The sequence below is a fragment of the Ambystoma mexicanum genome, chromosome 8 (genome assembly GCF_040938575.1).
Source record: "Ambystoma mexicanum isolate Mex_15411 chromosome 8, UKY_AmexF1_1, whole genome shotgun sequence".
Taxonomy (NCBI): domain Eukaryota; kingdom Metazoa; phylum Chordata; class Amphibia; order Caudata; family Ambystomatidae; genus Ambystoma; species Ambystoma mexicanum.
The window spans coordinates 37,548,193-37,620,281 of record NC_090929.1 but is presented as its reverse complement, the minus strand read 5'-3'; the positions used below and the strand labels follow the sequence as shown (position 1 = coordinate 37,620,281).

Sequence of the window (72,089 nt, the reverse complement as noted above, 5' to 3'; positions counted from 1 at the left end):
TGGCCAAAGGACAGTACAAAGAACCTCGCAACATGGCCATTTGGAGCCAGGCCACCTTTCTGTGCCAAACGTGGTAATCACAGTTTGCATGGCAGGAAAGGGTTAAAAATCTATGAAAAGATAAGCTGCTACATCCGCACTTCTCCTAAAAAATCCTTTGAGGGAGTCCAGGGCACATCTGCACTTTTCCTAAGAAATCTTTTGAGGGAGTCCAGGGCCTTTGGAAATGAAAGGAAGACCCAAGTGCACTGTACTGTAAGGTACATTGTGCACTTGCAACATGTTGCTGAAAAGTTGCAACACTGGAAAGGACTAAGGGAAACAAAGTCTCCCAGTACTGACTGTCTTTAAGGGCATGTCAGTTTCCCCATAGCAAAGTGAGCGAAAAGGCCAGCGAAGTGCAGCTGAAGCCTGTGCTCCACTGGCAAAGTCAGACTATGGTGTTTAAACAGCAGCAACAAGCTGGAGGGTACACAACTGGAGGGAAAATTACACATGAAATGGCAATCTTTCCTAACACTCCTCTACAAAATACTGTGTCTTCTTCACAGTGGGGCGTATGGCATGGTCGGGATTGCATTTGCTGAGCTACCAAATTAAAATACTGTGACCTGTCTCGACAATCTCATAACACGTGTCCCATCCTTCCGCATGACCAACACTGAACCCCACACAACCCTCCATAGTGTTTCCCTATTGGCCCATTCAACCTGTGTCCCATTCCTCTGAATACATCAAATTACCCATTTCCTCATAAAAATCCTCCCCGAGCGCTCGGAAACCCTTTCATTTGCCTTGGTCCGGGAGCATACTTGTCCATCCAACCTTGTGTCATACCCAATTCACTATCTCTCTGTGTCCCAGTTGTCCTTGCTATCCCCTCCATGCAGCTGGTAATCACTGCTCCTTCCAAACAGATTTTCACTATCTTTTTCTGAACAAACTTGCCCTCTGCCTTTTGTGCCTGTTCTATACTCTCCTTTTCCTTCTTTTGCCTCCTTTTACAAAAATGCACATTGTGTGCCTGATTTTCCAGGCAACTCTTGGCCTCCATCCCTACTACTTTATCTAGATTGTGCTGGACGTCCTCAGGAAATCCCTTCTTTAGCATGTGGTAATAAATCACAACATTCTTATCCCACATTTTTCCTGTCTCTGTCCTCCACATCTCCTGAATTAACTGGATGTGTGCAGCAGAATCATCATCCAACTTAATTGTTTAACTAGAATAGAATTTATATCAGGCGAATGGGGATATTGTTAAACCGGTTGGTAATCCTGGTGATGTATCGGAACCTTGACCCACGACTTGATTGTAGAGCCTGTAGTCAGACCTAACCAGGGCCTCCTCTCTGTTGAGGGCAAGAAGGCTCTTTTTAGCAATATGTCCCCAGACTGTTTAAGGATACAATCAAGGAGACCGATCACTCAAAAGAGTGGGAACACACACTGCTATAGTCACCAGCTGTAAAGGAATGAACAGGTATCAATATTAAGAAAGAATAATGATTAACACAGTTAATTCTTAATATCACACTAGTAGTACCTGTACTGACTACAGCTGATTTTCCCTCTAGGTAACCCAACACTAAAGACAAGAAGAAATTGGGTTCAGCGAAGGACTCAACTAATATGACAGAGCTAACTCTGAAGAAGAGAGATAACGGAGCTGTTAGCCTCACTGTGTTGATTGGAGCTTAATCTAAGTAGGAAGTCCACAACGGCTGGTGCAAAACCACAAAGAGGAATATTAGTAGGGGAACTATACCCGACGGCACACGGATCACTCTAGAGATGGGCTGGTGCACGTCCCTGCAGAGTGTTCTTGTGCACGGAGGAGTTTAATTTAAAAGGATGTGGAAGAAGTCAGTTTAACTGGGAAGCAGCCACAACACGATTGACAAGACAAACATGATTACCCAGGTAAGGAAATTAGATACTTGCGGTGCGCTTGTTCGCGCTGTAGAGTGGAGGAGTTCCAATTCCAAACCAAATAACAGTCCTGGTTCGGTACACGGGCAGAAGACTTGAAGCAAAATCAGCGTCCGGGAGGATGGTCCGTAGACAGACTAGAAGGTTCTATACACGGGCGAAAACAACCGGGAACAAGGCGAAGGCAGAAGGAGAAATCTGTGCAACAGGCTGGTGGTTCGGTACACAAGTAGAAGAATCCAAGGTAAGTCGAAGGTGAAGATGGAACTTCAGGAGCAACAAATCACTGGAGTAACTTCAATAGGAAGCATACTTCTGTGTTACGTAAAACGTAATATGCAGTTCAAAGCGAGGCTCTCTGATTCCCATTGGAGAAAAGAACAGAACCAAGGATGATGGGAATTCAAGTCCGTCCACGTCCCGGACCATTAAAGTAACCTCCAACATTTATGAAACGGTGCCGAAAAGCGCCGTATTCGGTGACATAGAAACGTGGCACGGCTGGCAGAACGGCTGTCTCCTTGGCGTAACAATTTGTATCCAACTGAAATCCCGGATACCCCTCTCTCCTCCAAAGCTCATCTGACCGCTCCCCCATTAGAGCCGCAAATAAGCTCTTCATATCTCCTATGGCCAACATGACACCAGCAGTGTGTTTCTCTAATGCATAAATCCACTTCCCTGCCCCCGGATTTGAGCTAAGTAAGTTTGGAGCAACGGAAACTGAGTTGCCACTGCTTTTACTGGTGCTTCCCCATCTCTCACTGCTACTTACAATGGTCATGCAAGTATCACAGTGCATCCTACGACTCCATGGTCTACTCTCTGTCACTGCTACAGGAGCGGGAGGTGGGGCTTCTACTCCCTGCTCAACATCCGATTCCCATTCACCTTGCTCTCCTACTCTTGTTATCACCTCCCCTGATACTTCTACAGGCAGGGAAGCATACTCACCCCTACTGTAGGGTGCCAGTTCCCAGTCTTCTTGCTCGAATAATGTACCCATAGCAATGCTTTTGTTCTACAGGTCCACATTGATCTCTTTGATAACTGATGTATCCAATTTAACAACAATTTGTCCGTGCCTCCACCTTCCTTCCTCTACATCCTTTTCGTGTCTATTCACTTCTTCACGCTCTTCACTTCTCTAGTGTCGTAGCAGCACTACCTCTTCCTCCACTAGCCTCAGCACTTCTTCCAATTCTTTCTGCTCCTGTGTCTCTACTACCATTCGCAGTCTATCCTCTATCCTAGCGGTAAAAGGCACAGTCTCCCCTGTCTCAATCATTCTCAATCCTTCATCTGCTCTTCTAGCTCCCAGCTTCACTCTCTCTCGTTCCTCTACCCTTAATCTCTCTGCTATCCTAGCAGTCGGGGGAGTTATTCCCTTTTGCGATCTCCATTCTTAACCTTTCTTCAGCCCTAACCATTGAAGGAGCCATCCTTCCACTTTCGTCTATGTCCCATTTTCTAAGAATCGTACCTGATGGAGGAGTTACCTGTGTCCGTCTCCCAACCACTGGAGTGGCCACTGGAGAAAATGGAGGTTCAAACTCACGGTCTGTATACCCTTCTGTGGGTGACAAAGGAAAACACCCATACGGGGGCAGTGCAGAAGGAATTCCTGCACCCTACTTCTTCAGCCCTTCCTCTGAAACTTTAACATTATGGGTCTTCCAGTCTTTCTCATACATCCTCCATAGCTCTAAGATGTTTAACCGCTTTTCTAACTTCAAACCCTTGCGCCTTGTAGTTAAAAAAGTATGCAGGTTTTCCAATACCCACCTTGTCATAGGTCCCTTCAGTGGGCCAAGAATTGAGCATTTTACCCTTAGGTTCCCGCAGCCATTTCGGATGGTATTTTAAAATCTTCGCCGTATAACCAAAAAGTACCCAACAGAGATCATTCAGCAGAGTCTCCATATCCCAACCCAATCTATCCAACATATTTTCACAAAAAATAACACTGAAGCCGAACCTGTGGCACAAAAATGTCCACCCAAAGAACCCACTTTTTTCCCATTCCCAGTTACTTCATTTTACCCCACAATCACTCACTTTAATTATACTTCTCACTCTTACACAAAAGACAGCATCTTTCTCCAAAAAACACTCGCCGGCCAATATCTCCAAGATATCTCCTTCACTCGGCCATAGAAGGAGTGCAATGTTTTCCACTACAACACTGCTGCTCTTGCTCTCTTCATTACTAGTAGGGTATTTTCTACTACAATACTGTTTTTTCCTGACTACAGGAAGATACCCTTCACTACTTTGACTAACCAAGAAAAGCGAGGCGAGGGCACTGTTCTCATAGTCAATACAAAATGAAGGGTGCCAAGGATATACTTTAGGAAGGTATCTACGGGTTGACTCATCATAAGATTCCACCTGACCCCGAGGCGAGGGCACCAGCCAACCAGACACGCAAACTGAAGGGTATCAGGACAAACCTCACAATGGCCGTGCTGGGTGGGGTACCACCTAAGACCTCTAAAATAACAAAGCAGGTAAAAATATATAAGGACTTATAACGTAAAACATTTCACTCACTCCTTCAAAGCATTCATCCTTTCAATCCCTGTAACCTCAGCTAACTCCACGCACACACTCCGATTCTACCCTTACCAAACCACTTTAATCAAGGAAACAAACCTCTTTTTCCCCTATTTCCCATCTTGCTTTACCCCCCAAAAGTGCACTCACGTGAACCCGAAGTGCTCCCAAGTGGTGCTCCTTCAATTCGTCCCGCACTGCTGGATCACGGCACCATGCTGTAACGCTCACCTGATTCCCACTGAGGCGCAGGTCTGGCTTCGAGTGCTGATGCTTCTTCAATGGTGAAGCGCAGGACTCTGAAGATGGACAGGAAGGGCCCTCTACTCTGGCTTCTCCGGCTCGCAGGAATATTCCCCTGTGCGTGAAAAGGGAGTATTACCTACTGGCTGAGTTATGCTCAAGCCTCCCACTCTCTTCCAGCCCTCCACGATACCCTTCCACGATTCCCCGTGAAGTCTCACCTTAGGGTCAGGAAGGATGAGCTCTCCATCCTGCTTCTGATGCAGGGGCGCATTGAAACCCAGTTACTTCACTGGATTGAGGATTGATGGGAGTTCAGGTAAGCTTGACTATTCAGGTAAGGCTCTGTAAAAGTTCTGTTGCAAGTTCAAAAGTCCAAGCTTAATAATAATGTTCATTGTCTTTTTGCAGCAAGCGCTAATGCTTGTCTTTTTTTTCCCCCTTAGGGGCCGGGGTTCGGAATGCCGGAGATGTGGCACCGACCCGAAGTGAAACGTGCAGTTCCAGTTCCAGTAAATGGCAGGTTAGTTCTGGATGAGCGTTCGGGTAATGTCTTTGCTTTCGCTCATTCAATGTCTTTGTCTTTTTTCCCCATAGGGGCCGGGGTCCGGAAAATGCCTGGAAGCAGCAAGACCCGAAATGAAATGGGAATGACCCAACAGGTAAGTCTTATTCCCTTCCTTCTCTCACCTCTTATTCTTGTCTTTTTCTCTAGGCTCTGGGAAGTGGCTGTGGATCCGGATGATCGCTGCTGAAGATGGAGGAACCCAGGAAAGGTGAGTGAAATGCAGCGCTGCAGCGATCGTAACGAAATGCTTTTAAAAATAATGTCTTCCCTTTCAGGATCGTCAGTGTGATGTCTCCGTGGTGCAGATTTAGCTGGTAAGGTCTCTTGTCTCCCTTTACAGGTGACCCAGGATGCTGACAGGCGTGGCTGAAGTCCAGATGCAGGAGCTGACACAGTGAGCGTCCAGCTGCGAGGAGCAGAACAACGCGAAGCGTGAGTTGCTGATCGGGTGTGGTTTAAATAGCTTTGGAAGAAGTCCCAAGTGTGTATCCTTCCTCCGATCAGGTATGTATCCTTCCCTGACCACACCCGGGTGAAAAGTAGTCCCACAAGTAGTTCCATTCAGGCCTCAAGAGGGCCTGGATGTGGCAGCATGGTCTGCATCAGGTAAGTGCACATTAAAACACTTGAACACATGTCTAGCTTTATGAGCCTGGCGCCTAAGGCGCCAGGACAGAGGTCCAACATGAGCCTGGCGCCTAAGGCGCCAGGACTGCATCCAAAGGGCCCCAGCTTGGGCGCGCTGGCACTCCCCTGGGGGAAATGATGCCTGCCTCTGGGGTTGCTGGGTCAGACCTGGCTCCTTGGAGGTAGGCATCATGACACATGCCTCCGGGGAACAGACAGGTCTTTAACCAATATGGTTCCCGTAAACCTCTCTTTTTCACCGTGCACGGAAGATTGGTCCCCGCAGAGAGGCACCACAGCTGAGTTGTGCAGACAGGTGACCCCCAACATCTCGGACAGCCTGTAGTCTGTTTTTGTTGCCAATTGTGGGGGTGGGCGTCTAATCACCTTAACCCAAAGCAGGCCCACCACTTAAGAAGTGAGTGAACGTTTGTACGTAAAGCAAGTTTATTGTACAATCATCCGGGGAGGGGCTAGATGATGCTGTAAAGTCAAATTAACTTGTGTCTCTCTGAACCACACAAGTTGACACATTATATACATTTTCGCAACCGTAAAACACTCTCATATATTTTATTACAAGACACCCCCCACATGTGATTGGTCAAGACCTGTACAAAAGAAATCCAATGTTTCTCCAATGCCCCCATTCTCATTGGTCACGTTTTATCTTTACTACCAAGTTCAGTTCATGTGCACAACCCACTTTCTTTTAGGATTTGTCAGTGGTATGAAGTAACATCATCACATAGTTACACATTCACATACAAACAAAATGTATTACAACTCACAGCAGGCCTGAAACCTTGTAACCCTAAATGTAATTGCACATGGTTTGCACGAATACTTTAAACAACATGAGGTGAGGCAGAATTAACAGGTTCCCTTTGAACTGGCGATATCTATCTCACCAACCTCGACTTGCTGGCATCTCCGGAAAACCCTAATCTAAATGGCTACCAATTCAAAATGCATGGCCTCTGGTCACAACCTGAACAATCAAAGCCCATGAAGAGGTCACTTTGGCCTCAAGCGTCACTTCACCGACAAGTTTATTTTGGTCAAAAGCAAATGGCGGGATCCCTCCGAACAATAAATAAGAAGCTCGCATGCACTTAAAAAGATTACATCTTCCTTTGCGATACTGCCAAGCAATAAAACCCGTGGGTCGGTTTGCTGGCTGACCATCTGCTCAGTTTAATCATTTCCTCTTTTCGGCCTCAAACCCTGCAAAGCCTGTTTTTCCCAGTCACTTAAAATTCACCTTGTGAACCCCTGACTGCAAAAAGATCACACTATATGTAGATGTATAAATCCTGTGTGCATGTATATTTAATAAATACCATGTCTTCTTCACAGTGGGTTTCCAATGACAAATTCCCTTTCCTTTAATGCACATTATGAAACTCCTTATTGCCCAGCTTCTAGGCACTTCATAGCACACCATATCTAGATTGTATTTATATTTCATTGGCTATTTTAACATGTATCTTGCTGTGCTTGTGCAAATCTAATATGTATCAACTTGAACACAAAGTAACACTTAAAGTAACGCATCCCATTCTCATTAACTACGCTGGATACATATAAAATTGCAACATCATGCCAACTTCGCGGCACCTCCAGTCACAAATATGGCACGCACAATGTGAAACCCTCTTTCTCATTTGGACTTTCCTTACCAAGCCAACATATCCCCTCCTGATCCTCAGGCCGGCTGCAACTAAAAGTGAAGACAGCCTGTGCATCTGCCAACCGTATGGCCGGCACCTTAATGACATCTAAACATGATATAAACTTGGTCATGAAGTAGAGCACAGATCTGGTTCCTTATTGTTGGAGCAGTCGCCAGGCCTGTGGCGAGAAATACAAGGGACATGGTCCTGGAAGCACTCCCTCCTGCCACTCCTGCGCCTGGCCCTTCCTGGAATTCTTTACGCGACCCAATTGGCCGCCCCTGTGACACAGTGTGCAGATTCTGTGAAATTCTGGGACTCTGCTTGCTGATTCTGCACAACGGTCTGCCGTGATTTGCTGCTAATGCTGCGAAGGGTTGCAAAATTCTGCGAAGTGTAAGGACATATTTCAAAGATGAACCATTCGATGGGTGACGCAGCTGCGAGGCACAGAACTGCAGTATCCCACAAGCTGTAGAGGCCACAAGCCAACCTCATCTCATTGCTAAATGTGGCAGGAGGGCCCAGCTGTGGCATCCATTGGGCAGCGCGTGTTTGTACTTCTTTCACCAGGGTCCTTTCTCCCCTGGAGCTCATTATCATAGTGCAAGGGATGCAGAGCCAACACACACTGATAAACTCTAAAGCTGGCCTCTCCCCTCCTAATAGCCACCCACGCCGAGGTTTATTATATAGCGCTTAATACCAACATCAAGCTGTTTCAGAGCACTATGGGGAGAAGAGCGAGAAGTGCTTGTCTTTTCTTTGCAATGGCCAGCGAGGGCGGGTCCTTTCCCTTTCCACACTAGATTCTCTGTACGAGGTGGTGATCAGGACCCAGAGCAGGTTGGGGGGGGTCACTACTGGCCAGAGGACCATTATATCCCATCCGTGCATGGGGGGGGCTTAGTTAAGGGCTTTCTGCACTAATGAGTTAGAGCAATGAGGGGGGATCTGTTTGCTAATGGAAACAGGCAGGATTTCAGCTTCGTGGCCAGGAGTCCCGTAGCAATGAGCAAGGTACCCCCCACTCGAGACTTGCAAGCCTAGCGAGGGCCAGCAGACGGTTGATGGCCAGCGGTCGGCAGATTGAGGCCGGAATGAGGCGATGAAACCAACACTGGCGGTTCAAGGTGGGCCTTGAGAATCTCAGGCTCCTTGAGCCATGCGCAGGGCCCAGTGATCGGCAGCCAGTGCAGGGCGTGCGTGTGGTGGGGAAATCGTCTCTGCGCATGCTCCCACCACGCGCCCAGCACGTGTTGAGGAGCTGGATTGGGAAGTGTGCAGGTGCTCCCAGATAAAGGAACGTTTCCGTAATTTACAAGGAAGGCCCCAGGCCAGTCAGAATTGGTAGAATTACCACGGTGCTAAGGATTGGGTACATTTTCTGGCAAACACAAAAATGATGACATTAAGAACAGCAACTTCTTCTGACAGTGGCTTCACAGAAGTGGTTAAAGGGTTCACAAAAGTGGGTCAAAAATGGGAAAAAACGTCACAGAAATGAGTCAGGAGCAGGGCAAGGGTTCACAGAAGTGGTGCAAGCTTAGTAGGCAAGAGTTTGGAGCTGCCCCCACCAGAGTTCTTCAGTCTTTCCAAAATCCAGCTTCAAGCCTTACCCACACGCTCACAGCACGCATGCAGCTAGAGAATGGAAGATTGGAGGCAACGAGACTCACTTGGGTACGGCACTCATGCAGTTTGAGGACTGAGCAGCGGTGGCATAGAGACCCACTTATGCACGGCACTCATGCAGTTTGAGGACTGAGCAGTGGTGGCATGGAGACCCACTTGTGAATGGCGCTCATGCTGTTCGAGGACTGAGCAGTGGTGGCAACAAGACCCAATTATGTACGGCACTCATGCAGTTTGAGGACTGAGCAGTGGTGGCATGGAGACTCACTTTTGTATGGCACTCATACAGTTCGAGAACTGAGCAGTGGTGACATGGAGACCCACTTATGTACGGCACTCGTGCAGTTCGAGAACTGAGCAGCGGTGGCATGGAGACTTACTTGTGTGTGGCACTCATGCAGTTCGAGAACTGAGCAGCGGTGGCATGGAGACCCACTTATGTGTGGCACTCATGCAGTTTGAGGACTGTGCAGTGGTGGCATGGAGTCTCGCTTGTGTACGGCACTCATGCAGTTTGAGGACTGAGCAGTGGTGGCATGGAGACTCACTTTTGTATGGCACTCATGCAGTTCGAGAACTGAGCAGCGGTGACATGGAGACCCACTTATGTACGGCACTCGTGCAGTTCGAGAACTGAGCAGCGGTGGCATGGAGACCCACATATGTGTGGCACTCATGCAGTTTGGGGACTGAGCAGTGGTGGCATGGAGTCTCGCTTGTGTACGGCACTCATGCAGTTAGAGAACTGAGCAGTGGTGGCAACGACTTGTGTATGGTACTGATGCAGTTGGAGAATTGAAAGGCAGTGGCATGGAGACCCACTTGTGAATTGCGCTCATGCTGTACGAGGACTGAGCAGTGGTGGCAACGAGACCCAATTATGTACGGCACTCATGCAGTTTGAGAACTGAGCAGCTGTGGCATGGAGACCCACTTATGTACGGCACTCATGCAGTTTGAGGACTGAGCAGTGCTGGCATGACGACTCACTTGTGTACGGCACTCATGCAGTTCGAGAACTGAGCAGTGGTGGTATGGAGTCTCACTTGTGTATGGCACTCATGCAGTTGGGGAACTGAGCAGTGGTGGCATCGAGACTCACTTGTGAATGGAACTCATGCATTTCGAGAACTGAGCAGCAGTGGCATGGAGACCCACTTGTAAATGGCGCTCATGCAGTTTGAGGACTGAGCAGTGGTGACATGGAGACCCACTTATGTACAGCACTTGTGCAGTTCGAGAACTGAGCAGCGGTGGCAATGAGACCCATTTGTGCACAGCACTCATGCAGGTGGAGAATTGAATGGCAGTGGCATCGAGACTCACTTGTATACGGCACTCATGCAGTTGGAGAACTGGGCAGTGGTGGCATGGAGAGCCACTTGTGTATGGTACTCATGCAGTTGGAGAACTGGGCAGTGGTGGCATGGAGAGCCACTTGTGTATGGTACTCATGCAGTTGGAGAACTGGGCAGTGGTGGCATGGAGAGCCACTTGTGTATGGTACTCATGCAGTTGGAGAACTGGGCAGTGGTGGCATGGAGAGCCACTTGTGTACGGCACTCATGAAGTTCGAGAACTGAGCACTGGCGGCAAGAAGACTCACTTGTGTATGGCACTCATGCAGTTAGAGAACTGGTCAGTGGTGGCATGGAGACCCCCTTGTGTACGGTACTCATGCAGATGGAGAACTGGGCAGTGGTGGCATGGAGACCCCCTTGTGTACGGTACTCATGCAGTTGGAGAACTGGGCAGTGGTGGCATGGAGACCCCCTTGTGTACGGTACTCATGCAGTTGGAGAACTGGACAGTGGTGGCATGGAGACCTACTTGTGTACTGCCCTGATGCAGTTGGAGAATTGAATGGCGGTGGCATCGAGTCTTTGGGTATGGCCTGCCTAAGCTTAGAACTGAAGCCTTGCGATCAGATGAGCTTGGTCAATGGTTGAATCTCGGATGTGCACCGCAGGAGGTATCAGGGAGATGGGCTAATGGCTGAAAGTATCCATTTGCTGATACTGATGAAGTTGGACAACCCCTGAATGTTTACAGTAGACAGCATTGATGAGCTTGACCAGGGGTGTTGCTAGGTCTGGAAAAGACCCGGGGCTACGCTGATGTCGGAAGTGTCGGGACTGGGGGCTAGCTAGTCTTTTGGCTGTAGCTCCTGAGATTCTATCCGGGGCTACAACCAAAAGATCAGGGGCTATAGCCCACTTAGCCCCCCCTAGCAACGCCTCTGAGCTTGACCAATAGTGGAATGTTTACATCAGATGCTCTTGGTGAAATGTCTTGATGGCTGAATGTTTGCATTAGATAGGTAAAGACAGTTAACTGGCAACCTTTGGCCTACCACTGGCAGGAACATCACCAGATGGAAGAAAAGAGCCATCTGAAATATATTGGTTTACAGAAAGCCCCAAGTGGTGAACGTGGCGGGGATGTAAGACTCTTACCCAGACAGGTGGAAACTGGGTGCACCTCTAGATTACGGAGCACAACAAAGGGTCTGAACCCCGAACATGAGATGAATGTGTTTTTGTAAATGGTAATCAGATTCCAGAGAAGGTACAAGAAAATATATGAGTTGAGTAAATTAATCAAGTATCAAAGATTAGAATTACAATCTGCTCCCATCAGTTTATAATATCCATAGGGAAGATGGGTACACCTTATTCTTAATATGGGGTGTAATTCTAGACCAAATAAGATTTGTAGCCATATATATTCTTATGTTAAACTAAGGCGGAATGCTTATGCTGTATTTATTTATTTATTTATCTATCTATTTATTTATTTATTTATTTATTTATTTATTTGCTTACTTACTTATAACGTGCCAGCAGGCATCAGGGCGCGACATAAACACAAGCGGACGAACAGATATCACGGGACAAGTTAATGGGAAACTGGACTGGAAGGGAGGATTTACTTGAAAACAATTTTTTTAAAGGATTTTTCAAAAGTCCAAATGCTGTGATCTTGCATCATGGGAAGAGGAAGGGAATTCCAAAACTTGGCAGCCTTGACCTGGAAGGATCTTCCCAGATCCTTCACCCTTTGGAACCTGGAACAGATAATTTTCCCTTTGGTAGATGGCCGGAGTGCTCTGACCGGGCGATACTGTGGGATCAGCATTTTCAGCCAGGATGGAGCGTCTCCATGCACACATTTATGGATGATAGTGGCCATATTAAAGTTAATACGCTCCTGGACGGGCAGCCAGTACAGTTCCCGTCTATAGGGGGCAATATGCACACGCCTAGGGAGATTGTCGACAATGCGCACTGCGGTTTTGTGTAGTAATTGGCACCTCCTAAGGTTCTTAGTGGAGCGTGGCAGTAGTCCAGTCTTGCCAGAATAGTAGCTCGGGCGATTGTAGCAGGGTTAATCTTAGAGATAAACAGCCTGATGTTCTTTAACAGGTGGAGAGAGTACTTACAAATCTTGGTCAGCAGGTCAACATGGGCGTCTGAATCGAGAGACGCCTCAAGACAGATGCCCAAGGTTTTCATCCTACTGAGGATGCGAATACTGCTTGTATCAATTATAAAGCTGGAGTATTCAGAGCTGAGCTTGGCTCGTGCTGTCTTGGGATCAAAAATCATTAGTTCAGTCTTGTTGCTGTTCAAGCAGAGCTAGTTAGAGGACATCCAGTCCTCTATCAGATGTTAGGTAGTGGACAAGACGGTGGAGTCCACCAAATAGTCTCCAGTCGCCTCAATGACCAGTTGGAAATTGTCTGCAATGGTGGTGAAGAAAACACTTTGAATGTGTAGCCGGCTCAGAGAGTCCGGATTTACAGATTGAACAGAGATGGTGATATACTGGCCCCCTGCGGAACTCCACACCTGATCGGTTTGGTGGCAGAGTTTACCTGTCTCCGCTGAATGCGGGATTCGCGATCTGACAGAAAGGAAAGGAACCATTCAGCAGCACTGTCTGAGCATTGCCCTGAGAGATGAAGGGATCGTTTTAACATAGTATGATCAACCAAATCAAACTCTGCCGACAGGTCCATTAGAGACAGGATGCCTGTCCTGCCTTCGTCTGATATACTGAGCTTATGAGCCTGTAGGTCCACAAGTGCAGTCTCTGCGATCGATTGTCTGGGGTGAAGAATACAATTGGCCTCAATGAAACTTTGGAATTGCCTGTAGGCCACTTTGTCTAGCACTTTAAGCAGAAAGTTAGAGTTGGTGATAGCCCTAAGGTTGTTGGAGTCCTTGGGGTCTCCTGATGGTTTTTCGGGGCAGGGAGTTACCCCATTTGAGGAGTGCATTGTGGTTAAGCATGACAGCGAAATGACCGCCACTCATAGCTAAGTAATGTTTATATTCCTGTAAGGGGACGTTATGACATACGTGGTAATTATTCTAACAGGGGAAAGTTGTAATTATGCATTGACATCCGTCATACTATTAAGAACTATATAATTCCATTCAGGAAGATTATACAATGAAAAGGCACTGAAGGCCAAGTGTTAACCACAATTGTTTTGTTGATGTTACCTACTATGGGGAATTGCCGTCACGCGCGTGACGTCACACGTTTATTTTAGTATATATACAAATATACCAAATTGCGCCCGAGCGAACTAACATGCAGGACGCCGTGCAGACAGGAGGAATCCAGACAGGACATCCTGAGGGAGAAAAAATGTGGTAAATTTACACACATGACAGAATAACTGAGCGATATCTTTTAATTATTTTCCAATCGCTTTGTTGAAGACACCCAATATGGGGGAGTGACGTCAAGCGGTGCATGTGCGTGACGTCACACGTCTACCTTTGCATATATACAAACAAACAAAATGGCACCCGTGTGAGTTTGCAAACGGGACACCGTGCAGATAGGATGATTCCTGACGGGACATCCTGAGGGCAGTTAGAGTGCGTTCGGAACCTAGGTCAGAATAGCTGAAGGCTATTTTACATTTTCTGACAAATAATCATTATTTAAGACTAGATGCCACCAGACATACCACATGGACAAACATTAAATACAAGCTTAAAAATCCTAGAAAGAGACTCTATTGTGAGATATTCTGGATATGCCAGGGACACTGCATAGTGGAGGAAGCACGCTTACCTTTTTGGAATGTGGTGTTACCAGTGGAAATTCAGACAGGTATAACAAAGTATACACATATACATATTTTTGTTATTTGTAGCTTTAAAACAAATCTGACGTGGAGAGCTGAGACCAAAAATTGAAACCTAAATATAAAATAACCACTAAGGGGTAAGTCCCTGAATAGTAGTTGGAAATCAAAACACAAAAAAAATTATCATAAAAAAGAAGTCCCTGAATACTCCTTAGTGGAGCTGGGCAGCTTGGATTTGGGTCAAGGCTAAGTTTGATTATGCTATTGCAGCTCTCAATGGTGTAACAGGGATTATGAATGAGAGACGGAATATCCGGACATACTGAATGATCTGCTCACTTATATGCAGTAACTTAACAATACACGACCGACAAGATAGTGCAGAGATGATATACACCACCATCTCTAATATCAATAACGGCACACTTTTTGTATTTCCGGAAGCCCATTAAATAATTTGGTATAATGTGAATTATGAGGCATTAGCCTCTAAAATAATGCTCCTACAAAAGGAAATCGACAGTAAAAAACACTGCTTGCTGAAAAAACCACTCCTCATATAGCCACCATCACTCCCAATACCCTTTCATGTAGCCCTTTTTACTTCACCACAGTTACTAATAAAGAATTGCTAGATACAATAACCAAACTCAAAGCCTCCAATTGCAAAGAAGACAAATTCCCATCCCACCTAGTTAAACTATGCGCCCCCACCCTATCACCTATCATCACCAAATTTGTCAATGCTTCCTTCAGTTCAAGCCTAGTCCCTGCCAGTATCAAAAAAGCCTGGGTAACATCCCTCCTAAAAAGCCAACACTGGACCCCTCAATCCCCACTAACTACAGACTCATAACCACTGTCCCATTTCTCCTGAAAACTATCGACAAAATAGCATATTCCCAGATCAAAAACCACTTAGAACATAACCAACTACTGGCGGACCACCAGTCAGGATTCCGCCCTAACCATAGTACGGAAACAGCTCTACTCGACCTGAAGATCCAAATGGATGCTTCTGGAGAATCAGGCAAACTCTGCCTACTTATGCTACTAGACCTATCACCGGCTTTCGATTTGGTCGACCATGACAAACTCTGTGCCACCCTAGCCAACAACTTCAACCTGTCAAACAATGCCACAGATTGGATCAAATCCTTCCTCGCAGATAGGACCTCAAGAGTGACCATTGGGGAAGAATCAGCCGACCCCTTACCAGTCCCGTTAGGCGTCCCGCAAGGCTCCTGCCTATCACCCACCCTCTACAACGCTTATACCAATCTGCTCTTTGCAGCACTGGATCAACTTCACAGATGACACCCAGATCCTCATCCCCCTAACAGGGAACCACGAGCAAGACACAGTGCTTATTTATAAAATCTATTCGTTAATACAAAACTGGATGGACAACAACAGCCTTTGTCTCAATGATGGCAAAACAGAGTTACTCATATTAGGATCATCATCTAAAATTGCCTCCATACAGCCTGTTTACTCAACGTTAATCATTGATGGCAACACAATCCCGGTACTTAAACAAGTGAAGACACTTGATGTATACCTAGACGCCACTTTAACCATGACCAAACAAATTAACACCCTGCCTCCTCTACCTCCTACACTTCCAAATTAATCTCCCTCAGCCGCAAATTTCTCCCTGCCAAAAACTATGTTACACTAGCAAGAGCACTAATACTCTCTAAGCTTGACTATGGTAACATCCTCTTCCTAGGCACATCCAACACAAACTTAGCCAAACTCCAACTGATGCAAAATAAAGCCCTTCGAGCGTCATTTGGCATAAAGAAATCTGACCACATTTACAATATCAGAAGAGCAAACCACTGGCTCCCCATCAAAGCCAGAATACTCTTTAAAACCCTCAGCATCACCCACAAATGTATCACCAACAAAGTGCCAAAATACCTCCTTAACACAGTCACCAAGAAAAACCACACTTGACTCCTCAAATCGAACAACAGTGAAAATCTTGAAGTCACACGATATAAAAGAAAAAAATGCAGGGGGGAGTAGCTTCAAAGTACTGGCTCCCAGGCATTGCAATGCCCTTCCCACCAATATCAAGAATGAAACTTCCTTTCCACAATTCAAAGAATCGCTTAAAACCTGGTTATTCTATCAGTTCTAACATGTACATAGAACCTGACCAGCTTAGGCCTACGTCCCTGTGCCACTGTATATCATGTTTTTATAAATGTATAACTGTACTATTGCCTGCATTGCTGTGCTCAACTTTAAGATTGCATTTGCCACTGCCTGTAACTACGCCGTGATACCTCAGGGTCTGGGCGTATAACAAATGTAATAAATAAATAAAAATAGATAAATTAGGTAACAATCATTTGGCTCAAACTGATAGACAGTATGGTGACTGGATAATCTCCCAAACCCCACTGATACCCAACATTAGGGTCTTTGCAAGGTTACATACATGGAATTCACGGTATGGGTGAATAAGTTTGCACGTAAGTAAAACAGCACGATCATAACAATTAGTCTAATGCAGACGATATAGTGTGAGCACCCCAACTAACAACATCTATAGAGATTTTTCTAATGTAGGCACTATGCATGGGTGAATGACTGACCTTGACTAGATGGGTCCAGAGGACTCATTGGATTTGTGATTTGTGGATTGTGGATTGCGGTTGCTCCACAAAGGCTACATTTTCAAGAGAAAAGTGGGTGATCACAGCACTAAGGGCCATTACATTTTATGCATTGTGGCAATTTCCACGTGTTGCTATAGATTGGCTCATAATTGTGTCTTTTCTTTTTCTTCTGTTTGTTCTTGTCTCCCTTTCTTTTCCATTTTTCTTCTTGTAAAATGTTGAATTTTAGGTTGTTTTATATTAGATCTATAACTTTGTAGAGTGAGAACAGCTCATGTATCAGCCTTGAGAAAGACTACGTGTCGAAACAGGTATCGGCTGTTGGCTGGTTAAGGTAATTCATCTTTATAAATTGTATAACATCATCGGCAAAGGAGACAACAAACGTTTGAATCAGTGAACAATTTGATTTGTACAACAGTTTTGTCAAAAGGAAAGCTCGAAGAGTAATTTTGTTTGTACATTAATACATTTATTTTTTGACAGAAATCTACTTTTGTCTTATATATTAATCTTAATGACTACAACACGGTCAGCGCAGGTTACCAGTTCACTGTCTATACTTATTTATTTATTTACACATTTTAGGTTTAGAGAAGAACCTACTACAACAGCCTCTTTCTAAATCTTCCTGCTTCTACTCTCCGCCCTCTGCAACTCATCCAGAACAGGACTGCGAGACTTGTCCTTGGGCTCAAACCCAGGGATCGTATCTCTCCACCACTGAAGTCTCTGCACAGGCTCCCAGTGGCTGTGAGGATTAGGTTCCAAACACTCTGGATTGTCCATAAGGCCTTCTGGGGCCTGGGCCTCAATACCTTCAGCTCTCTCTTCCTAAATACCGTCCTTCACAAGCTCTTCGCTCATCTGCCTCCAACTCCCTAAGGGTCAGTCGCTTCTCCAAGCAACGAGGTGGTGGTAGATCTCTTCCTTCTGCTGGGGTCTCCCTCTGGAAGAGCCTCCCTGCCTCCCTGAAACTTGAGGAGAGCCATCTCCGGTTCTGAAAGCACCTCAAGATCTTCCTCTTTGCTTCTGCTTTCTCTCCTCCTCTCCTCTGCTGAACTCCTGACTGAAACTGCACTGTCACCTGGCTACCCTCTGATCTCGGGCCCAGGTTCCCTCCTCCGCCAGCTGCACTCCTGCACTGCACCCCCAGGCAACCCATGCACTTGGGGGCTGTTTCTGTATCCCTACAGTCCACACCAGCTCTTGACACTTGATGTCTGCACTGAACAGACTACAGATTCTCCAAAACAACACCCTCAATGTGTGCCCTCAACCTCCCCCGCAAGGCCCACATCTCCACCATCAGAAAGAAGATTCACTGGCTCCCTATCCGTGTGAGAATCAAACTACGCTCACTCATCATCACACACAAATGCCTCTCTCTGACAGCCCCGCGTTACTTATCAGACACATTTACTAGACAAAACTCGTCCAGACCTACTAGATCCCCATATCTGCACCAACTCAACATCCCAAAGTTTAACTTGAAAGCGGTAGGAGGAGCAAGCTTCCCCGTGTTAGCAGCGAAAATCTAGAACGCACTCCCCATGGTGATTAGAGCCGAGACTTCCTTCTGGTCCTTCAGAGCTAAAGTGAAGGAGCTGCTCACTACTCAACAATAGTTTGCTGCCTGCTCTTAGCTCACACCTACATCCGGTTTACCTTTGCTCTCCATAAACTCTGGACCAATCTGTAACCCGGTCCTTTAAAGAACTGTCCTATGCCGCATTATCATGGACCGCTCCGTAACCTGGTCCCTCACGTTGTTTATTGTACTGTATCATTATTGACTGTCTCTGCGCATGTGCAACTGTCTGTCACTTATGTTATTCTCAAGGATTAAACGCCCAGTTACCCCAGGGTTTGGCTGCGCTATAAAAATAAACAAACTAAACTAAACTAAACCCATGCATTTACCACAAGCTGGGTGCACGTTTACCTACGGATTTTATTTATTTATTTATTACTGTTGATCCTATGTATTGCACTGCCCCCTCCTGCCTCCCCTGCACTTACGCTATCTCAATATCACCTGGCCTAGTAAGATTGTTGTCTCTGTCTTCCCTCTGTTCCCCCTCCCTTGCCTCGTCGCGCTTTGAAACCCTTTTGTATAGGCGCGTTATGAATGCCATATCATATCATATCATATCATATCATATCATATCATATCATGCTTATTTCACTTTGAGTCTCCCTCTGTCAGGCTCGGACCACTCACAGTAACTTTGAACACAAACCTTGGGTCTCCCTTTGTCAGGCTCAGAACCCCTTTGGATGTCAAAGACTTTCGAATTTGAGTGGCTTAATTGTTAGACCACAGCAGGAACAATTTGACTCAAAGTTCACTGTGTTACTCTCACTCTTCCCTTCTCTAGGAATTAATCTTCTTCCTTTCACTTTTACTGTTCATTCACTTTCTCCTTTCAAACAAAGTACCTTTCACAGAGACTTTCCAGTGGGTTACTTCCTTTCGCAGGAATACTGTGTTCCTTAGCATCGCTGATTTCCCCGCTGTTCTTTACATCAAAGTTCACTCACAGGTCTGCCTTTCTACGCGTCTCACCCACACGCGTGCAGCTTTCGCTTGTGATATGATTTTGCTACTTCATTCACTTTAAGTTTTGTGTACGTGGGTGAGTAAATTAGTTCAGTGCACTCTCCCCATATATAAGTGTTTTCTAAGTATCTTTATAGATTAGGTAGGCGAGGGCCAGTTGCTGCACGGCTGCATAGAGACTGGTATTCACCAACCAGTCAAAGGGGTGCATCAGTATAGGTTTTGTGTTCTATGTTAGCCTGTGCACTTCTGGTGATAATTAAATTAGAAAGGTCTGATAAACTAAAGACGGTCCTGTTTATTCAGAATGTATTGTCATTTCTTCATAAGTGCTCATAAACTTTTTCCAAACATCAGTGTTTGTACAGTAGTATCGTACAGTAGGGCCTCCAATACCCGCCTGGAGGCACATGCATGCGTTTTGCCCTTGCTCTGCGTTTTCAAGGCACAAGTGAAACCATTTATTCAACAATTAGATATTGTATTATTAAAAGCATTTGTCTTTTGACATTTACTTCGTTTTGTCTAGACAGCAATCATGTTAGGTATCCATTTTTCCTCTGTTTCAACAGTCTATGTTGCTGAATGAACGAGTTTCTAGTGTTTCTGTGAGGGTCCAAGGGGGAGGAAAATATGGGGTTAGACTCCATTTTTAGAGTCACATGAAATTGTGAAATTTGTTACATGACTATGTGTCATGGTTTGGGTTTCAAACAAATTTAACATTGCTTACCTTGTGAGGTTTAGGTAAGAAGGTGTCGGTCAGATTCTATTGGTTTGGCGATTCTCTATTGCTTTATTCATTGTTCGTTGTTCATGCTTTTCAGTGGTTTCTCCTACTGAAGACCCTGTTTGATAGCTTGTTTGATTAATTCTTATTCCTGGTAGTTGAAAAATAATATAGTTTGTAGTAAATGGTGCTGGCATTCGCTAGGCCACAGGTAATTTTAGACAATATACGTTTTTGGCCGTCCTGGCAGCCGTTTACGTGAATGTGAATTTGTTCAATTTGTTCATTGCGTTCAACTTAACGTTGTCTCACCATTTATCGTCTTGCCACCCAGCGATATGATGCTCGAGAGGCCTGGTCTGTACCCTTGTGCTTTTTATCTTATCGTTTCCCTGTTTGGACTGGAAGATTAACTTCCAAAGTCTTGAGAAATCCATAAAGTTGTTAACGGCAAAGCGGCCGTATGAATCATCATCTACCCAGATTTGGTTTTGTTGTCGTTATTTCTTGTGCTTAGTTCTCCGGTTACTTGTGGTGTGGCAAGTTTACCTACTTTGTCGAATATTAAGGTTTAGCAGGTAGGTGCTACATCTGAGGGTAGATCAGTCATCTTGTTAGAGACAGATCTCCCCTCTCTAACGTGTGCCGCGAGCGCTTACCCGCCTAGCTCTTAATTTTAGTTTTGCTTCCTTTTGACGATCATGCGACAAGACGAGTGGTGAAATAATTCAGTTCTCGGGTGGTGTGTTTGTGACTACCGCGCAAATATGCTCAGTGAAAGAAAATGCTCCAAACGTATCGGAGCTTGGCCGTGAGAAAGTGCTCATGAAGTACTGGGGCATGGCGTAGCAGCATGAGAGTGACTTTTATTCGAGTTAGAAAATATAACAATGGGACTGTATGCATGAATGCTAACGGTTACATCTTACCTGATTAGGTCTATTGCCGTAACTATGGTATCCCTGTGTGCGTCTCGTAGCTTCCTCTGCGACAGCTAGTCTGTCCTCCTAGTGGCTGATCTGTTTTTAAATCAGTTGACAGATTCTATCATCGAGGCGCGCCATGCGGCATGCCTTCAGATCCTAATCATGTGATGTTCTAATTCCGTGTAGTATGTACACGTGATGTCGTGAAGGTTTAAAATTAAAGCATGCTTGTAGTCCCTATCTGGGTGGCCTTTTGTTTATTGATTAGTATAAGTTAGGCTGATTTTTACATAAACAGATATGTTGCTCGCAATTGTAAGTAATATTACAAGTGCCTGCCGTTATTAATCATGCCCATTGTTGGATAATTCTTGTTGGATCCAATAATGCCACCCGGTTGGTTCCCGGAGTACGAATGTATCGATAGCCTGGTCCCTCCAATACGAGTTCATTAAGTTACTTCAAACATCATTGTTTTCATACATTTGTAAGTCCGGATTCAAAGGTTATGGAACAAATGTGATCAAATTCGTATTTGTCCTAGTTGGGTGGCCAAAGTCTGGTGCTTGTACAGCTAGGCAATGCTTAGTTGCTCTCTGTGTTCCGGATCATGAACATATAATCGTCCGCACAGTCATCGGCACCCTCTGATACACGTGGGAATCGGAGAGATATCTCGTGGCAATATCAGTGGGAAACCAGGTATTGAATGAAGACTTTCATGACTATCAGTGTAAACACAGCTTTTAGGTAAAAATACAGTCCAAAGGGTCAAAACGAATTTAAGAACGACATATCTTTATGTTTGCAGGGAGGCACCTGTTACCTATGACAACACTCTGGAAATCCCGGGTGATTGTCAATGTGAGTGTCATGGACAATATGTACAAGAAAGTGAATTTTGATAGAAATATTCTTTTTTTTATAGATCAAGTTGACAATAAATGGTCTAGAAAGGAAGGAGATTGAATAAACAGCTCCTGAGGAAGGGACGGCACTTTCCCAAAACGCGTAGAGCAGACTCTGACGAATGCAGATAACTATTTCCACATGCATTAGACATGTATTGGCTTCAAGACTGAATTGAATGTGTCCATTTTGATGACATTTGTATAAATGCATATATCTATATATAGAAACCTTTATTGTAGATTGTATTAAGATAAAAATGTAATCTTTTTTGTCATTATGTCTTTTCCAATGTAAGTGAGAGACAAATTACACATTGGTTGGTTTCCAACACAAATGGGTGTGCAGGGGACAGGAGTGTTCCGCAAGAGTGTGGACACCTGCTGTTTGTTTAATCTGTTTTAAGATTTCACATACAACAAAAGGACTTTCCCAAGGAGAGGGAATCATAAACAAATATTCAAAGACAGCATTCATTTAGATTTCAAAATGCATTCACTCCACACAATGTTTGACTGCAGAGTTAGTTTTACCAGTATCTTGTTTTGATTGTGTCCTGAAGAAAGCACATGCGCTGCTTTCGTTGTGCATGTTTAGGGCAGAAACATGTTGGTACGGTTTGGATGGTTGTTCTGATTTTAGAAAAGTTTCATTCTTCAGCAATGTGAACCCATGGGAAATATGTAAACAGCGTCAATCGTTTTGCATTTCACTTCTCAGTTCTCATATCGTGTGACGTATTATTGAAAAACAACATATATGTTGCCCATGAAAGAGTAACATTTTAAGTTGGAGCCCTTAACATCTGGTCATAAGGTGGTGCATTAACTTGATTAATTCCATAGAACCGATAAAGTAAATAGTTTACTAATTAACAAAAGATGCCCCAGAAAACCGTGCCTGTTTGTCTTGCAGCCCAATAGTGTTGGGCACGAACTGGGGTGCCATTTCTCGGATCAGGTCTGGGCGTCTGCTGAAAATTGCAAAACTCCAGGCAGTCAGTTTGGAGTCATGCGAAATCAAGCTTTCTTTCTTATGACTGTGGAAAAAGACAAAGTAAAAAGCCTAATGTTTCATTTAGTGATCAGGTGTCTTGAGTACACAGAGTACTTCAGAACGGGGGGGGGGGGCGCGCGCGGGAGTGGACGAGAAGGCCTCACGCTATAGTTTAGATGCATAAAAGAGCAGGCATTTAAGTCTCTACACCTGCTGTGCAGGGCAGGAAATGCCACAAAGTGGCCAATTAAGTGGAAACGTGTATTTGGTGTAAATACTTGAAAGAAGCTGGAAGCAACAGAGCGCTGTACAAGTAATGTGGGGTTAACAGACGTCGTGCACGCGACGGCTGCAGACAGTAGCATCGTGTTAAAGGGAGTGTTGTGAAGTTGTGGCGTAGCGTGAGTCAATGTTTCTTTTGTTATGTGTAGTGTATGATAGAAGGTTATTCCAGGTTGCTACCTTACAGTGGCATTCCCAACGTTTGTAGACTTCACCGTTTAATATATAGGACCTCATTACGAGTCGGGCTGTATCCCGGCGGGAATACCGCCGTGTATAGCGGCCAACCTTAATAACGCTACCGCAACTTGGTCCGATGGGCTTGGTGAGTGATATTTCCGCGGCCTGTGGTAATTGCACCAAAGGTAATGGCGCCAAAAATGCCCAGAAAATTGGCATTTTCTGCCCAACTCGTGATTTGGCCAGCCCTTAAATGCGACAGTAATACCATTGCCACAGAATTTAAGGACTCAGGCCAAACTCGTGATGAGGCCCATAGTCCCTTAACTCTTTCTAAAACATAAAGACATGAACATATGCGTGTGTGCGGGCACCGGTGCATGTGCACGTGCGTGTTTCAGCATAATGTCGATTGTGTGCCTGGCTTGCAGGCGATGAAGGATTCCTATTACCCCTCCATCCCTCCCCTTCCTACGCAGCTGGGATGGAAAGCCGCCTCGATTAGGCGCTGAAGGTAATATTTCTCGCCGGGATGATACGGGCCGCGCTGCACGGCTGCCAGGGGAGCAGATAGCCGGCCTGCCAGCGCCAAGGCAGCAGATTAGAGCAGCTCGCACAGGCTGTTTATCAGCAGCCTCTCTGCAGCCTCACAGCCAGAGGAAGCACTCTCAGGGAACAGAGGCTGGCCTGACCTCGGCTCAGGCGGGGGTGGGGGAGGGACCCAGGGGGGCTCAGTGAAGGAGGCAAAGGAACAGGCGTATACAGGGGTGTTGCTAGGTCTGGAAAAGATCTGGGGCTTCGCTAATGTCGGGACTGTCGGGACTCGGGGATACCTGAGCTTCTATCCGGGGCTACAACCAAAAGACCCGGGGCTAAAGCCCTCCACAGCCCCTCCCTAGTGACGCCCCTGGACAAGGTACTTTATTGGCACGACAAGTTAGACAAATATTGACAAAGTAAATACACGGGACACATACATATTACAGTCTCTTAATGCTGATGCTTTTGGTGTCCAGATTTCATAAACCTCCTTATTTCTATATGCACTGTCTCTTCTTTGGGGAGATTGGGGTTGTCTGCGGGGTTTGGAGAGCGTTCTACGCCACCCGAGTCACGCTGTGACCGATGTAGTTGTCCCTGGGAGTCTTGTTTGAGCTGTGCCGGCCAGTTCCTAGTCCCGACTGGCATTTACTTAGCCTGTATTAAGTCCACATTTGCCTAAACTCTGGGTTTCTACCTTCTCGTGTGCAACATGTCCCCCCTGTGGCCTGTAGCACTCTACCCTGCTGTGCTGTGGTAGCTCTAATCTCCAGTGCATTGCGCATGGGTAATTTAAGGCCTGTCCTGTATTTGGTTTTCTGTGCTTGCAAACTGTGGCACGCTGCCGCCGAAGCGGCACAATTCTGGCATGCTGCTGCTGAAGCGGCACAGTTCTGGCATGCTGCTGCTGAAGCGGCAGAATTCTGGCATGCTGCTGCCGAAGCGGCACAGTTCTGGCATGCTGCCGCCAAAGCGGTACAGTTCTGGTATGCTGCCGCCGAAGTGGCACAGTTCTGGCATGCATGCTGCCATCGAAGCGGCACAGTTCTGGCATGCTGCCGCTGAAGCGGTACAGTTCTGGTATGCTGCCGCCGAAGTGGCACAGTTCTGGCATGCTGCTGCCGAAGCGGCACAATTTTGGCATGCTGCTGCCGAAGCGGCACAGTTCTGGCATGCTGCCGCCGAAACGGTACAGTTCTGGTATGCTGCCGCCAAAGTGGCACAGTTCTGGCATGCATGCTCCCATCGAAGCGGCACAGTTCTGGCATGCTGCCACCAAAGTGGCACAGTTCTGGCATGTTACGTTCAGGAGATTGTTTGGAGGGCTTTGCTGTTTGGTCTTGCAGTGCCTGGCAGTGGAGGGCGTTTGGGTCCCTGCTCTTGATATGGCGCTAGAATGTTTAAAGCACTCTCTGAATGTTGAGCAGCAGGGGGCATAACTCTTTCTCTGCTATGCACCCATGGGTGGTACAGCAGAAGGTCCAGGATGTCTGTAGAAGTTCTGCCCTGTTCCGCATACTCTTATTTAGGCTGGGCTATTAGGCGGTGCTTGCCCCATCTATAAGGCGTACCGATTGCATTAGAGAACAGCTATGGGGAAATGGCATCTGAGGAGGGACACACAGCTTGTAGGTGTTGTTTAGTTATTTATCCACCCATTGACTGTCCATGGCCATGCTAATATCTACGGATGCACAGAGGCAATCGTACCGAGAGAAAGGAACATCTTTGAATCCACAAGAATCTACACACAAGAATCTCCCCTGAGGAACCGTGGCTAAAGTCATGGGGAAACACGTGTTGGGAGACAATTTGGGAGACAAAGTTTGTTTATTGAAACTTTAAGTGTATGGAGTATCCAGAACCTATACTGAATAAACAAATTGGAATTAACATAACCAAGTGATTGAGTAATTCTTCCCAAGGAGCGCACTAAAGGGTACCAACTGTATTTCTCCGAATTGTACATATATTGCTGCAGCCACAATACAGGCACCCCTGGTGCAGACCCTTGGCCATCTGAGAAAGGAACCAGAGAGGCACAAAGGCTTCGCTCTAGATAGGAACTCAAGCCGACATTGGCTGCAACATCTGTTTTTTTCAAAAATGCTAATATCTATAACCATCCCCGCCCAGTTCCTTTCCCTCCCTACCCAATGCACCTCCTCATGGGAAATCTTTGAGCTCGATTTTTCAAGCCTTGCCATCAAATATTGGGCTTGAAGTGTCTGCCAGTGTTTTTTCAAAGCAGTCTTCTGAGAGGCAGTGACTTAAATAGAGCTGTAAACACACTGCTAGTGTAATAAAAATGCCCAAACCAGGTTGGGCTTTACCCAGTCTATTTATAATCTCTATGTATGTCTTTCACTAAAGTCCTGTTAAAAGCAAGCATTGACAAAGCCAACCATTTGGCTTGTGTTTAAGTATTTGACATTTTCCAGGCACTGATGTTAGATGCCCGGGTACTCGCACCATTTTGCAGCTGGTACTATCGATGGCCCGTTAATACCACTATGGCAGTGCCTGCCAAGTGCCTTTCCCATGCCTACACAAAAGCCCAAACTGTTTGCATTGCAAATGGGTGTTTAATGTTGGACCCCCTCCTGCCCCTCACTGCACTCTGGTAAAATAGGACAGGGGAGACGGTTTAGCGTTGGTTGTGCTGGTGGACTGGAGTATGGTGGCAGAGAGGGCACAGCGGGCTTTTTCCTGAAGTGTTTTTGTTGGCATTGTATAGCTGCCAGGTGCACTTTCTCTGAGGCCCCGCTAAGTGCAGTCTGCGCCTTTACTGCTAGAGTTTGACTTTGCTGCTGTTCTTTGCCGCATTCTGGAATAGTAGCAACGGGATCTTGTGAAAGCTTCGCCATTAGTGCCCTGGGCTTGCGGTATTCTTCGAGAAGTTTACGGTTATATTTGAGTCCTTCCTCTCTGGGTGCCAGAGTGAACAGGGCATCTGCACACAGAAGGCATTTCTTTTCGAGCCATCTGCTGCAGGAATTCCTCTGGCAATGTAAGGAGGTCAGAACAGGGCTGGCTGCGGTTGCACCCTGGCTTCCTCTGGCAATGTAAGGAGGTCAGAACAGGGCTGGCTGCGGTTGCACCCTGGCTTCCTCTGGCAATGTAAGGAGGTCAGAACAGGGCTGGCCGAGGTTGCACCCTGGCTTCCTCTGGCAATGTAAGGAGGTCAGAACAGGGCAGAACAGGGCTGGCTGAGGCTGCACCCGGGCTTCCTCTGGCAATGTAAGGAGGTCAGAACAGGGCTGGCCGAGGTTGCACCCTGGCTTCCTCTGGCAATGTAAGGAGGTCAGAACAGGGCTGGCCGAGGTTGCACCCTGGCTTCCTCTGGCAATGTACGGAGGTCAGAACAGGGCTGGCCGAGGTTGCACCCTGGCTTCCTCTGGCAATGTAAGGAGGTCAGAACAGGCCTGGCCGAGGTTGCACCCTGGCTTCCTCTGGCAATGTAAGGGGGTGAGAACAGGGCTGGCTGAACAGGGCTGGCCGAGGCTGCACCCTGGCTTTCTCTGGCAATGTAAGGAGGTCAGAATAGGGCTGACTGCGGTTGCACCCTGGCTTCCTCTGGCAATGTAAGGAGGTCAGAACAGGGCTGGCCGAGATTGCACCCTGGCTTCCTCTGGCAATGTAAGGAGGTCAGAACAGGGCTGGCTGCGGTTGCACCCTGGCTTCCTCTGGCAATGTAAGGAGGTCAGAACAGGGCTGGCTGCGGTTGCACCCTGGCTTCCTCTGGCAATGTAAGGAGGTCAGAACAGGGCTGGCCGAGGTTGCACCCTGGCTTCCTCTGGCAATGTAAGGAGGTCAGAACAGGGCAGAACAGGGCTGACTGCGGTTGCACCCTGGCTTCCTCTGGCAATGTAAGGAGGTCAGAACAGGGCTGGCCGAGGTTGCACCCTGGCTTCCTCTGGCAATGTAAGGAGGTCAGAACAGGGCTGGCCGAGGTTGCACCCTGGCTTCCTCTGGCAATGTACGGAGGTCAGAACAGGGCTGGCCGAGGTTGCACCCTGGCTTCCTCTGGCAATGTAAGGAGGTCAGAACAGGCCTGGCCGAGGTTGCACCCTGGCTTCCTCTGGCAATGTAAGGGGGTGAGAACAGGGCTGGCTGAACAGGGCTGGCCAAGGCTGCACCCTGGCTTTCTCTGGCAATGTAAGGAGGTCAGAATAGGGCTGGCTGCGGTTGCACCCTGGCTTCCTCTGGCAATGTAAGGAGGTCAGAACAGGGCTGGCCGAGATTGCACCCTGGCTTCCTCTGGCAATGTAAGGAGGTCAGAACAGGGCTGGCTGCGGTTGCACCCTGGCTTCCTCTGGCAATGTAAGGAGGTCAGAACAGGGCTAGCCGAGGTTGCACCCTGGCTTCCTCTGGCAATGTAAGGAGGTCAGAACAGGGCTGGCTGCGGTTGCACCCTGGCTTCCTCTGGCAATGTAAGGAGGTCAGAACAGGGCTGGCCGAGGTTGCACCCTGGCTTCCTCTGGCAATGTAAGGAGGTCAGAACAGGGCTGGCTGCGGTTGCACCCTGGCTTCCTCTGGCAATGTAAGGAGGTCAGAACAGGGCTGGCCGAGGTTGCACCCTGGCTTCCTATGGCAATGTAAGGAGGTCAGAACAGGGCTGGCCGAGGTTGCACCCTGGCTTCCTCTGGCAATGTAAGGAGGTCAGAACAGGGCTGGCTGCGGATGCACCCTGGTTTCCTCTGGCAATGTAAGGAGGTCAGAACAGGGCTGGTCGAGGTTGCGCCCTGGCTTCCTCTGGCAATGTAAGGAGGTCAGAACAGGGCAGAACAGGGCTGGCTGAGGTTGCACCTGGGCTTCCTCTGGCAATGTAAGGAGGTCAGAACAGGGCAGAACAGGGCTGGCTGAGGTTGCACCCGGGCTTCCTCTGGCAATGTAAGGAGGTTAGAACAGGGTTGGCTGAGGCTGCACCCTGGCTTCCTCTGGCAATGTAAGGAGGTCAGAACAGGGCTGGCCGAGGTTGCACCCTGGCTTCCTCTGGCAATGTAAGGAGGTCAGAACAGGGCTGGCCGAGGTTGCACCCTGGCTTCCTCTGGCAATGTAAGGAGGTCAGAACAGGGCTGGCCGAGGTTGCACCCTGGCTTCCTCTGGCGATAGAAGGAGGTCAGAACAGGGCTGGCCGATGTTGCACCCTGGCTTCCTCTGGCAATGTAAGGAGGTCAGAAAAGGGCTGGCCGAGGTTGCACCCTGGCTTCCTCTGGCAATGTAAGGGGGTCAGAACAGGGCTGGCTGAACAGGGCTGGCCGAGGTTGCACCCTGGCTTCCTCTGGCAATGTAAGGAGGTCAGAACAGGGTTGGCCGAGGTTGCACCCTGGCTTCCTCTGGCAATGTAAGGAGGTCAGAACAGGGCTGGCCGAGGTTGCACCCTGGCTTCCTCTGGCAATGTAAGGAGGTCAGAACAGGGCTGGCCGAGGTTGCACCCTGGCTTCCTCTGGCAATGTCAGGAGGTCAGAACAGGGCTGGCCGAGGTTGCACCCTAGCTTCCTCTGGCAATGTAAGGGGGTCAGAACAGGGCTGGCTGAACAGGGCTGGCCGAGGCTGCACCCTGGCTTTCTCTGGCAATGTAAGGAGGTCAGAACAGGGCTGGCTGAGGTTGCACCCTGGCTTTCTCTGGCAATGTAAGGTCGTCAGAACAGGGCTGGCCGAAGCTGCACCCTGGCTTTCTCTGGCAATGTAAGGAGGTCAGAACAGGACTGGCTGAGGTTGCACCCTCGCTTTCTCTGGCAATGTAAGGTCGTCAGAACATGGCTGGCCGAGGTTGCACCCTGGCTTTACTCCACATTCCAGATTGGGGTCTAGGATTCCTCTAGGATTGTAAGGAGGTCATTGATATGGAGGTTGAGCAGGGCTGGGCTGAGGCTGAACCCTGGCATGGCTCCTCGTTCCTGAGCACTCGCTGCTGCAACGTGTGTATAATCTGCAGGTTGCAGGTTCGAATACCGGCAGGGCCAACTCAGCCTGTCATCCTTCTGAAGTTGATAAATGAGTACCAGCACAGGTTGGGTGATGTTGTATGTATATGTGTTCTATATAAGTGCTATATAATAACACATCATTATCATTTGGCCTTGGACGTCTGCTTGCATTCACAGTCATTTGGTAATATGGACCTATACACACTGATCTTAACGATACATATGGCGATACATTCCTGTATGATATGTATATCACATTACAGTGATATTGTTACTTTACTTTCTTCACTTTTATAGCGCATCATAAAACCCAGAGGTGTGAGGGCTCAACAAACAAAGACTATGGGCCTCATTACAAGTTTGCCGGTCGGGTAGTAACGGCGCCGGTAAGCTACCAGCGCGGTTACTTCCAGACCGGGAAACTACGAGTTCTGCTCGCGGGTGCCTTTCTTGCCGCCAGGTCTGACCTTTCACGAATGGTGCCGGTGCATCCGACCTCCCCATTCCCATTGAGCCCTATGAGGCTCAATGGGAATGGGTAGTAATCATTACCGGCACTCGGCAATGGGGATGTACCGGGTGGCGGTACTCTGGCGGTAGCCATGCTGGTAATTACCGGCATGGCTACCGCCAACGTCGTAATTAGCCACTATGCAAAGAACAGCGATAACTTGAAGAATACAACTTTATTTAAAAAGCAATGAGCCTCATTCCGAGTTGGGCGGTAAGGGTCCTGCTAAGGGACCAGGGCGCTAATAACCGGCCCGCTATTTGCGGGCCGTAATTAGCGCCTTCCCCATTCCCATTGAGCCCTATGGGGGCTGAAATGGGAATGCGGAATGGTTTACTGAATGGGGACTTACCGGGTCCTCCAAGGTCGGAATGACCCGGTAAGTCCCCATTCAGCCAGACCAGACCTGGACCCGGGTTTGGAGGCAGCCATGCTGCTAATAGCACCATGGCTGCCTCCAAACTCGGAATGAGGCCCAATGTCGTGATCTTTTTACTAAATATTTCCATTGAGTTAGGGGTCATTATGAGTTGGGCGGTAAGGGATTACCGGCACCGGTAAGGAGACCGGTGCCCGTAATCCCTTATCGCCAAATTCCGAGGTCCCTTAGCGGGAACCGTAAGGAACGTGTGGTCTGACCACACGTCCCTTACGGGTCCCGCCGAGGGACCAGGGCACTAATAACTGGCTTGCTAGTCGCAAGCCTGTTATTAGCGCCCTCCCCCTTCCCATTGAGCCCTATGGGGGCTCAAATGGGAATGGGGAATGGTTTGTTCAATGGGGACTTACCGGTCCCTCCAGGGTCGGAATGCACTGGTAAGTCCCCATTGAACAAGACCGGTGCCGGACCCGGTATTGGAGGCAGCCATGGCGCAAATAGCGCCATGGCTACCTCCAATCTCGGAATGAGCCCATATCTCTAAGGCCGGGAGGAATCTCATTCCATGCTTTAGGAACTGCCCTAAAGAGCACATCTAATGACCTGCGTAAGATTGCATTTGGAAATTTGTAGCTGGTTTGAATTTTTTGACCTCAACGTCCTAGCATTTGATTTTTTCGTCAGTGCTTCAGTTAAATAACGCGGGCCCAATCCCTTTAAACATTTATGAATAATAGCCAGCAGCCGAACCTGAATCCTAGCAGCAACAGGGAGCCAGTGCAGTCCCCGCCTTGCCCCCGAAATATGGTCTCTCTTTTTAAGGCCAACAATAATCCTAAACATTGTATATTGCAGTGTCTGAAGTCGGGAGATCTCAGCCCTGGCCACTCCAACTAAGAGACTACTACAATAATCAATCTCAGACCCAACAACATTCCTAGCAATAGTCTGACAGTGGGTTTGGGAGATGCAGGGTCTCAGCTGGGGCAGCAGTTCAGTATGATATGCCCTAGACGACCTCAGGATGACTATGTGTGCCTTCTTGTTCAGATTCTGATCCAGGACGATGCCGAGGGTCTTCACTTTCTGTTTGGTGTCTTTTTGGTGCTTATTCTCATCAGCTCCGTTTTGTCTTTGATGAGAACCAGGCCATTTTCCATCATCCATGATCGGATGGTCTCATAGGTCCCATTAATCCTTTTTTCATCCTTTTTTTAATCCCCCTTTGTGTTGGCCTGTCATGGGAATAACATAACTCCTTCTCATGAGTACATTGCGATCATTTCCATGCATAGAAGTATTTCTGTTTAATAGCTTTCAGCGTGAAAGAAGGGTTACTTTCCTCTCAACCACTTGCTTGGTTTTCAGAGGAACAGGTGAGTTTGTAGCTTCCAGAATCATCTGTTTGTATATCCCTGTCATCTCATTGGAGGTTGTAAGATTAAAAAAATGTTGAGGCAAGGATGTTAACCATGGTTCTAGCGCCTTGGCTGTAAGCTTTTTCAAGTTGCTAGCTATTATGGACCCTTTTCCTTCAGTTTTTTCTTTAATTGGTTTCTCAGTGTTTACCATGCAATGTATAAAATGGTCCGAGCAAGGGCGTGGCAGGATATGTAAGTCCTTTATTTTAATGCTGTGTGTGGCTATCCAATCCAGGATATTTCCTTTTTCATGGGTTGGCATAGACACATGTTGTTTGAAGCCCAGATGGTCTAGAGAATCCTCCAGCCTCTGGGCCATGAGCCCATTCTCATTGCCCGACCAAAGGTTTAAGTCTCCAAGAACCATTGCCCTAGTATTCATTTTCAGTAAGGGCAGTAGAATGCTACTCAGCTGGTTGGCAAAGTCAGGCATAGCATATACCATATAACCATATATTTAGTAGTGTACTTAGGAACAATGCTATGTGAGGCCACTTCCTGTTTTTTCAAGGCGGGAAAGGTCGTGTCCAATTGCTTCCCGTGATATCAAGTCAGGGTGGGGTCAAATCGCATCACTTTCTGTGATGTCATCAGAGATCAAGGATCGTGTGATGTCACTTCCACTACCCCTGGCATTTTGGTGCTGATGCTGCTCTTTGGAACCTCAGGGTCACTGCTTCCTAAAAAACCCAGCTTTAGAGGCCTGAGAGACGTAATGGTAGCCCCCATTCAGAGAATGGTCACCCTGTATCCATGGCAACGGTGGCTAAGGTGACATGTATGAAATAATTTGCTTACAAATGAATCTCAAAAACGTAGCAAAAGAAATTATTTTCCTGAGATGAACTCTGAAAAATGATTTTGAATTTAATTAATGGAATCTGGTTGAATATAAAAATGGCAGAGTTATGCAAAAGTGAAAGTCCTAACTGCTTCCTTTTGCCACCCCCATTAAAATGGAATTACTCATAATCCCATAACCAGGTTCTCAAAACACATAGAAAATTGACTTTTAATCCAGCATTTAGAGGGATTCCCCAATGACCCTGTTGCCCTTGAACAGTCTGCCTTTATAAACTATATATTTCTTAGAGCGTGTTTTGTGGCAAACAGCGCAACCTTTCTGATCTTCACTTTCAGTTTTCAAACCAATGTATTTCTGTATTTGTTGTTCAAAAGTATGTTCTCGAACTCTGGTCTTTTAAACGTACATTTTTGCTTTGGCGGCCAAACAACACTTGGAATGTTGCACTAATCCTTTCTATCTCCTGCACCCCAAAGCTTTCATTTAAAATATGTTTTAATGTGTCCTTCTTAAACCAATCCCTGACTTCACACTCTGTACAGTGCTCCGCTGCTCGGGCACAAGGTCCACGCTTTAAACTATAAAATAAAGTAAACCCTTCTGATTCCTGTCCCTTTGACATCCTGTGTGTTTCTTCCTTCCTCACTTCACGCCCAGAATGTCCCCTCCTCACCAGAATCTTCCATCCTCACCCTCCATCCTGTGTCTCTCGTCCACACTCTGCACCCAGAATCTTCCATCCTCACCCTCCACCCTGTGTCTCCCGTCCACACTCTGCACCCAGAATCTTCCATCCTCACCCTCCACCCTGTGTCTCCCGTCCACACTCTGCACCCAGAATCTTCCATCCTCACCCTCCACCCTGTGTCTCTCGTCCACACTCTGCACCCAGAATCTTCCATCCTCACCCTCCACCCTGTGTCTCTCGTCCACACTCTGCACCCAGAATCTTCCATCCTCACCCTCCACCCTGTGTCTTCAAATCCACAATCTGCACCCAGAATCTTCCACCCTCACCCTCCACCCTGTGTCTTCAAGTCCACAATCTGCACCCAGAATCTTCCATCCTCACCCTCCACCCTGTGTCTCCCGTCCTCACTGTGTTCCCAGAATCTTCCAGCCTTACTCTGCACCCAGAATCTTCCATCCTCACCCTCCACCCTGTGTCTCTCGTCCACACTCTGCACCCAGAATCTTCCATCCTCACCCTCCACCCTGTGTCTTCAAATCCACAATCTGCACCCAGAATCTTCCACCCTCACCCTCCACCCTGTGTCTCCCGTCCTCACTGTGTTCCCAGAATCTTCCAGCCTTACTCTGCACCCAGAATCTTCCATCCTCACCCTCCACCCTGTGTCTCCCGTCCTCACTGTGTTCCCAGAATCTTCCAGCCTTACTCTGCACCCAGAATCTTCCATCCTCACCCTCCACCCTGTGTCTCCCGTCCACACTCTGCACCCAGAATCTTCCATCCTCACCCTCCACCCTGTGTCTTCGAATCCACAATCTGCACCCAGAATCTTCCACCCTCACCCTCCACCCTGTGTCTCCCGTCCACACTCTGCACCCAGAATCTTCCATCCTCACCCTCCACCCTGTGTCTCCCGTCCTCACTGTGTTCCCAGAATCTTCCAGCCTTACTCTGCACCCAGAATCTTCCATCCTCACCCTCCACCCTGTGTCTCCCGTCCTCACTGTGTTCCCAGAATCTTCCAGCCTTACTCTGCACCCAGAATCTTCCATCCTCACCCTCCACCCTGTGTCTCTCGTCCACACTCTGCACCCAGAATCTTCCATCCTCACCCTCCACCCTGTGTCTTCGAATCCACAATCTGCACCCAGAATCTTCCACCCTCACCCTCCACCCAGTGTCTTCAAGTCCACAATCTGCACCCAGAATCTTCGATCCTCACCCTCCACCCTGTGTCTCCCGTCCTCACTGTGTTCCCAGAATCTTCCAGCCTTACTCTGCACCCAGAATCTTCCATCCTCACCCTCCACCCTGTGTCTCCCGTCCTCACTGTGTTCCCAGAATCTTCCAGCCTTACTCTGCACCCAGAATCTTCCATCCTCACCCTCCACCCTGTGTCTCCCGTCCACACTCTGCACCCAGAATCTTCCATCCTCACCCTCCACCCTGTGTCTCCCGTCCACACTCTGCACCCAGAATCTTCCATCCTCACCCTCCACCCTGTGTCTCCCGTCCTCACTGTGTTCCCAGAATCTTCCAGCCTTACTCTGCACCCAGAATCTTCCATCCTCACCCTCCACCCTGTGTCTCCCGTCCTCACTGTGTTCCCAGAATCTTCCAGCCTTACTCTGCACCCAGAATCTTCCATCCTCACCCTCCACCCTGTGTCTCTCGTCCACACTCTGCACCCAGAATCTTCCATCCTCACCCTCCACCCTGTGTCTTCGAATCCACAATCTGCACCCAGAATCTTCCACCCTCACCCTCCACCCAGTGTCTTCAAGTCCACAATCTGCACCCAGAATCTTCGATCCTCACCCTCCACCCTGTGTCTCCCGTCCACACTCTGCACCCGGAATCTTCCACCCTCACCCTCCATCCTGTGTCTCTCGTCCACACTCTGTACGCGGAATCTTCCATCCTCACCCTCCACCCTGTGTCTCCCGTCCACACTCGTATCCAGAATCTTCCATCCTCACCCTCCACCCTGTGTCTCCCGTCCTCACTGTGTTCCCAGAATCTTCCAGCCGTACTCTGCACCCAGAATCTTCCATCCTCACCCTCCACCCTGTGTCTCCCGTCCTCACTGTGTTCCCAGAATCTTCCAGCCTTACTCTGCACCCAGAATCTTCCATCCTCACCCTCCACCCTGTGTCTCTCGTCCACACTCTGCACCCAGAATCTTCCAGCCTTACTCTGCACCCAGAATCTTCCATCCTCACCCTCCACCCTGTGTCTCTCGTCCACACTCTGCACCCAGAATCTTCCATCCTCACCCTCCACCCTGTGTCTTCGAATCCACAATCTGCACCCAGAATCTTCCACCCTCACCCTCCACCCAGTGTCTTCAAGTCCACAATCTGCACCCAGAATCTTCGATCCTCACCCTCCACCCTGTGTCTCCCGTCCACACTCTGCACCCGGAATCTTCCACCCTCACCCTCCATCCTGTGTCTCTCGTCCACACTCTGTACGCGGAATCTTCCATCCTCACCCTCCACCCTGTGTCTCCCGTCCACACTCGCATCCAGAATCTTCCATCCTCACCCTCCACCCTGTGTCTCCCGTCCTCACTGTGTTCCCAGAATCTTCCAGCCGTACTCTGCACCCAGAATCTTCCATCCTCACCCTCCACCCTGTGTCTCTCGTCCACAATCTGCACCCAGAATCTTCCATCCTCACCCTCCACCCTGTGTCTTCGAATCCACAATCTGCACCCAGAATCGTCCACCCTTACCCTCACCCTGTGTCTTCAAGTCCACAATCTGCACCCAGAATCTTCCATCCTCACCCTCCACCCTGTGTCTCCCGTCCACACTCTGCACCCAGAATCTTCCACCCTCACCCTCCATCCTGTGTCTCTCGTCCACACTCTGTACGCGGAATCTTCCATCCTCACCCTCCACCCTGTGTCTCCCGTCCACACTCTGCACCCAGAATCTTCCATCCTCACCCTCCACCCCTCCACCCTGTGTCTCCCGTCCACACTCTGCACCCAGAATCTTCCATCCTCACCCTCCATCCTGTGTCTCTCGTCCACAGTCTGCACCCAGAATCTTCCATCCTCACCCTCCACCCTGTGTCTCTCGTCCACACTCTGCACACAGAATCTTCCATCCTCACCCTCCATCCTGTGTCTCTCGTCCACACCTTGTACGCAGAATCTTCCATCCTCACCCTCCATCCTGTGTCTCTCGTCCACACTCTGCACCCAGAATCTTCCATCCTCACCCTCCATCCTGTGTCTCTCGTCCACACTCTGTACGCGGAATCTTCCATCCTCACCTTCCACCTTGTCTCTCGTCCACACTCTGCACCCAGAATCTTCCATCCTCACCCTCCATCCTGTGTCTCTCGTCCACACTCTGCACCCAGAATCTTCCATCTTCACCCTCCATCCTGTGTCTCTCGTCCACACTCTGTACGCGGAATCTTCCATCCTCACCCTCCATCCTGTGTCTCTCGTCCACACTCTGCACCCAGAATCTTCCATCCTCACCCTCCATCCTGTGTCTCTCGTCCACACTCTGTACGCGGAATCTTCCATCTTCACCCTCCACCCTGTGTCTCCCGTCCACACTCTGCACCCAGAATCTTCCATCCTCACCCTCCATCCTGTGTCTCTCGTCCACACTGTGTACGCGGAATCTTCCATCCTCACCCTCCACCCTGTGTCTTCAAGTCCACACTCTGTACGCGGAATCTTCCATCCTCACCCTCCACCCTGTGTCTCCCGTCCACACTCTGCACCCAGAATCTTCCATCTTCACCCTCCACCCTGTGTCTCCCGTCCACACTCTACACCCAGAATCTTCCATCCTCACCATCCATCCTGTGTCTCTCGTCCACACTCTGCACCGGGAATCTTCCATCCTCACCCTCCATCCTGTGTCTCTCGTCCACACTCTGTACGCGGAATCTTCCATCCTCACCCTCCATCCTGTGTCTCTCGTCCACACTCTGCACCCAGAATCTTCCATCCTCACCCTCCATCCTGTGTCTCTCGTCCACACTCTGTACGCAGAATCTTCCATCCTCACCCTCCACCCTGTGTCTCTCGTCCACACTCTGCACCCAGAATCTTCCATCCTCACCCTCCACCCTGTGTCTCTCGTCCACACTCTGCACCCGGAATCTTCCATCCTCACCCTCCACCCTGTGTCTCTCGTCCACACTCTGTACGCGGAATCTTCCATCCTCACCCTCCATCCTGTGTCTCTCGTCCACACTCTGCACCCAGAATCTTCCATCCTCACCCTCCATCCTGTGTCTCTCGTCCACACTCTGTACGCGGAATCTTCCATCCTCACCCTCCACCCTGTGTCTCCCGTCCACACTCTGCACCCAGAATCTTTCATCCTCACCCTCCATCCTGTGTCTCTCGTCCACACTCTGTACGCGGAATCTTCCATCCTCACCCTCCACCCTGTGTCTCTCGTCCACAATCTGCACCCAGAATCTTCCACCCTCACCCTCCATCCTGTGTCTCTCGTCCACACTCTGTACGCGGAATCTTCCATCCTCACCCTCCATCTTGTGTCTCTCGTCCACACTCTGTATGCGGAATCTTCCATCCTCACCCTCCACCCTGTGTCTTCAAGTCCACACTCTGCACCCAGAATCTTCCATCCTCAACCTCCACCCTGTGTCTTCAAGTCCACACTCTGCACCCAGAATCTTCCATCCTCACCCTCCACCCTGTGTCTTCAATCCACACTCTGCACCCAGAATCTTCCATCCTCACCCTCCACCCTGTGTTTCCCGTCCACACTCTGCACCCAGAATCTTCCATCCTCACCCTCCATCCTGTGTCTCTCGTCCACACTCTGTACGCGGAATCTTCCATCCTCACCCTCCACCCTGTGTCTTCAAGTCCACACTCTGCACCCAGAATCTTCCATCTTCACCCTCCACCCTGTGTCTCCCGTCCACACTCTGCACCCGGAATCTTTCATCCTCACCCTCCACCCTGTACCTTCCATCCACAATCTGCACCCAGAATCTTCCAACCTCACTCTACACCCAGAATCTTCCATCCTTACCCTGCACCCGGAATCTTCCATCCTCATTCTGCACCCGGAATCTTCCATCGTTACTCTACACCCTTGTGTCTTCCATCCTCACCCTCCACCCTGTGTTTTCCGTCCTCACTTTACACCCAGAATATTCCATCCTCACCCTGCATCAAGGGTCTTTAATACTCTCCCTGCGAAAGGTCGAAGTGTACAAAAAGAAGTAGTGGAACTATGTTTATGTTCCCTGCTGGCCTGTCCTCACTCCCCACAAACCCCATCGCCACACCCAAACGCACCTGCTCTTTAAGGGAACGTTCAAGCCATTCCGTACCGGTTTATTTCCGGTCTTAACCTTCACACTCAGAATCTGTCACCCTCACTGTCCACCTGGCATCTTTCACCCTAACTTGTGTTTTGAGTCCTCATGCTGCGTTCAGGGTCTTCAGTCCTAGCTTTGCAGATCCTCACCCGCAGCACAGGAAATGGGCCAGAACTCGCTGCATCCCAGGGCCTGGGGACATCACATATATCCCGAAGCAGTGCAGGGAACTCCCAAATGTATCCCTCAGCTGCGTTCCTGCACAGCCAGTGGTTCAGCAGAAACAGCCAAAGCCTCACATACTGTTTAGAAGCTGTCCACATTGGTATATAATTTACAGAATTATTTTTTTAGGGTGAGTACTGTGACCAATAAAAAGAGCAGAAATGAATCCAACCCATGACTCACTCACAGGGTTTCTTACTGAATCACTATCAGAGGCATGTTTCACATTTAAAATTGTGTACAATCTCATGTTCCCAAAATTCTCTTTGCTTTTATGCAAATTTGCCAAGCTTGGGTTCCTGAGCCCCGCCCCCAGTTGCCAAAGCCCCACATTTCTTAGCCCCAGCCCCACCGCCACGAGGAGAGGGTTCCCAGAGCCAATTTGTTCAATTTTCAGCACTGCTCACCCGGCACCCAGAATCTTCCATCATCACTCGGCACCCGGAATATCTTCCATCCTCACCCTGCACCTGGAATCTTCCATCCTCACCCTGCACCCAGAATCTTTCATTTTCACCCTGCACCTGGAATCTTCCATCCTCACCCTGCACCTGGAATCTTCCATCCTCACCCTGCACCCAGAATCTTTCATTTTCACCCTGCACCTGGAATCTTCCATCCTCACCCGGCACCCGGAATCTTCCATCATCACTCGGCACCCGGAATATCTTCCGTCCTCACTCTGCACACGGAATCTTTCGTCCTCACCCTGCACCTGGAATCTTCCATCCTCACCCTGCACCCAGAATCTTTCATTTTCACCCTGCACCTGGAATCTTCCATCCTCACCCTGCACCTGGAATCTTCCATCCTCACCCTGCACCCGGAATCTTCCATCCTCACCCTCCACCTGGAATCGTCCATGCTCACCCTGCACCTGGAATCTTCCATCGTCACTCTGCACCCGGAATCTTCCATCCTCACCATGCACCTGGAATCTTCCATCCTCACCCTGCACCTGGAATCTCCCATCCTCACCCTGCACCCGGAATCTTCCATCCTCACCCTGCACCTGGAATCTCCCATCCTCACCCTGCACCCGGAATCTTCCATCCTCACCCTGCACCTGGAATCTCCCATCCTCACCCTGCACCCGGAATCTTCCATCCTCACCCTGCACCCGGAATCTCCCATCTTCACCCTGCACCCGGAATCTTCCATCCTCACCCTGCACATGGAATCTTCCAAACTCACCCTGCACCCGGAATCTTCCATCATCACTCGGCACCCGAAATATCTTCCGTCCTCACTCGGCACCAGGAATCTTCCGTCCTCACCCTGCACCTGGAATCTTCCATCCTCACCCGGCACCCGGAATCTTCCATCATCACTCGGCACCCGGAATCTTCCATCCTCACCCTGCACCTGGAATCTTCCATCCTCACCCTCCACCTGGAATCTTCCATGCTCACCCTGCACCTGGAATCTTCCATCGTCACTCTGCACCCGGAATCTTCCATCCTCACCCTGCACCTGGAATCTTCCATCCTCACCCTGCACCCGGAATCTTCCATCCTCACCCTGCACCTGGAATCTCCCATCCTCACCCTGCACCCGGAATCTTCCATCCTCACCCTGCACCCGGAATCTCCCATCCTCACCCTGCACCCGGAATCTTCCATCCTCACCCAGCACCCGGAATCTTCCATCCTCACCCTGCACCCGGAATCTTTCATCTTCACCCTGCACCTGGAATCTTCCATCCTCACCCTGCACCTGGAATCTTCCATCCTCACCCTGCACATGGAATCTTCCAAACTCACCCTGCACCCGGAATCTTCCATCCTCACCCTGCACCTGGAATCTTCCATCCTCACCCTGCACCTGGAATCTTCCATCCTCACCCTCCACCTGGAATCTTCCATGCTCACCCTGCACCCGGAATCTTCCATCCTCACTCTGCACCCGGAATCTTCCGTCCTCACCCTGCACCTGGAATCTTCCATCCTCACCCTGCACCCGGAATCTTTCATTTTCACCCTGCACCTGGAATCTTCCATCCTCACCCTGCACCCAGAATCTTCCATCCTCACCCTGCACCCGGAATCTTCCATCCTCACCCTGCACCCGGAAACTTCCATCCTCACCCTCCACCTGGAATCTTCCATGCTCACCCTGCACCCGGAATCTTCCATCGTCACTCTGCACCCGGAATCTTCCATCCTCACCCTGCACCTGGAATCTTCCATCCTCACCCTGCACCTGGAATCTTCCATCCTCACCCTGCACCTGGAATCTCCCATCCTCACCCTGCACCCGGAATCTTCCATCCTCACCCTGCACCTGGAATCTCCCATCCTCACCCTGCACCCGGAATTTTCCATCCTCACCCTGCACCCGGAATCTTCCATCCTCACCCTGCACCTGGAATCTTTCATCTTCACCCTGCACCTGGAATCTTCCATCATCACCCTGCACCTGGAATCTTTCATGTTCACCCTGCACATGGAATCTTCCATCCTCACACTGCACCTGGAATCTTTCATCTTCACCCTGCACCTGGAATATTCCATCCTCACCCTGCACCCGGAATCTTCCATCATCACCCGGCACCCGGAATCTTCCATCCTCACTCTGCACCCAGAATCTTTAATTTTCACCCTGCACCTGGAATCTCCCATCCTCACCCTGCACCTGAAATCTTCCATCCTCACCCTGCACCTGGAATCTTCCATCCTCACCCTGCACCTGGAATCTCCCATCCTCACCCTGCACCCGGAATCTTCCATCCTCACCCTGCACATGGAATCTTCCAAACTCACCCTGCACCCGGAATCTTCCATCCTCACCCTGCACCTGGAATCTTCCATCCTCACCCTGCACCCGGAATCTTCCATCTTCACCCTGCACCTGGAATCTCCCATCCTCACCCTGCACCTGGAATCTTCCATCCTCACCCTGCACATGGAATCTTCCAAACTCACCCTGCACCCGGAATCTTCCATCCTCACCCTGCACCCGGAATCTTCCATCCCCACCCTGCACCGGGAATCTTCCATCTTCACCCTGCACCTGGAATCTTCCATCTTCACCCTGCACCTGGAATCTTCCATCCTCACCCTGCACCTGGAATTTTCCAACCTCACCCTGCACCCGGAATCTTCCATCCTCACCCTGCACCCGGAATCTTCCATCCTCACCCTGCACCTGGAATCTCCCATCCTCACCCTGCACCTGGAATCTTCCATCCTCACCCTGCACCTGGGATCTTCCATCCTCACCCTCCACCTGGGATCTTCCATCCTCACCCTGCACCTGGAAACTTCCATCCTCACCCTGCACCTGGAACAAGCAGTTGAACGCTGAACAGAAAAGGTGGCGGCCACCGTGAAGGAACGGCCGGGACATGTCCGCTAATTCTGAGGGCTCATCCTTTGGGCCAGGTTCACATGTATGGAGGTCTCGGGGGTCCTTGTGGAATGTACATGCTCAGGACCTTTCTGCCATTCCTTCCTACACAGTCAATACAATCGCCATCATTTCGCTGTGTAACAGTAGCATGTAATGAAGACAGCCTGTCTAAGCTCAAGCATGGGCCTAATTGTGTCACAGTCAAAAGGAACCCCCAATTCAGTAAATCTCTCTCTCTTAGTTTGTGGGGACATCTGCCCTTTGCTTGCCCACCTAGTACTGAGATGATTTTGGTGACCCCACTGTCACTTTTCAGGACCTCTACTGAGTTCTGCAACCTCTTGCAGTGTGCGTCCAATCCCTCAGAAGGAAAATTCCAATGAAAGTCCTGGAATTGTATACCGCTTGCAAGAGATTCCCCCAACACACCCCCAGCCCCCAACCTCAGTCCAGCTGACAAGTAGCTCATGTTCTCTAAAGATAAACAGCACAAAAAACAAAGTAATGAAATCCCAAAATGGAGCTGGAAGCAGTGGCAGCCTCCAATAAGCCACCAATATAACTTCTATCCCAAAAGCAGCAAGCCGTCAATATAACTTCTATCCCAAAAGGGAGCTGGAAGCAGCAGCAGCCGCCAACATAACTTCTATCCCAAAAGAAGCCTGAAGCAGCGGCAGCCGCCAATATAACTTCTGTCCCAAAAGAGAGCTGGAAGCATCAGCAGCCACCAATAGAATCCCAACCCAAGACTGCACACTCAACCTGACAAGTCCAAACAGACGATGAAGAACCCTAACCCAGGACTGCACACTCAACATGACAAGTCCACACAGACCATGGAGAACTCTAACCCAGGACTGCATACCCAACCTGACAAGTCCACACAGACCACGGAGAACCCTAACCCAGGACTACATACCCAACCTGACAAGTCCACACAGACCACGGAGAACCCTAACCCAGGACTACATACCCAACCTGACAAGTCCACACAGACCACGGAGAACCCTAACCCAGGACTGCATACTCAACCAGACAAGTCCACACAGACCACGGAGAATCCTAACCCAGGACTACATACTCAACCTGACAAGTCCACACAGACCATGAAGAACCCTAACCCAGGACTGCACACTCAACATGACAAGTCCACACAGACCATGGAGAACTCTAACCCAGGACTGCATACCCAACCTGACAAGTCCACACAGACCACGGAGAACCCTAACCCAGGACTGCATACCCAACCTGACAAGTCCACAGACCACGGAGAACCCTAACCCAGGACTGCATACTCAACCAGACAAGTCCACACAGACCATGGAGAATCCTAACCCAGGACTACATACTCAACCTGACAAGTCCACACAGACCATGAAGAACCCTACCCCAGGACTGCACACTCAACCTGAAAAGTCCACACAGACCACGGAGAACCCTAAGCCAGGACTGCACACTCAACTGACAAGTCCACACAGACCATGGATAACCCTAACCCAGGACTGCATACTCAACCTGACAAGTTCATACAGACTGAGGAGAACCCTAACCCGGACTGCATACTCAACCTGACAAGTCCCCATAGACCATGTAGAACCCGAATCCAGGACTGCATACTCAACCTGACAAGTCCACACAGACGACGGAGAACCCTAACCCAGGACTGCATACTCAACCTGACAGGTCCACACAGACCACGAAGAACCCTAACCCAGGACTACATACTGAACCTGACAAGTCCACACAGACGACGGAGAACCCTAACCCAGGACTGCATACTCAACCTGACAAGTTCACACAGACCATGAAGAACCCTAACCCAGGACTGCACACTCAACCTGACAGGTCCGCACAGACCATGAAGAACCCTAACCCAGGACTGCATGCTCAACCTGACAAGTCCACACAGACCACGGAGAATCCAAACCCAGGACTGCATACCCAACCCGACAAGTGCACACAGACCACAGAGAATCCTAACCCGGGACTGCATACTCAACCTGACAAGTGCACACAGACCATAAAGAATCCTAACCAAGGACAGCATACTCAACCTGACACGTCCACACAGACCACGGAGAACCCTAACCCAGGACTGCATACTCAACCTGACAAGTCCACACAGACCACTGAGAGAGAACCCTAACCCAGGACTGCATACTCAAACTGACAAGTCCACACAGACCATGGAGAACCCTAACCCAGGACTGCATACTCAACCTGACAAGTCCACACAGACCACGAAGAAGCCTTACTCAGGACTGCAAACTCAACCTGACAAGTCCACACAGACCACAAAGAACCCTAACCCACGACTGCATACTCAACCTGACAAGTCCACACAGACCATGAAGAACCCTAACCCAGGACTGCATACTCAACCCGACAAGTCAACTCAGACCACAGAGAATCTTAACCCTGGTCTGCATACTCAACCTGGCAAGTCCAAACAGACCACGGAGAACCCTAACCCAGGACTGCATACTCAACCTGACAAGTCCACAGAGACCATGGAGAACCCTAACCCAGGACTGCATACTCAACCTGACAAGTCCACACAAACCACAGAGAACCCTAACCCAGGACAGCACACTCAACCTGACAAGTCCACACAGACCACGGAGAACCCTAACCCAGGACAGCACACTCAACCTCACAAGTCCACACAGACCACAGAGAACCCTAACCCAGGACTGCATACTCAACCTGACAAGTCCACACAGACCACTGAGAGAGAACCCTAACCCAGGACTGCATACTCAAACTGACAAGTCCACACAGACCATGGAGAACCCTAACCCAGGACTGCATACTCAACCTGACAAGTCCACACAGACCACGAAGAAGCCTTACTCAGGACTGCAAACCCAACCTGACAAGTCCACACAGACCACAAAGAACCCTAACCCACGACTGCATACTCAACCTGACAAGTCCACACAGACCATGGAGAACTCTAACCCAGGACTGCATACCCAACCTGACAAGTCCACACAGACCACGGAGAACCCTAACCCAGGACTGCATACCCAACCTGACAAGTCCACACAGACCACGGAGAACCCTAACCCAGGACTGCATACTCAACCAGACAAGTCCACACAGACCATGGAGAATCCTAACCCAGGACTACATACTCAACCTGACAAGTCCACACAGACCATGAAGAACCCTACCCCAGGACTGCACACTCAACCTGAAAAGTCCACACAGACCACAGAGAACCCTAAGCCAGGACTGCACACTCAACTGACAAGTCCACACAGACCATGGATAACCCTAACCCAGGACTGCATACTCAACCTGACAAGTTCATACAGACTGAGGAGAACCCTAACCCGGACTGCATACTCAACCTGACAAGTCCCCATAGACCATGTAGAACCCGAATCCAGGACTGCATACTCAACCTGACAAGTCCACACAGACGACGGAGAACCCTAACCCAGGACTGCATACTCAACCTGACAGGTCCACACAGACCACGAAGAACCCTAACCCAGGACTACATACTGAACCTGACAAGTCCACACAGACGACGGAGAACCCTAACCCAGGACTGCATACTCAACCTGACAAGTTCACACAGGCCATGAAGAACCCTAACCCAGGACTGCACACTCAACCTGACAGGTCCGCACAGACCATGAAGAACCCTAACCCAGGACTGCATGCTCAACCTGACAAGTCCACACAGACCACGGAGAATCCAAACCCAGGACTGCATACCCAACCCGACAAGTGCACACAGACCACAGAGAATCTTAACCCGGGACTGCATACTCAACCTGACAAGTGCACACAGACCATAAAGAATCCTAACCAAGGACAGCATACTCAACCTGACACGTCCACACAGACCACGGAGAACCATAACCCAGGACTGCATACTCAACCTGACAAGTCCACACAGACCACTGAGAGAGAACCCTAACCCAGGAATGCATACTCAAACTGACAAGTCCACACAGACCATGGAGAACCCTAACCCAGGACTGCATACTCAACCTGACAAGTCCACACAGACCACGAAGAAGCCTTACTCAGGACTGCAAACTCAACCTGACAAGTCCACACAGACCACAAAGAACCCTAACCCACGACTGCATACTCAACCTGACAAGTCCACACAGACCATGAAGAACCCTAACCCAGGACTGCATACTCAACCCGACAAGTCAACACAGACCACAGAGAATCTTAACCCTGGTCTGCATACTCAACCTGGCAAGTCCAAACAGACCACGGAGAACCCTAACCCAGGACTGCATACTCAACCTGACAAGTCCACAGAGACCATGGAGAACCCTAACCCAGGAGTGCATACTCAACCTGACAAGGCAACACAAACCACAGAGAACCCTAACCCAGGACAGCACACTCAACCTGACAAGTCCACACAGACCACGGAGAACCCTAACCCAGGACAGCACACTCAACCTCACAAGTCCACACAGACCACAGAGAACCCTAACCCAGGACTGCATACTCAACCTGACAAGTCCACACAGACCACTGAGAGAGAACCCTAACCCAGGACTGCATACTCAAACTGACAAGTCCACACAGACCATGGAGAACCCTAACCCAGGACTGCATACTCAACCTGACAAGTCCACACAGACCACGAAGAAGCCTTACGCAGGACTGCAAACTCAAACTGACAAGTCCACACAGACCACAAAGAACCCTAACCCACGACTGCATACTCAACCTGACAAGTCCACACAGACCATGAAGAACCCTAACCCAGGACTGCATACTCAACCCGACAGGTCCACACAGACCACAGAGAACCCTAACCCAGGACTGCATACTCAACCTGACAAGTCCACACAGACCACAGAGAACCCTAACCCAGGACTGCATACTCAACCTGACAAGTGCACACAGACCAAAGAGAACCCTAACCCAGGACAGCACACTCAACCTGACAAGTACACACAGACCACAGAGAACCCTAACCCATGACAGCACACTCAAGCTGACAAGTCCACACAGACCACGGAGAACCCTAACCCAGGACTGCATACTCAACCTCACAAGTCCATAAAGACCACGCAGAATCCCAAGCCAGGACTGCATACTCAACCTGACAAGTACACACAGACCACGGAGAATCCTAACCCAGGACTGCATACTCAACCTGACAAGTCCACACAGACCACAAAGAACCCTTAACCAGAACTGCACAATCAACCTGACAAGTCCACACAGACCATGGAGAACCCTAACCCAGGACTACATACTCAACCTGACAAGTCCACACAGACCACGGGGAACCCTAACCCAGGACTGTATACTCAACCCGACAAGTCCACACAGACCACAAAGAACCCTAACCCAGGACTGCATACTCAACCTGACAAGTCCACACAGACCACGGAGAACCCTAACCCAGGACTGCATACTCAACCTGACAAGTCCACACAGACCACGGAGAACCCTAACCCAGGACTGTATACTCAACCCGACAAGTCCACACAGACCACAAAGAACACTAACCCAGGACTGCATACTCAACCTGACATGTCCATACAGACCATGGAGAATCCTAACCCAGGACTGCATACTCAACCTGACAAGTCCAAACAGACCAATGGAGAACCCTAACCCAGGACTACATACTCAACCTGACAAGTCCAGACAGACCACGGAGAACCCTAACCCAGGACTGCATACTCAACCTGACAAGTCCACACAGACCACAGAGAACCCTAACCCAGGACTGCATACTCAACTTGACAAGTCCACACAGACCACAGAGAATCGTAACCCTGGTCTGCATACTCAACCTGACAAGTCCACACAGGCCACGGAGAACCCTAACCCAGGACTGCATACTCAACCTGACAAGTCCACACAGACCACAGAGAACCCTAACCCAGGACTGCATACTCAACTTGACAAGTCCACACAGACCACAGAGAATCGTAACCCTGGTCTGCATACTCAACCTGACAAGTGCACACAGACCACCGAGAATCCAAACCCAGGACTGCATACTCAACCTGACAAGTCCGCACAGACCACAAAGAACCCTAAACCAGGACTGTATTCTCAACCTGACAAGTCCACACAGACCACTGAGAACCCTAACCCAGGACTGCATACTCAACCTGACAAGTCCACACAGACCACGGAGAACCCTAACCCAGGACTGCATACTCAACTTGACAAGTCCACACAGACCACAGAGAATCTTAACCCTGGTCTGCATACTCAACCTGACAAGTCCACACAGACCATGGAGAACCCTAAACCAGGACTGCACACTCAACCTGACAAGTACACACAGACGATGGAGAACCCTAACCCAGGACTGCATACTCAACCTTTCAAGTCCACACAGACCACAGAGAACCCTAACACAGGACTGCATACTCAACCTGGCAAGTCTACACAGACCATGGAGAATCCTACCCCAGGATTGCACACTCAACCTGACAGGTCCAAACAGACCACTTAGAACCCTAACACAGGACTGCATACTCAAACTGACAAGTGCACACAGACCATGGAGAATCCTAACCCAGGACTGCATACTCAACCTGACAAGTCTACACAGACCATGGAGAATCCTACCCCAGGACTGCATACTCAACCTGACAAGTCCACACAGAACATGGAGAATCCTAACCCAGGACTGCATACTTAACCTGACAAGTCCACACAGACCATGGAGAACCCTAACCCAGGACTGCATACTCAACCTGACAAGTCCACACAGACCACGGAGAACCCTAACCCAGGACTGTATACTCAACCCGACAAGTCCACACAGACCACAAAGAACACTAACCCAGGACTGCATACTCAACCTGACATGTCCATACAGACCATGGAGAATCCTAATCCAGGACTGCATACTCAACCTGACAAGTCCACACAGACCAATGGAGAACCCTAACCCAGGACTACATACTCAACCTGACAAGCCCAGACAGACCACGGAGAACCCTAACCCAGGACTGCATACTCAACCTGACAAGTCCACACAGACCACGGAGAACCCTATCCCAGGACTGTATAATCAACCTGACAAGTCCACACAGACCATGGAGAACCCTAACGCAGGACTACATACTCAACCTGACAAGTCCACACAGACCACAGAGAACCCTAACCCAGGACTGCATACTCAACGTGACAAGTCCACACAGACCATGAAGAATCCTAACCCAGGACTGCACAATCAACCAGACATGTCCACATAGACCACAGAGAACCCTAACCCAGGACTGCATACTCAACTTGACAAGTCCACACAGACCATGGAGAACCCTAACCCAGGACTGCATACTCAACCTGACAAGTCCACACAGACCACAGAGAACCCTAACCCAGGACTGCATACTCAACTTGACAAGTCCACACAGACCACAGAGAATCTTAACCCTGGTCTGCATACTCAACCTGACAAGTCCACACAGACCACAGAGAACCCTAACCCAGGACTGCATACTCAACCTGACAAGTCCATAAAGACCACGCAGAATCAAAAGCCAGGACTGCATACTCAACCTGACAAGTACACACACACCACAGAGAATCCTAACCCAGGACTGCATACTCAACCTGACAAGTCCACACAGACCACTGAGAACCCTAACCCAGGACTGCATACTCAACCTGACAAGTCCACACAGACTACGGAGAACCCTAACCCAGGACTGCATACTCAACTTGACAAGTCCACACAGACCATGGAGAACCCTAATCCAGGACTGCATACTCAACCTGACAAGTCCACACAGACCACGGCGAACCCTAACCCAGGACTGCATACTCAACTTGACAAGTCCACACAGACCACAGAGAGTCTTAACCCTGGTCTGCATACTCAACCTGACAAATCCACACAGACCATGGAGAACCCTAACCCAGGACTGCATACTCAACCTGACAAGTCTATAAAGACCACGCAGAATCCCAAGCCAGGACTGCATACTCAACCTGACAAGTGTACACAGACCACGGAGAATCCAAACCCGGGACTGCATACTCAACCTGGCAAGTCCACACAGACCACAAAGAACCCTAAACCAGGACTGCATACTCAACCTGACAAGTCCACACAGACCACTGAGAACCCTACCCCAGGACTGCATACTCAACCTGACAAGTCCACACAGACCACAGAAAACCCTAACCCAGGACTGCATACTCAACTTGACAAGTCCACACAGCCCACAGAGAATCTTAACCCTGGTCTGCATACTCAACCTGACAAGTCCACACAGACCACGGAAAACCCTAAACCAGGACTGCACACTCAACCTGACAAGTCCACACAGACCACTGAGAACCCTAACCCAGGACTGCATACTCAACCTGACAAGTCCACACAGACTACGGAGAACCCTAACCCAGGACTGCATACTCAACTTGACAAGTCCAAACAGACCATGGAGAACCCTAATCCAGGACTGCATACTCAACCTGACAAGTCCACACAGACCACGGCGAACCCTAACCCAGGACTGCATACTCAACTTGACAAGTCCACACAGACCACAGAGAATCGTAACCCTGGTCTGCATACTCAACCTGACAAGTCCACACAGACCACGGAGAACCCTAACCCAGGACTGCATACTCAACCTGACAAGTCCATAAAGACCACGCAGAATCCCAAGCCAGGACTGCATACTCAACCTGACAAGTGCACACAGACCACCGAGAATCCAAACCCAGGACTGCATACTCAACCTGACAAGTCCGCACAGACCACAAAGAACCCTAAACCAGGACTGTATTCTCAACCTGACAAGTCCACACAGACCACTCAGAACCCTAACCCAGGACTGCATACTCAACCTGATAAGTCCACACAGACCACGGAGAACCCTAACCCAGGACTGCATACTCAACTTGACAAGTCCACACAGACCACAGAGAATCTTAACCCTGGTCTGCATACTCAACCTGACAAGTCCACACAGACCATGGAGAACCCTAAACCAGGACTGCACACTCAACCTGACAAGTACACACAGACGATGGAGAACCCTAACCCAGGACTGCATACTCAACCTTTCAAGTCCACACAGACCACAGAGAACCCTAACACAGGACTGCATACTCAAACTGACAAGTACACACAGACCATGGAGAATCCTAACCCAGGACTGCATACTCAACCTGGCAAGTCTACACAGACCATTGAGAATCCTACCCCAGGATTGCACACTCAACCTGACAGGTCCAAACAGACCACTTAGAACCCTAACACAGGACTGCATACTCAAACTGACAAGTGCACACAGACCATGGAGAATCCTAACCCAGGACTGCATACTCAACCTGACAAGTCTACACAGACCATGGAGAATCCTACCCAAGGACTGCATACTCAACCTGACAAGTCCACACAGAACATGGAGAATCCTAACCCAGGACTGCATACTTAACCTGACAAGTCCACACAGACCATGGAGAACCCTAACCCAGGACTGCATACTCAACCTGACAAGTCCACACAGACCACGGAGAACCCTAACCCAGGACTGTATACTCAACCCGACAAGTCCACACAGACCACAAAGAACACTAACCCAGGACTGCATACTCAACCTGACATGTCCATACAGACCATGGAGAATCCTAACCCAGGACTGCATTCTCAACCTGACAAGTCCACACAGACCAATGGAGAACCCTAACCCAGGACTACATACTCAACCTGACAAGCCCAGACAGACCACGGAGAACCCTAACCCAGGACTGCATACTCAACCTGACAAGTCCACACAGACCACGGAGAACCCTATCCCAGGACTGTATAATCAACCTGACAAGTCCACACAGACCATGGAGAACCCTAACGCAGGACTACATACTCAACCTGACAAGTCCACACAGACCACAGAGAACCCTAACCCAGGACTGCATACTCAACGTGACAAGTCCACACAGACCATGAAGAATCCTAACCCAGGACTGCACACTCAACCCGACATGTCCACATAGACCACAGAGAACCCTAACCCAGGACTGCATACTCAACTTGACAAGTCCACACAGACCATGGAGAACCCTAACCCAGGACTGCATACTCAACCTGACAAGTCCACACAGACCACAGAGAACCCTAACCCAGGACTGCATACTCAACTTGACAAGTCCACACAGACCACAGAGAATCTTAACCCTGGTCTGCATACTCAACCTGACAAGTCCACACAGACCACAGAGAACCCTAACCCAGGACTGCATACTCAACCTGACAAGTCCATAAAGACCACGCAGAATCAAAAGCCAGGACTGCATACTCAACCTGACAAGTACACACAGACCACAGAGAATCCTAACCCAGGACTGCATACTCAACCTGACAAGTCCACACAGACTACGAAGAACCCTAACCCAGGACTGCATACTCAACCTGACAAGTCCACACAGACCACTGAGAACCCTAACCCAGGACTGCATACTCAACCTGACAAGTCCACACAGACTACGGAGAACCCTAACCCAGGACTGCATACTCAACTTGACAAGTCCACACAGACCATGGAGAACCCTAATCCAGGACTGCATACTCAACCTGACAAGTCCACACAGACCACGGCGAACCCTAACCCAGGACTGCATACTCAACTTGACAAGTCCACACAGACCACAGAGAGTCTTAACCCTGGTCTGCATACTCAACCTGACAAATCCACACAGACCACGGAGAACCCTAACCCAGGACTGCATACTCAACCTGACAAGTCCATAAAGACCACGCAGAATCCCAAGCCAGGACTGCATACTCAACCTGACAAGTGTACACAGACCACGGAGAACCCTAACCCAGGACTGCATACTCAACCTGGCAAGTCCACACAGACCACAAAGAACCCTAAACCAGGACTGCATACTCAACCTGACAAGTCCACACAGACCACTGAGAACCCTACCCCAGGACTGCATACTCAACCTGACAAGTCCACACAGACCACAGAGAACCCTAACCCAGGACTGCATACTCAACTTGACAAGTCCACACAGCCAACAGAGAATCTTAACCCTGGTCTGCATACTCAACCTGACAAGTCCACACAGACCATGGAAAACCCTAAACCAGGACTGCACACTCAACCTGACAAGTCCACACAGACCATGGAGAGCCCTAACCCAGGACTGCATACTCAACCTTTCAAGTCCACACAGACCACTGAGAACCCTAACCCAGGACTGCATACTCAATCTGACAAGTCCACACAGACCACAGAGAACCCTAACCCAGGACTGCTTACTCAACTTGACAAGTCCACACAGCCCACAGAGAATCTTAACCCTGGTCTGCATACTCAACCTGACAAGTCCACACAGACCATGGAAAACCCTAACCCAGGACTGCATACTTAACCTGACAAGTCCACACAGACCATGGAGAACCCTAACCCAGGACTGCATACTCAACCTGACAAGTCCACACAGACCACGGAGAACCCTAACCCAGGACTGTATACTCAACCCGACAAGTCCACACAGACCACAAAGAACACTAACCCAGGACTGCATACTCAACCTGACATGTCCATACAGACCATGGAGAATCCTAACCCAGGACTGCATACTCAACCTGACAAGTCCACACAGACCAATGGAGAACCCTAACCCAGGACTACATACTCAACCTGACAAGCCCAGACAGACCACGGAGAACCCTAACCCAGGACTGCATACTCAACCTGACAAGTCCAGACAGACCACGGAGAACCCTATCCCAGGACTGTATAATCAACCTGACAAGTCCACACAGACCATGGAGAACCCTAACGCAGGACTACATACTCAACCTGACAAGTCCACACAGACCACAGAGAACCCTAACCCAGGACTGCATACTCAACGTGACAAGTCCACACAGACCATGAAGAATCCTAACCCAGGACTGCACACTCAACCCGACATGTCCACATAGACCACAGAGAACCCTAACCCAGGACTGCATACTCAACTTGACAAGTCCACACAGACCATGGAGAACCCTAACCCAGGACTGCATACTCAACCTGACAAGTCCACACAGACCACAGAGAACCCTAACCCAGGACTGCATACTCAACTTGACAAGTCCACACAGACCACAGAGAATCTTAACCCTGGTCTGCATACTCAACCTGACAAGTCCACACAGACCACAGAGAACCCTAACCCAGGACTGCATACTCAACCTGACAAGTCCACACAGACTACGAAGAACCCTAACCCAGGACTGCATACTCAACCTGACAAGTCCACACAGACCACTGAGAACCCTAACCCAGGACTGCATACTCAACCTGACAAGTCCACACAGACTACGGAGAACCCTAACCCAGGACTGCATACTCAACTTGACAAGTCCACACAGACCATGGAGAACCCTAATCCAGGACTGCATACTCAACCTGACAAGTCCACACAGACCACGGCGAACCCTAACCCAGGACTGCATACTCAACTTGACAAGTCCACACAGACCACAGAGAGTCTTAACCCTGGTCTGCATACTCAACCTGACAAATCCACACAGACCACGGAGAACCCTAACCCAGGACTGCATACTCAACCTGACAAGTCCATAAAGACCACGCAGAATCCCAAGCCAGGACTGCATACTCAACCTGACAAGTGTACACAGACCACGGAGAACCCTAACCCAGGACTGCATACTCAACCTGGCAAGTCCACACAGACCACAAAGAACCCTAAACCAGGACTGCATACTCAACCTGACAAGTCCACACAGACCACTGAGAACCCTACCCCAGGACTGCATACTCAACCTGACAAGTCCACACAGACCACAGAGAACCCTAACCCAGGACTGCATACTCAACTTGACAAGTCCACACAGCCCACAGAGAATCTTAACCCTGGTCTGCATACTCAACCTGACAAGTCCACACAGACCATGGAAAACCCTAAACCAGGACTGCACACTCAACCTGACAAGTCCACACAGACCATGGAGAGCCCTAACCCAGGACTGCATACTCAACCTTTCAAGTCCACACAGACCACAGAGAACCCTAACACAGGACTGCATAATCAAACTGACAAGTCCACACAGCCCACAGAGAATCTTAACCCTGGTCTCCATACTCAACCTGACAAGTCCACACAGACCATGGAAAACCCTAACCCAGGACTGCATACTTAACCTGACAAGTCCACACAGACCATGGAGAACCCTAACCCAGGACTGCATACTCAACCTGACAAGTCCACACAGACCACGGAGAACCCTAACCCAGGACTGTATACTCAACCCGACAAGTCCACACAGACCACAAAGAACACTAACCCAGGACTGCATACTCAACCTGACATGTCCATACAGACCATGGAGAATCCTAACCCAGGACTGCATACTCAACCTGACAAGTCCACACAGACCAATGGAGAACCCTAACCCAGGACTACATACTCAACCTGACAAGCCCAGACAGACCACGGAGAACCCTAACCCAGGACTGCATACTCAACCTGACAAGTCCACACAGACCACGGAGAACCCTATCCCAGGACTGTATAATCAACCTGACAAGTCCACACAGACCATGGAGAACCCTAACGCAGGACTACATACTCAACCTGACAAGTCCACACAGACCACAGAGAACCCTAACCCAGGACTGCATACTCAACGTGACAAGTCCACACAGACCATGAAGAATCCTAACCCAGGACTGCACACTCAACCCGACATGTCCACATAGACCACAGAGAACCCTAACCCAGGACTGCATACTCAACTTGACAAGTCCACACAGACCATGGAGAACCCTAACCCAGGACTGCATACTCAACTTGACAAGTCCACACAGACCACAGAGAATCTTAACCCTGGTCTGCATACTCAACCTGACAAGTCCACACAGACCACAGAGAACCCTAACCCAGGACTGCATACTCAACCTGACAAGTCCACACAGACTACGAAGAACCCTAACCCAGGACTGCATACTCAACCTGACAAGTCCACACAGACCACTGAGAACCCTAACCCAGGACTGCATACTCAACCTGACAAGTCCACACAGACTACGGAGAACCCTAACCCAGGACTGCATACTCAACTTGACAAGTCCACACAGACCATGGAGAACCCTAATCCAGGACTGCATACTCAACCTGACAAGTCCACACAGACCACGGCGAACCCTAACCCAGGACTGCATACTCAACTTGACAAGTCCACACAGACCACAGAGAGTCTTAACCCTGGTCTGCATACTCAACCTGACAAATCCACACAGACCACGGAGAACCCTAACCCAGGACTGCATACTCAACCTGACAAGTCCATAAAGACCACGCAGAATCCCAAGCCAGGACTGCATACTCAACCTGACAAGTGTACACAGACCACGGAGAACCCTAACCCAGGACTGCATACTCAACCTGGCAAGTCCACACAGACCACAAAGAACCCTAAACCAGGACTGCATACTCAACCTGACAAGTCCACACAGACCACTGAGAACCCTACCCCAGGACTGCATACTCAACCTGACAAGTCCACACAGACCACAGAGAACCCTAACCCAGGACTGCATACTCAACTTGACAAGTCCACACAGCCCACAGAGAATCTTAACCCTGGTCTGCATACTCAACCTGACAAGTCCACACAGACCATGGAAAACCCTAAACCAGGACTGCACACTCAACCTGACAAGTCCACACAGACCATGGAGAGCCCTAACCCAGGACTGCATACTCAACCTTTCAAGTCCACACAGACCACTGAGAACCCTAACCCAGGACTGCATACTCAATCTGACAAGTCCACACAGACCACAGAGAACCCTAACACAGGACTGCATAATCAAACTGACAAGTACACGCAGACCATGGAGAATCCTAACCCAGGACTGCATTCTCAACCTGGCAAGTCTACACAGACCATGGAGAATCCTACCCCAGGATTGCACACACAACCTGACAGGTCCACACAGACCACTTAGAACCCTAACACAGGACTGCATACTCAAACTGACAAGTGCACACAGACCATGGAGAATCCTAACCCAGGACTGCATACTCAACCTGACAAGTCTACACAGACCATGGAGAATCCTACTCCAGGACTGCATACTCAACCTGACAAGTCCACACAGAACATGGAGAATCCTAACCAGGACTGCATACTTAACCTGACAAGTCCATACAGACCATGGAGAATCCAAACCCAGGACTGCATACTCAACCTGACAGGTCCACTGTGGGGTGCATTTTCAGGCCCCAAACAGAGTCTGTTTCACCTGAACAGCAGCATTTAAACACTGCAACCAAAAACAGTCCTGCTTTACTTTCCCTGTCACATGAGTGGCAAGAAGTTAAACACTGCAACCAAAAAAACGGCAGTGCTTCCCTGTCACATGAATTGCAAAAAGTTAAACACTGCAATTAAAAATGGCCTGGCTTTTGCTTTTATTTCACATGAACAGAAGAATTTAAATATTGCAGCTAAAAACAGCCCTGCTTTGCTTTCCCTGTCACACGAATGGCAAGAAGTTAAACACTGCAACCAAAAACAGCCTGGATTTTGCTTCTATCTCACATGAACAAAAAAATTTAAACACTGCAACCAAAAATGGCCTGGCTTTTTCTTTTTGTTCTTGTGAAATTAAAGAACCATGGGGATAGGGGCCTACCCGTCATTATCAATGGACCAGCAGCAATGTAAATGCACCCAAGAAGGAGAAATCAAAGAATCCAATGACTTGCAAGACAGGATTTGTAAACACTAAAATCCAAAAACGGCCTGCATAGGTGTTGCAAAAAAAACAGCTTTAAAAAGCCACAATGGAAAAAGACATCAGTGCTCACATAGAAAATCTCAGGGAAACATGAAGTGGGGTTTGACAAAAAGAAATGTAAATTAGGTTTAACCCACAAAACTCCTGCAACCTGTGAAGAGGAACTACTTCATGAAAAACCAGTTCCACAATGAAAGCCCTACCTCCAGCTAGATATCACACCTATCCTCTAACAATCCTGTAATAAAATGTGATGCTGCGGGAGGCATCAATATTCACTATTCTGCAGACATGATCGCAGCAATGCAGGGATTTCAAAGAAGGCAATCCTTGGCTAAAGCATGACGAAAAGGTGTGAGTTCTTGTTGCACCCACTTCAAAGATCAAACTGTCAATTTCAAAGAGAATCATAAAATCCCTCTGGTCATAAGCTGACCCAGGGAAACAGATGGCTGTGTGGGATGAAATGCCCAGCCCATTTGCTGACAGACACACTCATCATTCATATTAAAAGACTATTTTGTTTTAGGAATTTTTGCGCAGCCATCAGACTGAGGATGGATCTCAATTGTATGCCATTGTTCATGTAATTTCCAGGTGGTTTTAAGGATATAAATTGCATTTACCTGGGGCTCTGGGAACTGTAATAGCCAGTTAGATCAGGTTTCTGGCTGATCTCAACATGTTACAATTATGAAATTGGATGAAAAGGTGGAAAGTGCAATTAGGAACATGCTTGAGAACTTACATATTCATAACTGTTGTACATTTTATGAAAACGACAAAAAGGTGGCACACGGCCATGCTACATCACACGGATTTGGCGGTCAGATTATCTAATTCCCCATGACCAACTCAAACAGAATATATGTTGCATATGGCAGTTGCTAGTACAATCATGAAGTTATGATACATAACCAGTTTTTGCCAAAAAGTTGAACTGAGAACAAAGCAGGGTAATAAAGGGGAAAGACAGATGGTTCTCCAAATCCCTGATTCAATCCTGACTGATGATGGAGAGAGAGAAAGAAACTGTCCAATCCTGGTGGCAGGGATAAGCCATAAATTGCATAAACTCTTCATTTGTATCTTAGTACATCCAATATTTCCCATTGAAAACCCCAATTGCTCATGTAGCCCAGTCATATCCCCATAGAAGAATATCTTGTTTGCCTGTATATGTTAGCATATCTTCTTTGAAAAACCTCTCACTTGTCTGTGTAAATCCTTAGTATGTTTTTAAGTAAATCAATTAATTCCCCGTTGAAATTCACAGTTCAAGATTGTTGCAATCCGAAATCAACCATCTTGTTTCTGGTGTTTTTGTTTGTTATGGTCAGTAAAGTGTTGCCTCAAAAGAATTATTCTCCTTGTAACTAAAGACCGAACTTGTCCATGTATTGTGTGCATTACCAAACGAATTCTTATTTGCATCTGTTCTATTAAACCCAAAGCGTTGTTCCCATTGTGAGCAATCCCTTTTGCCTAGAAGTCTACCTGTTATGAGCCTCTGTCCTTGCCACTGAAAACCGATTTTTCTATTTTAAGCCCTGAGCTGCCTGTCATTGTAAACCTCAGTATAAACAAATTTCCATTTGCCATTGTATTTTCCCTTTGCATTTGTTTTCTTCCAAAACCCGATTTTCCTACTGCATTTCTATTTTGCCCTGGTGTGCTGATTAGTATTTTCTAAAACTTTGCCTATCTCCTAAGTGTAAGCAATACCAATGTTATTCGATTCTGTCACCTAGCAGTTGTGAGAAATAATCAAAATTCCATTCTTCCATTTTCCTCCAAAAACGGGTTTTCCCTTTCTGTACTGGCAGGCTTTACACCAAAACCGGTTTCCCTCTATTTTCCTACTCCTAGCAACTGCCTTCCATTCAAAGGAATCAAGGCCAAATTGATTTTTTTTGGGTGGGGTTTGCAGGGGGGAGTGCTTGGCTGTAGGAGCTATCAGTTTGTGTGGAATTGTTATTTTCCTGTTTTGTCATTAAAACAAAAGTGAGTATAACAGTCTATTTCAACCTGATTGTACTTTCCTGTTTGGCATTATAACAAAAGCGAGTGTAACGGCCCATTTCCACTTGGTCGCTCTAGATAGGATATTGCATTTGTGTTGCCAAAATTATGGTGGCTGTTGTATTTTGATTATCCCCATTCACATGGTATAATACATTAATACAATATCTTATTAATACACACCAGCCTGGTTCCTAGTCCATTGTGACACAGGGTGTTTGTGGAAGTTGGGTGCGAGATGGGTTGGAGGCCTACTCAAAAGAATCTGCAGTATATTAAAAATAAAACCCGTTCATTGTAGGGGAAGGAGTTCCCTGGCTGCAGTGTGCCGTGTAATAAACCGTGACATCACACAGACCACGAAGAACCCCAATCCAGGACTACATACTCAACCTGACAAGTCCACGCAGACCATGACTGCATACTCAACCTGACAAGTCCACACGGATCATGGAGATCCCTAACCCAAGACTCCATACTCATCCTGACATGTCCACACAGACCATGGAGAACCCTAACCCAGGACTGCATACTCAACCTGACAAGTCCACACAGACCAAAGGGATCCCTAACCCAGGACTGCACACTCAAACTGACACGTCCACACAGACCATGAAGAACCCTAACCTAGGGCTGCATACCCAACCTGACAAGTCCACACAGACCACGGAGAACCATAACCCAGGAGTGCATACTCAACCTGACAAGTCCACACAGACCAAAGGGAACCCTAAGCCAGGACTGCACACTGAACCTGACACGTGCACACAGACCACAGAGAACCCTAACCCACCTCACCCTGACAAGTCCACACAGACCATGAAGAACCCTAACCCAGGGCTGCATACCCAACCTGACAAGTCCACATAGACCACAGAGAACCCTAACCCAGGACTGCATACTCAAACTGACAAGTCCACACAGACCACAGGGAACCCTAACCGACCTCAACCTGACAGGTCCACACAGACCACAGAGAACCCTAACACAGGACTGCATACCCAAACTGACAAGTGCACACAGACCATGGAGAATCCTAACCCAGTATGCAGTATGCTTGCATACTCAACCTGACAAGTCTACACAGACCATGGACAATCCTACCCCAGGACTGCATATTCAACCTGACAGGTCCACACAGACCACAGAGAACCCTAACACAGGACTGCATACTCAAACTGACAAGTGCACACAGACCATGGAGAATCCTAACCCAGGACTGCATACTCAACCTGACAAGTCTACACAGACCATGGACAATCCTACCCCAGGACTGCATACTCAACCTGACAAATCCACAAAGAACATGGAGAATCCTAACCCAGGACTGCATACTTAACCTGACAAGTCCACACAGACCATGGAGAATCCAAACCCAGGACTGCATACTCAACCTGACAGGTCCACTGTGGGGTGCATTTACAGGCCCCAAACAGAGTCTGTTTCACCTGAACAGCAGCATTTAAACACTGCAACCAAAAACAGCCCTGCCTTACTTTCCCTGTCACATGAGTGGCAAGAAGTTAAACACTGCAACCAAAAAAACGGCAGTGCTTTGCTTTCCCTGTCACATGAATTGCAAAAAGTTAAACACTGCAATTAAAAATGGCCTGGCTTTTGCTTTTATTTCACATGAACAGAAGAATTTAAATATTGCAGCTAAAAATGGCCCTGCTTTGCTTTCCCTGTCACACGAATGGCAAGAAGTTAAACACTGAAACCAAAAACAGCCTGGCTTTTGCTTCTCTTTCACATGAACAGAAGAATTTAAACACTGCAACCAAAAACGGCCTGGCTTTTTCTTTTTGTTCATGTGAAATTAAAGAACCATGGGGATAGGGGCCTACCCGTCATTATCAATGGACCAGCAGCAATGTAAATGCACCCAAGAAGGAGAAATCAAAAAATCCTGTGACTTGCAAGACAGGATTTGTAAACGTTAAAAGCCAAAAACGGCCTGCATAGGTGTTGCAAATAAAAACGGCTTTATAAAAAACAACAATGGAAAAAGACATCAGTGCTCACATAGAAAATCTCAGGGAAACATGAAGTGGGGTTTGACAAAAACAAATGTAAATTAGGTGTCACCCACAAAACTCCTGCAACCTGTGAAGAGACACTACTTCAGGAAAAAACAGTTCTGGCTAAGGTAGGAACTTCACAATGAAAGCCCTACCTCCAGCTAGATATCACACCTATCCTCTAACAATCCTGTAATAAAATGTGATGTTGCGGGAGGCATCAACATTCACTGTTCTGCAGACCTGATGGCAGCAATGCAGGGATTTCAAAGAAGGCAATCCTTGGCTAAAGCATGACGAAAAGGTGCGAGTTCTTGTTGCACCCACTTCAAAGAGCAAACTGTCAATTTCAAAGAGAATCATAAAATCCCTCTGGTCATAAGCTGACCCAGGGAAACAGATGGCTGTGTGGGATGAAATGCCCAGCCCATTTGCTGACAGACACACTCATCATTCATATTAAAAGACTATTTCGTTTTAGGAATTTTGCGCAGCCATCAGACTGAGGATGGATCTCAATTGTATGCCATTGTTCATGTAATTTCCAGGTGGTTTTAAGGATATAAATTGCATTTACCTGGGGCTCTGGGAACTGTAATAGCCAGTTAGATCAGGTTTCTGGCTGATCTCAACATGTTACAATTATGAAATTTGATGAAAAGGTGAAGAATGTAATTAGGAACATGCTTGAGAATTTACATATTCATAACTGTTGTACATTTTTTGAAAATGACAAAAAGGCGGCACACGGCCATGCTACATCTCACAGATTTGGCGGTCAGTTTATCTAATTCCCCATGACCAACTCAAACAGAATATATGTTGCATATGGCAGTTGCTAGTACAATCAGGAAGTTATGATACATAACCAATTTTTTGCCAAAAAGGTTGAACTGAGAACAAAGCAGGGTAATAAAGGGGAAAGACAGATGGTGCTCCAAAATCCCTGATTCAATCCTGACTGATGATGGAGAGAGAGAAAGAAACTGTCCAATCCTGGTGGCAGGGATAATTACAGGGTACTCCCCGTAGATTGTAAAATGAGTGATGTAATTTCTGCTAAATAAGGGGGACTGTATTAGGACTGTATACACACAAAATACGGGGAGCAACGAAAGGAGGATGGGGAAAAGGCTGCTGAACCTTAGCATCCTAGAGAGTGCAGTAACCAGATCCATTACCCTATCTGTCCAGAGTGTCCTGAGATCCAGCTGGCTTTCCTGAATCCTAAACCAATTCTTGCTTTGTAAGTAGCATATAACCTCAGCCATAAATTGCATAAACTCTTCATTTGTATCTTAGTACATCCAATATTTCCCATTGAAAACCCCAATTGCTCATGTAGCCCAGTCATCTCCCCATAGAAGAATATCTTGTTTGCCTGCATATGTTAGCATATCTCCTTTGAAAAACCTCTCACTTGTCTGTGTAAATCCTTAGTATGTTTTTAAGTAAATCAATTAATTCCCAGTTGAAATTCACAGTTCAAGATTGTTGCAATTCGAAATCAACCATCTTGTTCCTGGTGTTTTTGTTTAATTGTTATGGTCAGCAAAGTGTTGCCTCAAAAGAATTATTCTCCTTGTAACTAAAGACCGAACTTGTCCATGTATTGTGTGCATTACCAAACGAATTCCTATTTGCATCTGTTCTATTAAACCCAAAGCGTTGTTCCCATTGTGAGCAATCCCTTTTGCCTAGAAGTCTACCTGTTATGAGCCTCTGTCCTTGCCACTGAAAACCGATTTTTCTATTTTAAGCCCTGAGCTGCCTGTCATTGTAAACCTCAGTATAAACAAATTTCCATTTGCCATTGTATTTTCCCTTTGCATTTGTTTTCTTCCAAAACCCGATTTTCCTACTGCATTTCTATTTTGCCCTGGTGTGCTGATTAGTATTTTCTAAAACTTTGCCTATCTCCTAAGTGTAAGCAATACCAATGTTATTCGATTCTGTCACCTAGCAGTTGTGAGAAATAATCAAAATTCCATTCTTCCATTTTCCTCCAAAAATGGGTTTTCCCTTTCTATACTGGCAGGCTTTACACCAAAACCGGTTTCCCTCTATTTTCCTACTCCTAGCAACTGCCTTCCATTCAAAGGAATCAAGGCCAAATTGATTTTTTGGCGGGGGGTGTTGAAGGGGGGGCGGTGCTTGGCTGTAGGTGCTATCACTTTGTGTGGAATTGTTATTTTCCTGTTTTGTCATTAAAACAAAAGTGAGTATAACAGTCTATTTCAACCTGATTGTACTTTCCTGTTTGGCATTATAACAAAAGCGAGTGTAACGGCCCATTTCCACTTGGTCGCTCTAGATAGGATATTGCATTTGTGTTGCCAAAATTATGGTGGTTGTTGTATTTTGATTATCCTCATTCACATGGTATAATACATTAATACAATATCTTATTAATACACACCAGCCTGGTTCCTAGTCCATTGTGACACAGGGTGTTTGTGGAAGTTGGGTGCGAGATGGGTTGGAGGCCTACTCAAAAGAATCTGCAGTATATTAAAAATAAAACCCGTTCATTGTAGGGGAAGGAGTTCCCTGGCTGCAGTGTGCCGTGTAATAAACCGTGACATCACACAGACCACGAAGAACCCCAATCCAGGACTGCATACTCAACCTGACAAGTCCACACAGACCATGACTGCATACTCAACCTGACAAGTCCACACGGATCATGGAGATCCCTAACCCAAGACTCCATACTCATCCTGACAAGTCCACACAGACCATGGAGAACCCTAACCCAGGACTGCATACTCAACCTGAAAAGTCCACACAGACCATGGAGAACCCTAACCCAGGACTGCACACTCAAACTGACACGTCCACACAGACCATGAAGAACCCTAACCTAGGGCTGCATACCCAACCTGACAAGTCCACACAGACCAAAGGGAACCCTAACCCAGGACTGCACACTCAACCTGACAAGTCCACACAGACCACAGAGAACCCTAACCCACCTCAACCTGACAAGTCCACACAGACCAAAGGGAACCCTAACCCAGGACTGCATACTCAACCTGACAGGTCCCCACAGACCACAGAGAACCCTAACCCAGGACTGCATACTCAACCTGACAAGTCCACACAGACCACGAAGAACCCTAACACAGGACTGCATACTCAACCCCACAAGTCCACACAGACCACAGAGAATCCTAACCCAGGACTGGACACTCAACCTGACAAGTCCACACAGACCATGACTGCATACTCAACCTGACAAGTCCACACGGATCACGGAGATCCCTAACCCAGGACTGCATACTCAACCTGATAAGTCCACACAGACCATACCCAACCCGAGAGGATGCAGTAAAGGGCTCAAGCCTTGGTATGCAGTAATCACAGCTGATGGTTACATCTGTCAGCAAGAAGAAGAGAGGCAGAGTCTCCTCGGAAGCAGAAACAGTGATTCTTAGGGTTTGGCAAAACCCTCCAAGCCGGACCGCCCCTGAGCCAAAAGACAGGCTTGCATCACTAGAGCCTCGCTTTTCACTCTCTCTCTCTGGACGGTCCCCTGCCCCCTCACCCGCTCCTGTCTCTCTCTCTGGACGTGCGCCTGCCCCCTCAACTGCCCCTGTCTCTCTGTGGATGGTCGCCTGCCCCCTCACCCGCCCCTGTCTCTCTGTGGACGGTCGCCTGCCCCCCCCTCTCTCTCTGTGGACAGTCACCTGCCCCCTCACCCTCCCCTCTCTCTCTGTCACACAGTCGGGCCTTGCCTCGCCACTAGAGGGGGCAGTTCCAGGAGGAATTGCACTCGCACAAATGGGAAGAGAAAGACGCCCCATTTGTGAGAAAGAAAAGAGTTTTTAGAAAGTTAATAACGTAGTTTGGAAGTGACTGTATTGGGGAGTGGGGCCCTGGAATGCGCTGGGAGGCGAGGGAAATGGAAGAAGAGCAGGCTGAAAATGGGGGGAGGGGGTGCATGACAGTAAGGCAGCTCGTGCTGTTAATGCTCCTGCTGCAGGCTTGTGCGTAACCCAGGGGAGGGGGGTTGTGCCGCGGGAGGGGGGACTGAGGAGACATTCAGACTTGAGGTCCACTGTAATCTGTCTGGTGATGATGTTAAATGTTAAAGGTATTTGTACCGTGCACCGTCACCAACAGAGTTGGTCCCCAGGCGCTCTGGCGGATCTGCAAACGAGAAGGTGGGATGGGTTAGTAAGGTGAAGAGGGAGTAGGATAGTGAGAGGAGTGGTGTTCTGTTGGCAGCTTCAACTCGGTATACACCATGCGCTGAGCTTTGGTGCGGGTATTGGATCAGTGTCGGTCCGCGTGTGCTGTTGGTGCAGTATGTGTTGCGGTGTTGTGCAGGGTGTGCAGCTTGTTGTGCGAGAGATGGTTGGGTGAGTTTTTTGTGTGAGATAAGTCTGCAGAGAGTTTGAGCTTATATTGGTTAGTGGGTTACCTGACCTTTACCATGCTAACATTCACAGGTCTGTCTGAGTGTGGCACTTGCTGGCCTTCATATTCCCTTCTAGGCGCGGCGCCGGATGGTGTTCACAGTTCTAAGTGTGGCACATGTTAACATTCAAGTTTCATCTAGGCGCGGGCATGCTATCCTTCAATCAAAGTCCTATCTAGATGCGACGCAGGCCACTGCTCAGAATTCTATCTAGATGCGACGCAGGCCACTGCTCAGAATTCTATCTAGATGTGACGCAGGCCACTGCTCAGAATTCTATCTAGATGCGACGCAGGCCACTGCTCAGAATTCTATCTAGATGCGACGCAGGCCACTGCTCAGAATTCTATCTAGATGCGACGCAGGCCACTGCTCAGAATTCTATCTAGATGCGACGCAGGCCACTGCTCAGAATTCTATCTAGATGCGACGCAGGCCACTGTTCAGAATTCTATCTAGATGCGACGCAGGCCACTGCTCAGAATTCTATCTAGATGCGACGCAGGTTCAGAATTCTATCTAGATGCGACGCAGGCCACTGCTCAGAATTCTATCTAGGTGCGACGCAGGCCACTGTTCAGAATTCTATCTAGGTGCGACGCAGGCCACTGTTCAGAATTCTATCTAGATGCGACGCAGGCCACTGTTCTATCTAGATGCGACGCAGGCCACTGTTCAGAATTCTATCTAGGTGCGACGCAGGCCACTGTTCAGAATTCTATCTAGGTGCGACGCAGGCCACTGTTCAGAATTCTATCTAGATGCGACGCAGGCCACTGTTCAGAATTCTATGTAGGTGCGACGCAGGCCACTGTTCAGAATTCTATCTAGATGCGACGCAGGCCACTGTTCAGAATTCTATCTAGATGCGACGCAGGCCACTGTTCAGAATTCTATCTAGGTGTGGACATGCATCCCTGCTATAAAATAAAAGGTTGCTGCTTTGCAAATGCAAGTTAAAGAAACCTGAAGAGACCTGCCGGTGCTGTTTCATTAGAAGGTTTTGCAGCTAGCCATGTTGAGTAGAGCTATTCAATACCATTGAAAGTATAACAGATCTTCTCGGGGGTACTAATGGTATCTGAAATTCCCTCCCAGTGTATATGCTAGCACCTCTGAAAGATACGTTGACTGAGAGTCGAGTCATGCCTTACCATATACTGAACCACCAAAAGGTAGTTACACTTCTCTCTCTCTCTTTACCTCTGAACTCTCTCTATTCTTCGTTTCCCCTCTCTCTCTCTCTCTCTCTCTCTCTCTCTGAGAACGTTCCAGGTGTATAGGCCCGTGAGGTAGCTCACTGGGCTCATGCATCTACTCCTGCGTGTGTTGCCAGCCTCCAGTCCCAGACACGCTCTTTCATCCGTCCGAGGTCGTCAATAGGGGCACCCTACACTAGCCGATGGCTGGTGGCAGGACTCTAGTCTGTATTCCCGGAGTTGGGGTAGGGAAGGGGTGCTTCTGTGGCAAGAGTGGGGCACGGTGGGGGAGCGAGCCGGCTCTACAGCACGCTTCTCCGTGTTTCTGCAGCCTCAGCTGGAAGGAGCTGGGGGGGGGGGGGCGATGAGTGAAGAGCTGCGAAGTCCCCGTCCTGGGGTGCAGGAGAGGTGAAGGGGGCGCGCAGGAGATGGAGGCGAGGGGGGAGAGCACTCTCTGCCGGTGAAGACAGATGGGGAGAGGAGGCAGGGGGAGGGCGCCAGTGAAGGGAGAGATGGATGCGGGGGGAGAGGGGGAGAGGGCTCGCAGTGTGGGGGATGTGGGGGGGGCGGAGGGCACCTTCGCCGTTCCCATCCTGCCTTCTCAGCTCTAATTAGGATGAGCTCAGCGGCGCGAAGCGCAGAGAACGAATCCAGCCTCTTCTGCTGCTTTATAAACAAATAGCGACCTCTCCAGGGGCCCCCGCGTCTTACCCCCCCACCCCTCATTCGAGGATCCCACCACACAACGCTCGGCCCCCACACCGTACAAGGAGCCCTAACCACAAAGCTGCGTACACTACCCCCTGCCACAAAGCACCCTTAAAAAAACAGCTCCCACCCCTGGCGTAGCCCCTACATAACAACCCCCCCCCGCAATCCATCATACAGCACCCACCACTCGGTCCCAAAGCACCCCTAGAAAACAGCTCTCACCCCTGTCGTTGCCCCTACCTAACAGCCTCCCACCCCCCGCAATCCAACATACAGCACCCACTCGGCCACAAAGCACCCTTAAAAAACAGCTCCCACCCCTGTCATAGGCCCTAACTAACAGCCTCCCACCCCCCGCAATCTAACATACAGCACCCACTCGACCACAACCCCTACAAAAAGTACCCACCCCTGGCATAGCCCCTACCTAACAGCCCCCCCCCCCGCAATCCAACATACAGCACCCACTCGGCCACAAACCACCCTTAAAAAAACAGCTCCCACCCCTGGCATAGCCCCCATCTCACAGCCCCCCGAAATCCAACATACAGCACCCACTCGGCCCCAAATCACCCCTACAAAAAGCCTCCACCCCTGTTATAGCCCCTACCTAACAGCCCCCCGCAATCCAACATACAGCACCCATTCGGGCACAACCCCTACAAAAAGCCTCCACCCCTGTTATAGCCCCTACCTAACAGCCCCCCGCAATCCAACATACAGCACCCACTCGGCCGCAAAGCACACCTACAAAAGAACCCCACCCCTGTCATAGCCCCTACCTAACAGCACCCCCCCAATCAACACCCACTCGGACACAAACAAACAGGTGATAGGGGGTGCAAGAAAAGTGAGATATTGGTCAGGTGACAAGGGTTTACAGTGGGCCGCACAAGGCCGCAGCCAGAGCTGGGGTCCTCAAAAAGCTTGCTGTGTATTTATGCTGGAGGAGAATGGCAGGGGCAGGCAGAGCCCCCACGGTTACTGAACAGTGACTGAGACACAGCTCCTTACATCAATAGAAATGGGACATTACATCGCCCCCGTACTTAGCATATAAACTGGGGTTCCTTAGTTAATTTCTTCTATCCACTTTGAGGGCTTACGTACGGGTGGAGCCTCGCTTGCAATGCAGTCACTGTTGCTGTCATCAGCGTCCCTGTCTTCTTCTCAGTATTCAGAATTCAGATCTGAGGAGACTTCTTCCCTGGTGGAGATGGTGTTTGCCTGGCTTCTGTCGCCTTCAAAGGTTCGGAAGAATGAGGAGTTCCGTGTGATGGTGCCCCGTGGGCTTGCTGCGGTTATCATTGACCCTTGTATGTGTGGCACGGTCATTGGCTCTGGCTTGAATGCGGAGACGTCTTTGACATCTTGGTTCTGTTTTAGCAGGACCCGGTCTCCTATTTGGATGGGACTTGGTTTTGCGTGTCACCTTAGATCACCGTACTCTTCATCTTTCTTTTGCTCTCCTTGTCCTTCGTTCTTGCAGTGTCGACGTAGGTGTTGGGAAGAGAGACATCGGGATTGTGTGACAGTCTGGTTCTTACTACTCGTCCAAACAGCAGCACGGACGGACATGCCCCTGTCGAGCTGTGAGGAGTGTTTCTGTAGTCTCTTAACAATGTGCAGATTGCCCACATAAATGATCCGTTGGTAATGGAGCAAACTTGGAGGGCACGTTTCAGGTTTCCCATGAATTTCTCCATCGTTCCATTGGCTTATGGGAACAGTGGCGTGATCTTGCGATGTTGAAACCCAAGATGTTCCGCAAACATGGCAAAGTCATGTCCGCTGAATGGGGGGGCCATTGTCTGATATTACGATGGATGGAATCCCATAGTCTGCAAAAGTCTTGTCTAAAGCCAGTGTTACTGCTTGGGCGCTTGTGGAATGAATGAGGTGTACCTCAGGGAATCGGGACATTTCATTGACAATCACAGGCACATACTTTCCATTTGCCAGGAGGCCGAACATGTCAATGGCCACCTCGTCCCATACTTGCAGAGGCATCAATGACATTTTGAGCAGCTCTGGAAAGGTGCGTGGGGCGACGGCCTGGCGTGCGATGCACTTGCCCAGTAGCTGTTCCACTTTTCCATCCATCTGGGGAAACCACACCTTGGTTCTAAGCTGCCGTTTCGTCGTTACTATTCCCCGGTGCCCCGATTGTGCTACTGCTAGCACTTGCTCTTGCAAACTTGCCCGGATGACGATTCTGTTTTCTTTCAGCAAAAGACCTTCCAGCGACATGGATGGCGTGTGCCTAATGAGTCTGAAGGTGCAGAAGTGTCTTTCTTCAGTTGGAGATAGAGATTGTCCATGGTCGAGTTTGGTACGCCATTGACTAGACTTCAGGCATTCTTGTATTTTTTGAAGTAATTGGTCTTTCTTCAGGGCTTCTATTAGTTGAGCCATTGTGATGGATTTGGGGAGTGCATTGCTTACTGGGTGATGATCTATGTATTGGTTCGCTTTGTCGGACTGGCGTTCATTGCGCGCTTGTCTGGATTGAGCGTGAGGTGAGCATTCTCAAGGGCCATGTACACTCTCCTTAGTGTGTCGTCATGTATTTCCTGGGTGGTGCCAAAGATTAAAATGTCATCACTATAATTTAAGCAATTTGGGATGTGCTTAATAACTTGGTGAATTTCATTTTGAAATATTTTGGCTGCTGATGATACTCCAAAGCTGAGCCTTTTGTACCTAAAAAGTCCCAGGTGTGTAGAGAATGTGTTGATGTACCCGGAGGATGGATGCAGTTCAAGCTGGTGATAACACTTATTTAAGTCTAACACTTTTGCCCCATGAAGTAAATGCATCATGTCCATCATCCTGGGCTCGAGATGACGTTCTCTATCTATTGCTACATTTGGAGGCCTCATGTCCACACAGATGCGGATGCTGGTCTTGTTCTCCTTTTTGGCCACGGGCACGATGGGGGACACCCACGGTGTGGGTCCTGACGCCAGTTCAATACTGCCTTGTTTCAATAGGGATTGAATTTCATCTTCTACATGTCTCTGGATATTAAGGGGAATGCCCCTGAAGTGTTGGGCCGTCAGTTGAATGTGTGAATGTATGTGTAGTTGGATTTGTTTGTCTTTGAGCTTCCCCAGATCTTGGATAGCGTCGGAAACATTTTCTGTATCATTTCCTTCGGGCTGGTGGTGTATGCGGACATGATCTGGTACATTATATGTATGAGGCCCAT

General features: G+C 48.7%; 5 protein-coding genes across 5 annotated transcripts; all 5 read left to right on the top strand.

Annotated features, from left to right (window-relative positions):
• The first annotated feature begins 44,942 nt into the window (after positions 1-44,942).
• LOC138471416 (uncharacterized) lies at positions 44,943-46,690 on the top strand. The gene is made up of 2 exons (XM_069609054.1): positions 44,943-45,469; positions 46,228-46,690. The coding sequence occupies exons 1-2, from the start codon at positions 44,943-44,945 to the stop codon at positions 46,688-46,690; spliced, it is 990 nt and encodes a 329-aa protein (XP_069465155.1).
• A 1,665-nt stretch (positions 46,691-48,355) lies between these two features.
• LOC138471415 (MARCO-like protein) lies at positions 48,356-49,225 on the top strand. Its single transcript, XM_069609053.1, has one exon. The coding sequence runs from the start codon at positions 48,356-48,358 to the stop codon at positions 49,223-49,225; it is 870 nt and encodes a 289-aa protein (XP_069465154.1).
• A 4,046-nt stretch (positions 49,226-53,271) lies between these two features.
• Positions 53,272-54,114, top strand: LOC138471414 (balbiani ring protein 2-like). The gene has a single exon (XM_069609052.1). It carries the CDS (start codon positions 53,272-53,274, stop codon positions 54,112-54,114), a length of 843 nt encoding a protein of 280 aa, XP_069465153.1.
• A 994-nt stretch (positions 54,115-55,108) lies between these two features.
• On the top strand, positions 55,109-55,897 carry LOC138471413 (balbiani ring protein 2-like). The gene has a single exon (XM_069609051.1). It carries the CDS (start codon positions 55,109-55,111, stop codon positions 55,895-55,897), a length of 789 nt encoding a protein of 262 aa, XP_069465152.1.
• A 940-nt stretch (positions 55,898-56,837) lies between these two features.
• Positions 56,838-57,707, top strand: LOC138471412 (balbiani ring protein 2-like). Its single transcript, XM_069609050.1, has one exon. It carries the CDS (start codon positions 56,838-56,840, stop codon positions 57,705-57,707), a length of 870 nt encoding a protein of 289 aa, XP_069465151.1.
• The last annotated feature ends 14,382 nt before the right edge of the window (positions 57,708-72,089 follow it).

What these genes read in the sequence shown, in the direction of transcription:
- LOC138471416 (XM_069609054.1), top strand. Translation starts at nt 44,943, where the DNA reads ATGGAGAACCCTAACCCAGGACTGCATACTCAACCTGACAAGTCCACA. An exon ending in CTGCATACTCAACCTGACAA is followed by an intron (nt 45,470 to 46,227) that starts GTCCACACAGAC and finishes TCAACCTGACAG; the next exon opens with GTCCACACAGACCACGAAGA.
- LOC138471415 (XM_069609053.1), top strand. Translation starts at nt 48,356, where the DNA reads ATGGAGAACCCTAACCCAGGACTACATACTCAACCTGACAAGTCCAGA.
- LOC138471414 (XM_069609052.1), top strand. Translation starts at nt 53,272, where the DNA reads ATGGAGAACCCTAATCCAGGACTGCATACTCAACCTGACAAGTCCACA.
- LOC138471413 (XM_069609051.1), top strand. Translation starts at nt 55,109, where the DNA reads ATGGAGAACCCTAATCCAGGACTGCATACTCAACCTGACAAGTCCACA.
- LOC138471412 (XM_069609050.1), top strand. Translation starts at nt 56,838, where the DNA reads ATGGAGAACCCTAATCCAGGACTGCATACTCAACCTGACAAGTCCACA.